The sequence below is a fragment of the Patiria miniata genome, unplaced genomic scaffold (assembly GCF_015706575.1).
Source record: "Patiria miniata isolate m_02_andy unplaced genomic scaffold, ASM1570657v1 HiC_scaffold_1, whole genome shotgun sequence".
Taxonomy (NCBI): Eukaryota; Metazoa; Echinodermata; class Asteroidea; order Valvatida; family Asterinidae; genus Patiria; species Patiria miniata.
Genome location: NW_024037047.1, coordinates 27,708,703 through 27,769,977, shown reverse-complemented (window position 1 = coordinate 27,769,977; position 61,275 = coordinate 27,708,703). Strand labels below are relative to the sequence as shown.

The following is a 61,275-nucleotide window of genomic DNA, read 5'->3' as shown; positions in this document are numbered from 1 at the left end:
GCGTGTAAAAGCAAGATCAGTGATGAAATAAATAAAAGTGTACACTAGCAACATTTAAACAAACAGCGATTTTCCTGAATTATTTTTTATTTAATATCTAATTCTTGCTTGTACAAATGTAATATTTGAAAAATCCCTATTGAGTAAAAGAGCTTGCTAGTCAATGTTGAAAGTACAAACATATACCCTCAATATTCATGCCACAAAAGTAAGCCAACATATTGGTCAGCAAAGGGGATGACAAGGGTTTAAGTCTTTTGTGGCTTGTTTCTTTCTTTTCAATAATTAATTCCTGACAAACATATTAGACAATGCACAATATGTACACCTGTCAATCTTTTTGTGTGTTGCATTCTGATTGGTTGGAATTGATCAGCAGTAGCTACTAATAGGCCACGCCCCTTGACAGCCGATCCAATCAAACATAAACGCTGATCTACGTCTTTTGCAAAAAGGAAACTTCAGAGGAAATACTTACCTTTGTAAGCGCCAAGCCGGAAACCAACAGTGTTATCTGTCAATGAAAATAATAAGACATGATACTGAAACTATTGCACAATTTATCCAGGGCCAAGTTTCATGAAGACCTGACAAGAAATTAGGGGAATTACTGAGAATTTTTTTCTGTAACTTTCTGTTGCAGTGTTCATGACAGGCACATCACATTCACATCTACATGTGTGCACACTTTATGTCCATTCCAGGCAATTTGCACTTTTAACTTAATGAAGTAGTGTCTTGAGCACCAATATTAGTGGATAGGTGTGCTCTATCTCCAAAAAAGAAAACAAAAAAAGAAATGCTATGATTTGAAATTTGACTTTCAATTTAGAGTGCCTAGGGTTGCTCTTTGCTTCTCTCAGAACTACTCTATTTTCTTTGCAAAGTCATGTTGACAGGATTCAATGAGCAGTTTTTTTCCAGTTTGCCAGTAAGTCCAGGGACAGTTGGTCTCAATCTGCCCCTGAATGAGAGAGTCTCTCTAAGCAGGGGCTTGAGGTTCACCTCAACTCTCATTGGTTGCCGGTGCGAGTCCCACTCAAGCAGCTGTGAATTGATTGGCTTTGGGTTGGGTTTTCCTGGGGGTTTTTTTGGTGACTTTTGTGTGTAGGGAAGACAGCTCATTTCAGAAAATTGGGTAAAACATCTTCTGGGGCTTTAACAATATTCAGGGCAGCTGTACAGTATGTAAGTCCACTGGCCAGAGAACTATGTCTGGAAACATTTTGTCAAGGGAGATTACATTTCCATTCTGGCCCACAACCATCCCATGTCTTTGGCGGGTAGCTCACCTTTGTTGCTTCAGCCACGGAGACATCTCCCCAATGTTCTGTTGCAGCATCTTGGATAAATTCCTCAGAAACTCCCTGGTGTTGGTCTGTCTGGTGGATAGCTGGTCCTCATACGGCTGGTTCCACAGTGGAGTCACCGTGTTGTTTAACCTGCAGATTGGGAGAAGAGCGAAAAGCACACTCAGTATTTCAGAGTCTTAAGAATTTTCATATTATGAACGCTTCAACTGCTATTACCCTTTTTGAGATATGGCGGACACAATCAGAAGGCGACATTTGATTGGGGTAAATTTGGGGTAAATCCAAATATCTTGACCTAAACCAAATAGCGCCTTGTATCATGCCCACCATATCTCATAAAGGATAATGGATTGTGTGAGTAACTTGTGATCTGTCTTCATACATTAAACCATTCTCATAACTTCAGTTTGTAGTTTAAGTGGTGCATGCGCAATGTAAATTTTAGACTTGAAACATCAAGAGAAATGTGGTCAACTTACTCTACACAGACATGCAAGCTTTGATGCTGTCCCTTCAAGGAAAACAAATAGCAAGGAAGAGTAAACTGACCACGTAACAGTTTCACTCAACAAATTTCATGTTCACAATGTCAACTGGCCTTTGAAACTGACAAGTTTGGTTCATAAAATAGTAATCTTGGATGTAAGAATGGTTTTCTTGTGCTGATCATGAACTACAGGGTGAGTCAAAAAAGCAGAACCCAAACCCCCAAAATTAGTTTTCAAATTAAAAAAAAATATGTAGCACCAAACATAATAATGACTGGAAAGCCTATTTCATAAGCTACTTTTAGATGAAAAAAAAATTGCTCAATCCATTCAAAGACTATCACCATTTAAAGACAATGACCACAAAACCTCTTTTGTCCAAAAATGCAATTTCAGGAATCATCACAATTGTCTTCCAACATTACCAGCAATAAAACCTCAGCTTAAAAGTTAAAAATATTTAACAAAGTCCTTTTGAGGCCCGTCTTTTAAAAAAACAGTAGATCTTAGCAATCAGAATACAATATTAACTGTTTTTTTGTTTTGACGAAACAGGTTTTAGGGTCATTATGTTTAAATGGTGATATTCTTTAAGCGAATTGAGCAAATTTCATCTAAAAGTAGCCTATGAAATTGGCTTTCCAGTCATTATTATGTTTGGTGCTACATATATTTTAAATATGAAATACATTTTGGGGGTTTGGGTTCCACTTTTTTGACTCGCCCTGTACTTGAGGTAACACATTTCCTTTCCCTTCCTCAAAAAAATCTACCACAGTGAAGGCAATCACATTCTTTGCACTTCAACTTTCAAGGGGTATCAAACCTTATAAATGGTATTATTGGCTGGGGTCTACCTTCCTATATCCGACAAAATCATCCCCCCAAAAAATTCATGAATTTCCATAAAATGAGCCATTTGTTTGTACCCTTGCATGAAAGAAGAAATGAGTGTTGTGATGATTTTGGTTGGTTGAGAACCGGAGTACTTTTCTAATGGATGGTGGTTCAAATCCAGCCCAACCCTGCATTCTATCCCAATGTCTTCACCTCTCTTCTACTGGTAAGCTGTCCTCCTCCTTCCTCCTCTTAGTTTCTTGGGTATTTCCATCAGATTCCTCTTGGCTTCTCTTCAGAGCGAGGCTCTTAGTGTCCGGGTCCTCAACTGGCTTGGCAAGCTACGGAGAGTCACTGCGGGAATGTGAACCTGTAACCACAGCAATAGCAGCCACTAGACCCTTTGCACTGGTAGCCAATACTAAGACTGTTGATTAGTTATGTAAATTCATTGAAAGTGCCAACAGAAGCAAGTGCCAATAGTAAAAACCACGAGTGACTTTGTGAATACCTTGGCTTTGAGCACTTGTCCTTTCCATTTGTGTCCGTTGAGTACTTTCAATGCCTCCTCCTTATCTTCTTGGCAGCTGAGGGATGAAACAAACAATTGGATTTCCATCAGTTAATCCATTGCAAGCAATCAAATGTAACAGGAAAGGAGATGAATATTTGTAAGATGGAATGTTTGTGTTGGGGGGGGATTTAAAGTTCTGTTCCCTTCGCTAGTTTCAAGTTTCATCCCAAAATTACATTTCTTTTCTAAATTAATATTTGGTTTTGCCCTTCACTGACATATAAACACTGTATACTCAAGGTGTTACCTCCACAATCAGTATCGGATAATGCATGGGCCTGGAACCAGTCTGCTAGCAAAGTGGATCAATTTGTCCCCAAACCAAGAAGAAGTTCACGGATGCTTTCTAAGTATATCAATTGAAAACAAAAGTCCAAGTGCACTTTCCATTTCAAGGAGGAGAGTGTGGTTTCAATGCTATGTTGATGCAGTGACTATTTATACCTGTACTTTAATTTTCTTTCTTGATTATCCAAACATCAAAACTAAAACTTGCGTCAAGTTTCCCTGTGCTCTTATTTGTGTTTCATTGCATCAGCCCACTCAACTTTCACTCTTTAAGAAGCTCCCATGTCACTCACTCCTGACTAGGATTTTCTGGCGCCAGTTTTTCTTTCATGTCTCAAACATTCATCCCTATCTTGTTGGTTATTTGTGCTAGCAAGTTTCCCAAACACTCCAAATTCGAACTCTGGGTAGTAAACCCACGGCACAGTCTTTGCAATAATCATCATTAAATGAAAGAAAAAGTAAGAGATTCCCTTTCTGCTGGGGAGTTCAAAAACAAAACCTTTTTATCAAGAACAGAAGAACATTTTGTCAGAACTCGTCAGAACAAAAAGAAATACACACATGGGCAATTCTAGCATTATGAAAGGAAGTGTAACGTCCTAGACAGAGCCAGTTAACCGTGATTTATCACTACCATTGCTTTTATCTTCCAAATGTTCAATGTCAAGCTCGACTGCATTAAAGTTGAGAATGAAATGTTTACTATTATTTAGTCACCAATTTGCAATAGTTTCAGTGTTGGGTTTTTGCCCGTCACGGACGTACTATAGACACTGTGTACTCCCGAGTATTGTCCCAGTGCTTGTGAAAGAAAAATGCACATTCTATACTCGGTTGAGACTCGAACCCAGGACCACCTGCTTACTACATGTAGTGCACACAGCTTACCACTCGACCACACAGCCTGCCGGGGTTTTGCTGGCTGGTTTGAATCTGACCTAGCAGCAGGTACTGCAACCCAACTATTTATAAGATGACATTTTGGATTGGGTGATATGAATTCAATAGTGTTGTACAGGGCGAGTAAAATAAGAAAGTGACCTAGATTCAAATTTGTTTCCTTAGAAAGCAATCAAATTTGATACACAAATGTATGTCTTACACGAGCATGTTCATTAACTCAACGTAAAAAAAGTTACTGAAATTGATCCATGCCATCTGAAGTTAAATGCATGTTTTACTCAAAAGAACCTATTTTTAGCTGTCCATGGAATCAGGACCACTGGTATCGGTACATGTAGCTATTGAGCTTTAGTGAGAATTACAGATGACACACAAGCATTCAAAAACAAATGAGATTTTAATAATTGAAATAAAGACTGAAGCATTATTGATACGATTAGATTTTGTGTTGTGAAAAAGAAGAACAAGTCCACTCTTTTTTTTCCAGAACTATTGATAGCGAATATTTTTAAAATTTGGTCACTTTCTTTTTGCCTCACCCTGTACATGTATATTCATGTATTTCAAAATTTCCAAATTTGTATTTTTTTCTTATTACAGAACCCATTTACTACTCTTGACAGGATAAGCTGAATCAGGAAACAAAAAAAATGCAAAATAAAGGACTACTAGGGCTGTGCATTGGAACCGGGTACCCGAGTACCCGACCGTCGATGTCAGGAACCGGTTCTTGATTAGGCCGAAAAAATACTTCTGCTTCCGATAACATGCCTTTCAAAAAAAGGGTCGGTTGGTTGGAATATTTTTTTTTTTGGCCAATTTTTTTTTAATGCAGATTGAATGAGGTGTTCAATTATATGCTTAGTTTTAGCCTGAACTATTTCCATTGCACTATGAATTAAAAAGCTATACACAAAATGGCCACAAAAAGTGAAAAAACCTACATTAATTATTGTCAATATATTTACCTTCAATAATTCTCAAAAAAATAATGGAAAATTCAGGTCGTTCGCATCATATGCAAGAGGCTAGTCAAGACGGGAAGCTGGCCAAAACTCCAAAGTGTGATGCACTGTGCATGTGTGGCCCGCGGCCAATAGACCTCGTTTTTACGTTCAAAAATTTAGGGAAACACGCTGCATTGTATCACTCCAAATACGGGTAAAAGTAGTGCGATCTCCAAATGAACTCTTGAACACAGAAAATAAGCGAGATCAATTCTGTGAATTAACTTGCAAAAATTTGTGCTTTCTCCATCGGTGTTTTCTTGGCATTTTTACGATGTCGAATCCAACCAGTTGACAGTGCACAGGCCTGCAATGCATAGCCATGCTAGCGCTATCGATTGCATAGCCATGCACAGACTTGTTACAGCATTTTCATCATGTCTTGTAAATTGGTCCCTGCGTGGCGTGGCGGGGAACCAGTTGTTGCTGCATTGAGCTAGGTTTACGCACGTGATTATAGTCACCGTGACATCGAATTGCGAAGCAAATTTTTTAAAATAACGGTTCCTTTTAAAAAAAATAGCGAACATAATTAAGAAAACTAAATACAAGCATTTTTTGACGCAAAAGGGTTGTTGAGAGGTATTTTGAGAAGACAGAAAAAACAACAAGATTTTATTTTTATTTATTCAATAATTCTTTTTTTTGGAACTGCCGATAAAATGTTTAGGGTCGCAGACTAAAAATAGGGTGGATCGGGTAACCAGGAGCAGAAGTATTTTTTTTTGGCCTTATGGTATCGGGTACCCATAACCAACTTTCAAATTACTTAATTACAGTAATTACTAAGCTGCAATTTACAAAACCGTAAAACTATAAAGTTCACTGTACTTGTATCTTGCTGTACTGATGTGCCGATGCGGTTGTAGTTAACAATCTCAACAGCATCTTCCGAGATTTGAATTTTGGCATGTTTGGCATTGGGTTTCCTTAATGGGTACCCAGGAACCCGTGTTTTTTTTCAATCGGGTACCTGGTTCCTGTATTAATCGTATGTGCACACCCCTAAAAAATACATTGCACAGGTTATACCACCGACATGTAGAGCTGTAAAATACTGCCAGTGTTTTTTAACATTACTCTTTTAATTTTATGCTTTCTTGAGACTTTACCCTCCGAAATCCGTCACAATCCAACAGTTGGTGTTGCATGATATTTAGGGCTCAGATGCAGAGCTTCACCTATTTAACCTATTAAATTCCCTAGGCATTTTGCAAGAATGCAACCTCAATCCTGCAACATACTCCAATTGCCTCAATGTAAAACTTGCTTAGCAGCCTCAATCCTGCAAAATTATCAATTATTTCTATAATGTGGTCCTTGGAGGGGTAACCACTGCCTCAATCCTGCAAAATCCTATAGCAGTCACTGTCATTATGTTGAGACAGAGCCAGTGACATCCTGAAGCAGTGCAGAGGATTTCAAGTATAATCTAGGCCTAAATTTATGTACGGCCGAGCATAAATAACACAAGGTCTGGCCCAAGACCTTGATACAGTGCATCCTTAAAAATACCAACCAAGTGCACTTTTTCTTGCCATAAAGCCTCAATCCTGCAAATCCTCCATTTTGCAAACAAAATTTTGAAGTATTTGGGAAAGGTTAGGGTTAATCAAAGATTTAACTCTTTAACTCCAAGGAAGCTTTATCAATTCTCCAAAATCCCAACAAGACTAAACTAATATCACATTATCTGTTCATCTAAAGCTACGGAAAAACATGTGTTCTGAAATTCTGAATCCATCAAAGTACAATTTTATTCAGGGGCTGGGATTTTGTGGTTTCGGGATAGTTTGGGTTGGAGAACAAGGCGCACATGTGTATGCAATGTATGGGAGGGAAAGACACTGAACTAAAAGGATGTATACACAAACTTAAACAAAAATGGCAACTATCATGCCAATGTCAATTATGAAACTGTGTTGATTATTTTTGTAACACGGCTGTTAAAACAAAACCAAAATAAAAAGATTAAAAATCCGGACAAATACGAACGAGCTTTAGTTTTCAACTTAATTTCTCATAAACGCACAGTGTACATTCTCTGTTAAAGGCAAAACAGGAGTGATCTTCCAATAGAATGCACTAAATGTTCGGCATGACGATCAATACAACACTGTAAATGAACTATGGGTGATGACTATCAAAACAGCTCCACTCCATCAACTGGTAGGGAAAGTGACATTGACAAGCTTCGTGACAACTTTCACGAGATTAAACACGGACTTCTTCAAATAAAATGGTTAAGTATTGAAATCATTGCACCGATCGGCATCCTCCTCAACATACATGTAGTCTTTCTCTTCACAGTCATTTGAGTGAAGTTCATGCGTACAATCATCAACATCTACTTGTCCAATCTGGCCGTGGCTGACTTGCTCTTCCTTACATATAACCTTCTCAGCCATTCCATGTAAGGGTCATCACCAAACTCAAAAATTGAAGTGAAAGGAATAAATTTTTGTCAGTTATATTTGATAAGAGGAATATTGAAACCATCTAAATCTCAAAAGATTTTTTAAAATAAATCATTTGAATTAAAATTTCAGCCTCCTGAACATAGATGAATTTTGTGGGCGAAACGGAGGGTCAGGGGTATAAATCACAAACTGAGGAAGTAATTGAAGCTCATTCATAAGATTGTGCTTTATCTGCATACATTTGGTAGCTATTCCAGTCTATTTGATAAAACATTGAGAATTTTTCGAAATGTCTTCAGTATTTTCCCACTATTTCATCGTGAAAACACCCTCAAAAATATGTCACGCGAGTCACAAAAAAGGACTTTTTTTCAGATTACTTAATAACTAGAGAGGGATTCAACTAGTGTTTGATATTTGTAAATGAAATAGTGGTGGTCTATCAATAAAAGTATGAATATTCTTATTTGCTCTACATTCCTTGTAGAAAAAACTATCTCAAGAATGTCACGCGAGTCACACATGATGTATGTCACGCGAGTCACCAGGGGTGGATCCAGGAATTTTCGCAGGGGGGGGGGGGTTTCATCAGCCAAAAAATTTGAAAATGTACACACGTTTTTTTCTCTGGACACTCGCTTCCGTAAAATAAAAAACTGGGGGGGGGGTTGGGGGGGGCTGGTACCAATTTCAATCGGGGGCGCTGTTCAAATTCGACGATTATTAACACATTACAGAATGGTGTACCGTATTTTGAACAGGCGGACATTAGACCAGTATAATGTTTTTGGGGGTGTCACGCGGGGTTGGGGGGGGGTTCAACTTATTCTTCAGGAATATGTATGAGAATTTTTTTTTTGACAGAGCTGGGGGGTTGACCCCCCAAAAAAACCTCTGGATCCGCGCCTGGTCACAAGCCAGGAATGTTTCATTTACATGTAATACAAAGAAACAATGCCATAGGCCCTATTAAATTATAGAATTCGAATTAAGTCTTTAAAAGCATTAGTTACACTGATGTAACAAGAAATTGAATCAGTTTTTCACAAATGTATATACAGTCGAGTCTCGTTAATACAAACTCGTTCGGACCTAGCCAAATTGTTTGTTATATCAGAATTTTGTACTAAGAGGAACATCAGTCCCATTCATTGTGCACATAAATGCACAGTCGGGACTAAGGCTTTATGTTTATTATAACCAGAATTTTGTATTAACAGAGTTTGTACAAACGAGATTCGACTGTACTGTATACATTCCGATACAACTGCATCATTAATTGCAGCTCTTATCCTCTAAGGAAACTGTGACTCTACATGACCAAGATTTACAACTGTTTTCCTGAAATAATCACCCGTGGATTGATGACATCACTTCGTAACTAAAATTCCAAAACATTTTCTTCTCTCTGTGTCATTGTTAAGGATATTGTGTTTAAACCAGATTTCCACCCCCAACATTTGCCAAAGTAAAGGGATAAATATCAGTGTTCACACTCTTTCATAAGGTATTCACAGGTAAATCATTTTTATTAATATAATATTATGATTTGATTCGTTATACTAAAATTACAGTTATAATGTGAAAGTGAAAAGCTACTGTGTCATGCGAGTCACGCATTTGTGTCACGCGAGTCACATTTTCTTCAGGCCATTTCTTACAACAAGGGATATTTGGCACAATACAACTTATGCATGTATTGGGTGAGGGTATTAAGTTCTAAGTTCTGTAAGAATAATTTTTAGAACACTGGTAGATCCATAGGAAAAGCTATTTGAATCAAGGGATGTCAAAAATCCCTTTTTCTATCCTGTCATGCGAGTCACGTCAAAGAAACTGTGATACATGAAAAAATAGCGATTTTAAAGTAATCATATAAAGACTAAACCATAAATTCACAATGCCCTGACTCAAATACATGCTAATTTGAGTTGAATAAATGCCAGGTTAACAACAGTAATGCATTAAAACTTTACATTTTGTTCAAATGTCACGCGAGTCACCATGGAATGGCTGTTCTATATGTACTGTTTATTCAACCAATAGACTCCTTGCAAGTTGCAGCCCGGGGCGTTTGTTATATGTTTCTCATGGTTTGTAATTTATTTGTGGTTACCATAGCAGCTGAGAGATTCTCTGCTGTGCGAAATCCTCTGACACACAAAGAAAAAGCCTCTATATCTCGAGCAGCAAAGATATCAGCAGGACTCTGGGTGCCAACAGTTATCGTTGCTGTGATTCTCATATTCTTACCAATAACAGACACTGTCTTCTATGAAATATTGTTTTGGATTCCTCACATTATGAACGTTGTCTGTTTAATAGCAACTCTTGCTTTGTACATCTATGTAGTAGTGAAATTGCGCAGACAATCATCCCTGTTGCCAAACCGTCCCAAGCAAGCAAGCAAGGTCCTTCATTTGATAATCATAAATACTGCTGTATTCTTCATTTTGAACTCATTGCAGCTGCAACTATGAGCATCGTTTGTGGCAGTTATACTAGGCCGGCCCAAGAGGTTGAATATCTAGAACTTGCAGACAAACTATATGCTCTGACTATATGTCAAGACATTCTGCAACTTATCAATAGCTCAATCAATTCCCTGGTCTACAATGCCACAAATGCTGACTATCGTGATGCTGTAGTCGAGGCTTTCTCATTCCTGAAACTGTGCTGTCGTTGCTGCCCAAGACGGAAGCTTTGTGTGATTCCACAGGCCGAAAATGACCAAGAGCACCGTGCTGCCAGGCCAAGCAGCAGCAAGCCGCCAAGCCAAGGGCATGCAAAACACACAGAGAGCCAGCAGTCACTGGACAGCTGTCAAGAACAATGTTCCAGGCAAACCAGCAGCAAGGCATCCATGTACATTCAGCAGCATGTTCAAGTGCATGTTGAGGTACATCAGAACCAACGTGGACCCCAGCGCCTGTAAGTTCTCATTGGGAACAATGCTCTAGTCTGACTGACTGCAAGCCATCCATGCAAGGGGAACAGTGGGTACATCCAGAATCAGCAGAGAGCCAGAAGTCACTTGCAAGTACTCAGGAACAATGTCCTGGGCTGACTGGCACCAAGCCAAGGGTAGCAGTACACAATGTATGCATGTATCAGAACCAGACAGGAGTCAATCATTTGAAAGTTGTCATGAATAATGTTCTCTGGTGATTGATGAGTGCAAGCCATCCATATAAGGGCACAGTTTGCAGAGTCGGCATATATACATGTACATGTAGTCAACAATCACTTGAAAGTAACTCTGATGAAGCAGTGTGCCATAGCAGCAGTATGTGCATCAAGAACCAGCAGAGTCAATCACTCAAGGGGAACAGCAGTCTCAAGAGTGCCAGCAACACTTGCAAGTTGTCAGTAACAATGATCCAGGATGGACTGATGCTGCGATTCCAATGCAAGGAAGCAGTGTACATGTACGCATTCACAACTTGCTGGGTATCAGCTTCACCAATGAAGGTATGAACACAATGTTCCCCAGCCATGGAAAATAGTAGGAGGCAACCTCCACAAAGTTGTCTAGAACAATGCTCAAGTTTAAATGACATCCTGCATCAGAATCCACAGTGTGTCATTTGGGACAATGTGCCCTTTCTAGAGCACATAATGGCCAACTTGGACTGACAAGTTTTAGTTCATGTAAATAAACATGATGAATTTTGGAAATACGAATAAACATCTACAAAAAAAAATCACTTCAGTTATTTTGAGCCTTGACTTGATTCGCACCTCATTTTTCTCACAGCCATGGTAAACTAAAAGAAATGAGATTTTAAAGTTACTCAAGTGAGCGTCAAAGTTGGAACATAATGTATGTACAAATAACTGTAAAAAATAAATAAACAAACAAATAAATGAATTTGGGCCAAAGTAGTTTTAACGATGTCAAGGTGCAGGATTTTTGTTGTGTGAATTGTTGTTTTGAGTTAAAATGCCCATAAGGGAATTGTTACTTGAATGGGATTAGGCCTACTGGGTGTCTTAAAAGAAAATGACATAATTTACAAAATATACATTTCATGAAAGCATATGCTAAAAACTCTGAATTTAACTTGGCTAGATTTGAATCATGATTCCCCACGACCAGTGGCAAGATCTACAATTTGAAATGTCCACAAAAAGGCCGAGTTAGAATTTCAATTACAAACAGCCCTGCAAGGAAAACTACAGAAAGCATACTGATCCAGTAACCAACAAGATCATTTCCACTTCACTCAACTTCAGATTGACATAATTGAATGTAATTTAGTAAGTTCCCATTTATGCGTCCAAAGAAAACTATCGAAAATGATTTCAAAATATACTTGTATTAAAGTGTTTGTGTACCAGCAATATATTTTGTAATAACAAAAACTTTCAAAGGATTCTTTAAAAATGTACTGAAATTACAGATTAAAAATATTTGAGTTTAAATTTGGAAGAATAAATCCTTGCTTGGAGAAATCTACAGCCACTGATGGGTTTCAAGAACTAATGACAGTGCATATAAAAATATTCTAATAAACTATTTCATATTCAGATGATAATCAAGGACCATTATATTACAGAAACCTTCTTTGGCCCATCAAAATCCAAGCAAACAGTGGCAAAACATTTCACAATGCATACTAAATTCTACAAATTTACATGAAACACAATAAAGGCTGGCCATCCTTTATCCATCAAATTCAGTCAAAATTGGAATGTTGGATTTCGGAAGATTTGAGAGGGTTTTAAGATAAAGGGAAATAAAAAGTAATCAAAAAATTTACAAAAAAAGTTACTACATTGCAAAAGTTGTTTGATAGTAGGCCATGGATTGTAGTAGACCCGATGCATAGAGCGCCCTCACTAAGGACAGGTCCTTGTTCCTGTGTAACACATGAGCAGAAACTTTGTACTTGTACTTTCATTGTCACTGTGCAAAGGGTCTATTGCAAGATACACTCAACCAAAAAAGAAAGTCCCCCCTTAATACTTGTTTGCGTAACTCAAAAACTACTTGTCACATCTTGCACAAACTGGCACAAATTAAGACTGATCAGTACAGAAATTCCTTAGCAATCCAACCATACTATTTGTTTGGCCCAAAACAGTGATAATGTATACAAAATTACGCAATTTTATGACAAATGGTACCGAAAAAAAGTTGTACTTTTGTATGATACGTGCAAGGTGAGTGTGAACAACAACTTGGTCGTATACAAAAGTGCATCTGTTTTCAGTATCATTTGTTATAAATTGCATAATTTCATACACACAATCACTGTTTTGGGCCAAACAAAGAGTATGGCTGGATTGCAAAGGAATTTCTGTACTGATTAGTCGTTATTTGAGCGAGAGGTGCTCAGTAGTTTTTGAGTTACATGTAGACAAAAAAGAACTTTCTTTTTTGTTTGAGTGTAGGAGGCCCTGGAATGTAGTAGACCCCATGCATAGAGCGCCCTCACTGAGGACAAGTCTTTGTTCCTGTGTAACACATGAGTAGAAACTTTGTACTGTCATTGTCACTGGGTTTATAATAACATGTTATCAGGGAGGGCGCTCTGTGCAACGAGTCTATTGCATTCCCTCATTTACATTTTTTCCACTAACATTGTTTGGGGAAAAATGCAATGTTTGTGACACAGCCAATTAATTAATGATTCAGAAAAATGGTCCAAAACTCCTAGTGCATTATCAGAAATTGTCTGATTTATAGTGTTTGTGACAATTGAATTGCCCATACTATAGGAAAGACTTGCTTATTTTCAAAACATTCTTTATATTAATTTATCTTGTTGGCAAAAAGTGGCAATACAAAGTTTTGAGGTCAGCGATTTGGCCACAAAACAGGAGGTACATGCACCAGGGCTCACGAAAATGGCTGCCCAACATCTCGGGACAACCAAAATATTTTGTCGGACAACCAAAAGTTCCAGGTTCCAACCACTTTTTTTTTTACCAATACTCACACATTTTTACACTTTAAGTCCATGGGATTTTCGAAAGTTTCAGAATCCCATACAAGTGCACAGCGTCGAACAATGATCATGAAAATATGTATCAACATTTTGACTCCTGGTGCAACATTTTGACTCCTGGTGCAGTGCTATAGCCATTTGATGTTGGTTAAATCTACGCATAAACCAATAACATGTACCAGCCAAAACAGAACAGCGGTCAATCTCAATCTGTTCGTACGGTCCGGCTACATCATGCAATGACATTTCTGTTATGTAATTTGTGTAGGCAGCGAATGTAATCCTGTGTGTATGTGTGTTTCCAATAATATTATGACTGGACCACTGCACTTAATGTACCAGCGTGGCGCAGAGCGTGGGCACCGTACATACGCACGCAGCCACGGTCAGCCACTGCCGGCCACGGAGGCTTGCAAAATGGTGATAGTGCAGCAGCTGAGTACAAACTATTTTGGTTGTCCCGGGATGTCGGACAGCAAAGTTTGCAATATTAAAAGTTCTTTATTGAGCAACTGAAAATGAAATTTGGGCAACCAGATTTCAAGCGCCCCTGCCTGAAGGGCAACTACATTTTAAAACATTTTGTGAGGCGTGACTGTACATACATGTAGGTCGGGTTACCATATACACACCATTTTTTCAGCTTTAACAAATTTTGATATTCAGAAGTGTAGACTGCAATTTCACTTTCTTAACTTGTGATAAATGAACAAAACCAAAACAAAAGGATTACACAATGCATTTATAAGTTAAGCCTGTCCTGGAGAAAATAAAAAGTTAGAACCTGAAACAACACAACTGTGAAACTCTATTGTCTGCTTTGGTTTTGTATGCTGTCAAAACAAGGAAGAAAAAATGTAACCTAAAACATCTAATAGATACATGTACATGTACACAAAAAAGAGTGAAACTGGAGAGAAAATATGAAGAAGCGTTTAGCTTCAAGTACACATTTCTCAAGATCTTCCCTGTTAGTATAAAACTGGAGTGATCTTGAAATAGGGCAGAACACTCTTTGCTGCATCTGAATAAAATGTTGGACATGGAGATCAATGCTACACTATACACGAACTATGGGTGATGGCTACCAAAACAGCTCCACTCCATCAAATGAAGTAGAAAAGTATCTTGAGAACTTATACAAGACTAAAGACAGAAGTCTACACATAACATCATTATGTACTGACATCATTGCACCAATCGGCATCCTACTCAACATGGTCTTTCTCTTCACAGTCATTCGAGTGAAGTCCATGCGTACAATCATCAACATCTACTTATCCAATCTGGCTGTACGCTGACTCACTCTTCCTAACAAATGACTTACTATATGCACTGTTTATTCAACATATAGACTCCTTGCACAGGGCAGCCACAGGTGTTCGTTATATGTTTTTAGCAGTTTCTAATTTCTTTGTGGTCACCATAGCAGCTGAGAGATTCTCTGCAGTGCGCAATCCTCTGCCATTCAAGGAAAAAGCCTCTAAATCTCGAGCAGCAAAGATATCAGCAGGACTCTGGGTGCCAACAATTATTGTTGGTGTGATTCTGATATTTGTTCCAACAACAGACACTGTCTTCGCTGACATCTTCTTTTGGATTCCTTCCATCATCAACACTGTCTGTTTTATAGCAACTCTTGCTTTGTACATCTATTTAGTAGTGAAAGTACGCAATCAATCAGCCCTGTTGCCAAACCGTCCCAAGCTAACTGGCAAGGTCCTCCGTATGGTTATCATCAATACTGCTGTTTTCTTCATTTTGCACTTACTGGATATTGCAGCTGTAATTGCTACATGTACCATTGTGGCAAGCAATCTTTCAACACTTACGCTTTCCCAGAATGTTGAAAATCTAAAACTTGGAGAAAAACTTGTTATTCGAGCTCGTTGTACAGACATCTTGCAACTTATCAATAGCTCAATCAATTCCCTAGTCTACAGTGCCACAAATGCTGACTATCGTGAAGCTGTAGTCAAGGCTTTCTCAGTCCTTAAACTGTGCTGTCGTTGCTGCCCAAGACGGAATCCCAGCCGACCATCGCAGCCAGGGAAGCAGATTGAGCTTCATGTGATTCCACATGCAGGCAGAAAATGACCAAGAGCACCGTGCTGCCAGGCCAAGCAGCAGCAAGCCAAGCCAAGGGCATGCACAACACAAAAAGAGTCAGCAGTCACTGGACAGCCATCAAGAACAATGTTCCAAGCCAAGCAGCAGCAAGGCATCCATGCACAGTCAGCAGCATGTTCAAGTGCATGTTGAGGTTCATGTACATGTAGAACCAGCAGGAACCCCAGCGCTTGCAAGTTCTCATGTGGGACAATGCTCTAGTCTGACTGACTGCAAGCCATCCATGCAAGGGGAACAGTGGGTGCATCCAGAACCAGCAGTGAGCCAACAGTCACTTGCAAGTACTCAGGAACAATGTCCTGGGCTGACTGGCACCGAGCCATCAGCACAAGGGCAGCAGTATGCACATCTAGAACCAGAAGGGAGTAAATCTTTGGAAAGTTGTCAAGAACAATGTTCTCTGGTAACTGATGAGTGCAAGCAATCCATGTAAGGGCAGCAGTGTGTACAGTCAGCAGATAGTCAGCAGTGTTTGCCAAGTTAGTGTACAGCTATAAAGTGTTGTCTATATATATAAGAGAGAAGTTTACTCGCCCCCGAGACGATGTTTGCTCATGAAAGGATCCGAGACCGCTGGCTCACGCGGCGCCAAAATCACTCCACGTCCGTGGAAAAATGCGGAGGGTGTCTTCCGCCGGGTCGGACACTTCGGGTCGTCCTAATTTTCCCGTACGGACCGGCGATCCGTTTCGTCGATTTTTCATGACTGCGTTTTGCGCAGGAATTTGCCGTCGTGTGCGCTTTCACGTTGACTGCCTGGCCGCCCCCTGTGTTGGCTTTTCTGCGAGTCTAGACTGTGCGAGGTCAGCAAGGTCAACGTAGGGGTTTTGTTTACGTGTTCTACTCAGCCGTTCTGCAAAAGTGTTCACCAAATGTTAGTTTGGGGTGACCTTGGCAAAATATTTTTTCCCCATGGTGCGTGGCCACCAAGTGTCCCTATTGTTTCCTGTGCTTTGCTTGCCGCCCCTGCGCCGAGTGCAACAAATACTCAGAAGGACTACACATTAGTATGCCTTGCGCGGTCTGACCAATCGAAAGTCTACACTGCATAGTATATCCGGGCTATGCAAAACTGTCGATGGCAACGCGTACTGCAGCCTGCTCCACACCCTGCAAACGAGGTTGGGTCTACGGTGCTCGCTATTTGAAGCGCAAGCATGTGACGTCGCGTGATAGAGTGCTGTTGCTTCCATAATGTGTTTACAGCTCCATGCTTCCACCTCCAAGGCTGAGCGTTGTGAGTTCGCTGCCCGCCACGTATAATTCAGTGTCGCGTTATAATTTCGGGGGCCTGTTAGTTTGGGGTCAACGAAGGGTCGATGCATTGCTTCAAATATTGCGATCTTCAACGAAGTCACAAAAAAATCAATGAAAAAGTGTCCGACCCGGCGGAAGACACCCACATTTTTCCACGGACGTGAAGCCGCGGTCTCGGATCCTTTCAGAAGCAAACATTTCTCGGAGGCCGAGTAAAACTTGCTCTTATATATAGATGGTTGAACCAACTTGAATAAAAGTTGAATCGCAGACGGTCTCGCAAATTGTAAGAAGTTCAAGTTTATACGTTTGTTGAAGAGTCCAATACTGAAACTTATTTATGACCTTCCTCCATGATTCGGACCGTTTGTAATTTTTTGGTAACACTCAACATTTTCATTTTAAATGACACCTTCACGTTTTATTGCATTATGATTTATTGTCAAACTGTACAACCAGCCTTCGCCTGTGTACTACTGTAACCTTTTCACTACGTTTTCCAAATGCGACTGCCTCACAAAAAGCCAATTTAACAGACCAATGGCAACATTTACAGACGGTTGCCATGGCACATTTTAATTATCATGTGCGTAAATCGACGGGGGACAGGGGGACCCCCCCCCCCCCCACACACACACACACACATTTTGAGGGGGGACATTGTTTGGTCTCCCCCCCCCCACACACACACTTTTTCTTCCCCGAATAAAAATATTGTAGCCTACAATAATGATTCTATTGCTCAGAATACATGTAGCTGATTCAATTACTCAAAACTCAAAACTTTCACAGATGATCTTTTCCTCAAATTGGTTTTAGTGATCAGAAATTGCCTCAGATCACACGACAGAAATTGCTATTCTTTAACTGCATGTCTCCCCAACTATATCCCCCATTTACATTTAACTCCCCACATTTTCATCCCCAACACTACGCCCTACCCGATCTATGATCGGGTAAACCAGCTTGTACGTATATAATTTTCAAACTCTACATGTAGTTGGTACATAAGGTGTTTCACAGTAATATACGCTATCTTGCCCGTGGGGCAATTTTACATGCGTTGCTGTGTATGCATCGTCATTGGAAAGCTTTGGCACTTCCAAGTTATCGTGCGTTCATTCTAAAATGTGCCCGCGTCTAGCAACGGATGTTCTTTTTGTCCTGTGAACAAGATGGCGAGTCCCATCCCCGAGTGATGTTTTTCCAACTTTCACTCAGGAGGTAACACACTGAGTATACAGTGTATATACGTCGGTGAAGGGCAAAACCTAATTTGATTTCATCACCCCGACGCAAAAATTCCATCTTATGATTGGTGCATATTACTGTGAAACACCTTATTGGGGACGAGAAACGTTAACAGCATATTATCAAGAATTGTAACGTGTTTTATTAAGTAGGGAATTGTCAATACATCCTGTGTTATTAGTAATGTGCAGGCTCAGCACAGATTGCCACCAACTATCAGTATCAGCTACATGTACATGCACATGAAAAACTTACATGCAAGTGGTTCAAAAATACTTGAAAATGATTGTCTAGGCAAATGGATTACAAAATTGCATACTTACATGTATGTACATGTTAACTGTTACTTGAATGAGGTTTTTGTGAGCGTTTAAATGAGCAAGTTTGTTTTTAAACTTTGTCTGTGTGAAAATCTACATGAATTGGCACAAACGTCTACATTTGTACATCTACATTTTCCACTGCAGATACTTAAGAGCGTTTGAAACAGATCTTGAGGTTTTTTCAGTTGATGAAGGGTCATGATGCTCCAGGCTTTAAAATATTTTTAAGAAAAGTGCCAAGTTCCATATTCATGAGCAATACAGTGATGTCATGAGCTGGAACATCAGTGTCACTGCTGTTTGAGGACGAAAAGTTACAAAGTGTTTTGGTTGAGGTTGATGTGACTGTTTGTTCATTGTGCACGAGGCACAGGCAGTCAGTCAGATACTTGAACAACAAACTGCTACGTGTACATGTACATTTTCAATGCAATGAATTTTAGTTTCACAAGTTACACAGAAAATCACAAAGCTGTCATTGTGAAATACCTAAAGCGATATCACAGCAACAGAAGAAACAACTATTAAAGTGTACAGGCATTGTAAAAAGTGCGCTGGAAAAAAGATTACAACTTTCTACATGCAGTTTACCATTACTTTCATATTGACATGAGGCTAGGATATTTCCACGTTTTAGTGAAATTCATCCCATTGCCTTTAAATTCTGTTATACAAAATTACAAAAAGACCCTGAGAAATCTTCAGTAAAAGTTCACCATGGAGAACATCGTGAATTCTTAATAGAGCACAAACTGTATTATCATTATCGAGACTTGAATGCATAGAGAGCAAACTCACCGCAAATCCAAATTGTCTTGGGAGGTTTTGGATCTCAATCTTGAAGATCTCTGAGGTGAAGTGCTGTTGCGTCAGATAGTGATAAGGATCCGTTGTGGCAGCCCCAGTCACCGGAACGTCGGAGGAGCTGGCGCAATGGTTATCTTGTGGGTCAAGACCTGATGCACAAAAACAAACAAATTAAAAGACCAACTCCAATCAGAGAAAATAAGTTTACTTTGATTTTTTTTTAAGCATGAGATATTTGTAAGTTTAATTATGAGTTTTCAAGTGAGACACTGCACAACAAAATCAGTTCACACTGACAAACAGATCAATGAATTGCAAATTTTGAATAAGAAACATCCCAAAGTTGAATACTGTTAATATAGATGTACAACAATTGTACACAGTACCTGAAAAAAAAATAATGCTTTAAAATATGAACCTCATTGTAAAGTTAGAGATAAACCTATATATAAATATCTTAATTTGGACGGTTCCCAAAAATGACCAATTTCTACAAGCTGCTGTTTTTGTGTGCGTAATTCAAAACTGCCAAGCACAAATAATGCTATGTACTATCACCATTCTGGTAATTGAACTAGTATGCTTTTCTGATACTTGATACTTTATTGATGCCTCATAATATTTTGATATATTTATTTGCCTTTTTTAATGGGCTTTGTATTAATCAACAAAAGAATGAATCAAATTAGGTTTCGCTCTGCATCGACGTATAAACACTGTATACTCAGTGTGGTAGCTCCCGAGTGAAATTTGGAAAAAAAATCACTCACGACGCAAAATTCCATCTTAAGCCGTGTCCGCACTGGACTTTTTTTTTGGAAGGTTTTACCGAGACGATGGTAAAATGAGAAATGGTCAAATGTGACCACTGTCCGCACTTGGACTTTCGACACAGGAAATTTTACCCAGACCGTGTGGGAGAAGTGACTGAGCTGTCACAGTCCCGTGCACAGGAAATAAAATACTGATCACATTTTTTTTCAGCCCCCGATACGCACAGTATAATATTACACACACCATTAAAATGCACAATATAATCGTAACATACGATGTTATTTCATCTTGACACGATAAATCTTGATGAAAATGCCTACTATTCTGACGCATTTGTGATGGACGACATCGAAGCCATGCAGCAGCAGTTCCATCGGTAATCACTGGTTCCCACCGCATGCTAACAGAATCAAAGCTATTATGTAGGACCGGAACCAGGGACTGCAGCCTACGTACGGTGCCATGCAGACTACACGGCGTAACAGGACGTATTTGGATCGTAGAAAATACAAAACAAACATTGGTGGAGAAAACGAATAACTGCAAAGTACCCTATTTCCCAGAACGTGATCTTAATATTTTCTGTGAATGTATTCTCCTTTAAAATATATTTATAACGAGATTTTACAGCTCGGACTTGACACCCGCAGCGTACGTGTTTCCACAAAATGTTCGGCCACATCACGTGTGGGATCGTGCGGTTTCTGTATGCATGATACTCGCGCTCAGGCCAGATGTCACTTTCCTCAGCTGCTTTTACCGACTCGCACTGTCCGCACTGGACTTATCGTCTCGGGAAAAGTGACCTGGTTAATTTTCCTGGGCACGTGGTCAGTTTTCTTGGGCAGCAGTTGGCCAGTAAAAGTAACCGCTGGACTCAGCAAAAGTAACTGAGAGGAAAATGTCCCAGGCTGTCCGCACTGGACTTAAAATGGGAAACGTACCCATAATCTCGGTAAGTTTGACCAAAAAAGTCCAGTGCGGACAGGGCTTTATAAAAGAATGAATGTTTTAAGATATGAATGGCTTTGTAAACTTTGCATTCATTCATCAGAAATTCACAAGTTTGACAGTTGAACAAAGGTTCAAGGACAGAGGAAACGACAGACGTGGCGGAGGTGTCTTTATCTTGGTTAAGGATGGTTTCTCAGCAATTGAACTTTCTGAAGATGGTTGTGAATTACTCTGGTGCCAACTACTGCTCAAGCCGAAAGGAGAGGACATCTTCATCTCTGCATATTATAGAGCCCCCGACTCCTACAGGCCAGAATCTCTAGAAAACCTAGACAGAAGTCTGAGTAAATTGCAGGCTCAGGTAAACTCCCCATTCATCATTCTTGGAGGAGACTTCAACATCCCGGGCATGCTTGGAACTCAAGGACTGGTACATTTACTTTATCGGCAAACGGTATTCGATCCAAAATTATCAACATCGCAGATGACTACAATCTCGAACAAAAGGCAAATTTTACTACAAGGAGAGACCCAGTTACAGGAACAGATAACATCTTAGTTTTGGTCTTTACCACACGTCCAACTCTGGTTTGTAATGTATACAGCAACTCCGGAATTAGCGATCACGCAACAGTGTTAGCTGACATAAACATCACCGCACCAAATTCAAATTGATATGTCAGGCTCGTACGCGACCAGACGTGTTCTATTTTGCTCTCCAAAATCTACAAGTAAATTGAGATAAAAGCAAGTTACCATCGTGAAAACAGTTGCAATACTAAAAGTCATCACAGTAAGTCATCCGGATCAGAAAAAATTACCCAAAAAAACCCTGTGTTTCGTTAGAAACAAGACAAAAACCCAACAGCAAAATCAGCGTACTTCAATGGCGACATACGCTACAGTTACGAGCACGGGGGGTGGCACCCCTAACACCACTCGACCAGTGTTCTTCCAACAGAAATCATTGACGCAGGCGGAAGGGTCCAGTAAATTAGACACCTACAAAATCTGTATGGCCACAGAAAAAGTATCAGGCTACAACACCCTGAAAGGAGCACAGCTCATTAGGGGATTATGGCGCATCTACCCCACCAATAAGGAGGCCAGAATTACCCTACTAACAACCAGTATCTCCCTTCGACAGCAACATATACGACTCCAATACAACAACCCCTACCTGTCAAAAGATGATCAGTCTACCAAGGTCATCGTATCCGATCTACCCCTATCAGTCTCCAATGAAGATATTGCACCCGAATTGGAACAAAATGGAGCCAAGCTTCTGTGCCCCGCCGGAGGGGGGGGGGGCCCAAAAATCAATTCCGTTCAAAAAAACATTGCATTAGAAAAAACAAAGATTGTGATGTACATGCGAACAGTCTACCCCTAAAGAAATAGTCGTGAAAAGGGTGCATTAGTTAATATAGTGTGAATGATTTTAGGATTTTATTGGCGCTCCCAATTGAAAATATTGCATGAGCCCCCCCCCCCCCCCTACCTATTGATTTACGGGGGTCTAAGTGTCAGAAAAAAATAAATGGTCTACATTTCAGCACGCCTCCCTGAAAAAATTCTGGATCTACCGTGCTAACCCCCCCCCCCCCCCCCCCCCCAAATATTGGTTCTAGAACCGCGCCTGTGGTTGACATATCACCGAACACAGCTGATGCAATCCGGGTCATTGAATCGGCATTTCAAAGTCACATAGAGCGACAACCACTTACAGCTCATCCAGCCGAGACCACCAACACTCCCAAACGACCTCGACCAAGCCCCACAACCCCGATCGAGAAAACAGACGACGGAACAAGACAAACGAGACGCAGGAAACGCAGGAAGCGTCACAGCAAGCAGCAAACAGCGACACACCAAGATATCCAAAAGAAACAAGCTACAGCAACATATGACACCGACGAAGAGGAGTTCATCAGGTACAAAACGAGCTGAATCTTCTCAACAACCAAAAATATAAAATAAACAAGTAATGAAGTAAATAAATAAACCAATAATGATTAAATCGATGAAATAATGAAAATCTAATCAAAGCTCCTAATTGTTTGGCACAGCTTCTCTCCACATCATTAGTTTGAATGTTCGAGGTTTGAGGGATAGAGGCAAACGCCTGGCAACATATAAATGGTTCCAGGATCAAAAAGCCGACATCCTATTTATACAAGAAACACACTTCACAGAAGATACAGCAAATACTCATGATATATACGACTGGCAAAATGGGAAAAGCTATCACTCATATGGCGACTCTTATAGTCGAGGTACCAGTATTTTAATTAGAGATTCAGCTAACATTGAGGTAAAAGATTCACATTGTGATTCGTTTGGAAGAATATGTTTAATTAATGCAATCCATGAAAATGCATCTCATTTATGAATATTTATGCCCCCAACACTTGCAAGGAAAGAGTTCAGTTCTTAAAAAAATTGGAGAAGTGGATTTTTAAATACATCCCCAATACCAATGAGTTAATTTTAGGAGGTGATTTTAATTGCATACTTAACCACAGATGTGATAAAGAGGGAGGGATTAAATTACGAAAACAGAATACAATTTCACTGATAGATGTGTGTAAAAAGAAACCTTTAACAGGTATATGGAGAAATCAACATCCAGATACTTACCAGAACTTTTAGAATAAAGAATCCCAGTGTAAAAACACGGATTGATTACTTTCTTATTTCAACCTATCTCTGTTGATGCAGTTACTTCGAGCGACATACATACATAAGACCAAGTATTAAAACCGATCACCAAGCGATTTCAGTCAAATTAGCTAGCAGCAAAGCTCGACAAGGGCCAGGCTATTGGAAATTCAACAGTTCCCTTCTTAACAATAAACCTTTGTAGATAAAATGAAGTCATATTTGCATGAGTTCATGAATAACTTAGTAACGGAATTTGAAGATCAAAGATTCTGCTGGGAAATATTGTAAATTAAAACTTAAAGAGTATGCCATATAGCCTATTATTCAAAAAAGAAGAAAAGGGTGGAAGATACAGTGAAAGAATTATTAATAACAAAGCTGAAAAACATGAATGACCGTGAAGAAGAATCAGAAGAGCAAAACAAACTTCAAACAACTTTAGAGATAATGTACGAGAAAGAAATAGCAGGACAAATGGTTCGGTCTCGAGAACAGTGGTACGAAGAGGGTGAACGAAACAGGAAATACTTTTTGGGACTTAAAAAAGCGTAACGCATTGACAAAAACTATTACAGAATTAAAGAATGAAAATAATAAAATAATCAGAGATGAAGTTGGCATACTCAATGAACAAAAAAAATTCTACCAAAGTCTGTACTCTTCAAACAGTGTAGAAATAAATGAAGTAAACCAATACTTAGATGATACTCAGTTTGATTTTGTGTTAAACGAAGAACAGAAAGAGGAATGTGAAGAGGTTATTACCGAAGCAGAATATGAGAAAGCACTACAAAGTTTGAAAAAGAACAAAAGTCCCGGAACAGACGGTTTAACAGTAGAATTTTACCTTGCATTCTGGAAGCAACTAAAAAACCTCTTTGTGAATTCAATGAATAGAAGTTACCAAGAAGGGGAACTTCCGATATCCCAACGCCGTGCTATAATATCATTACTGTATAAAAAAGGTGAGCGAAACAATTAAAAAAATTGGAAACCAATCAGCCTTCTAAACATTGACTACAAAATAGCTGCCAAAGCATTAGCAAATCGACTGTCAGGCGTAATTGGAGATATCATTCAAGATGACCAGTCAGGCTACATCAAAGGATGATTTATCAGAAATTGTGTCCAAAGGTTTAATAATCGATAATGTTATTCATTTTAGCCAAGAGGGTACATGTACATGTAATAAAAATACTGCAATTCTCTTTTTAGATTACGAAAAGGCTCTTGACACTGTAGAATGGAGCTTCCTGATAAAAACACTAAAAAAGTTTAATTTTGGAGATAGCTTTATCAGTTGGATTTATAAGAACAATGTATAAAAACATTCAAAGTACAATTATGTCTGAATTTTTCACATTGAAACGTGGGCTTAGACAAGGTTGCTCTCTCTCAGCCTCGTTGTTCCTAATCGTAGCAGAAGTTCTCGCAAACAGAATAAGAACAAACCATGAAATACACGGGGTACAATTACCAAACAAAACAAACCTTCCTATCTCTATGTACGCAGATGATACCACTCTTTTTATGTCAGACGCTAAATCAATCAACAATGCTCTTGACGTTGTTAAAGAATTTGGAAGAATAGCAGGTCCAAAACTGAACCATCAAAAAACAACAGGACTTGTTATTTGCGATAATAATCTGGACCAGAATCTCCAAGAAACAATCAATTGGCAGCAAAGACCAATCAAAACACTAAGCGTTTACTTTGAAAAGAACATGTATGAATGCTATGAATTAATCTGGGAAGAAAAAATAACTAATTGTGCAAATTTAATCAACCAGTGGAAAAGACGCAACCCGACACTACCAGGTAAAGTAACCATTGTAAACAACTTGGCAATACCAATATTTACCTTTCTAGCATCAGTTATTCCAACCCCACAAAAACAAATTACAAAAATAGAAAATCTGATTTTTCCTTTCATCTGGCAAGGGAAAATAGATAAGATTTCAAGAAAAACTTTGATTCGTGGTTTAGATGAAGGAGGTCTAAATCTAATTGACTTTGAATCACACCATGCAGCGCTAAAATGCAACTGGATCATTATTAAACTGATTAACAAAAAAGCTGGTAAATGGACAAGCTTATGTGACTACTTCCTTAATCTATGTTGCCCTGATTTAGCTGTCCTAAATATGAACCTTAAAAATGCAAAACGTTTTTCAAATCTTCCAGGTAAATTACCACAATTTTACAAAGAGATAATACTCTGCTGGCAGAAACTGAACAAACAAAAGAAAATGCAAGCAGATTTATCCCGAACTGAGATAAAGACACAAATACTTTGGGGTATTCAACACATAAAGTATAACGACAAACCTCTGTTCTTCAGAAATTGGATCAAATCCAATATCATTTATGTAATGACATTTTGAATGAAAAGGGCAAACTCTCCATCAGGTATGTGAGTGGTAAACTAATTAGCAAACAGAACTGGCTAGTTGAAATGTATATACTAAAGAAGGCCCTACCCAAAGAATGGTTGACAAAACTCTTAAATAACGATAACATTCTAACTGAAAGGCATGTTCATATCAGTGAAAAACTTGGTAAGTTGGAAAATATAAACACAAAAAAAAAGTAGAAGATTTTACTTGAGTATAAAAGTAAAACACCTGTCGCACAAGAGCGTTGGAACGAAATATTGCAGACTGAAGGACTCAATTGGAATTCAGTGTGGAAACAAAAAGTTATGAATGTAAAAGAAGCCAAATTAAGGAATTTTAACTTCAAGTTAATACACTGCCTTGTGCCAACCAAATACTTACTGTATAAATGGAAAATCAAAGATAGCCCACTATGCAGCCTGTGTAATACCGTAGATGATTATGAACACGTATTTATTTCTTATGCATACACAGTTAAATTTTGGAATCAATTTATTAAGTATTATCAATCAGTAACAAAGCATTGTTATAACTTTCCATCAATGTCAGATTTAGTACTAAACCCGGACTTTGACCTTGAAACAAATTTGATTACTACAATAGCAATGTATTCTATATTAAAGGTTAGACTGAAAGCATACCAGAACAATACGTGGAATAGCACTTTTTACATTTTTTTGATGGAATGTACAAAAATGTAAGTGCCCCTTTCTTAAAGCTATTAGATCATATTTAATTTAGAATAATACAGGTGTGTATTTTGTTGTAATGTAAAGCGGAATAATAAAAAATATAAAAAATAATAAAAAACCATCACCGCACCTCGCTCTGTCAAGCCCCCTAGGACCATCTTCAAGTGGAATGACGTGGATGAATCCAAGCTGAAAAAATCTGTCCTCGAGCTTAAGACCGAATTCATGCAGTCATCTCCAGAAACCAGAACAGTTGAGGCAAATTGGAGTATTTTTAGGGACAGGCTGAAAACTAACGAATTAGTACCACAAAAACCAGTCCAGGGACATTCTAGACCCTCATGGCTCACTACTGTCCTAATCCGTTGCTGCAGGAAGAAAGAGCGCAGCTATGTGAAGGCAGTAACAAGCGGTCTACATTCAAACTTTTGCAAAAGCAAGTGAACAGCGAAATCCGAAGGGCTAAACGCACACATTTACAAGAAACTACATCTACAGGTAACCCCCAGAAATGTTGGCGCTACATAAACAGCACTCGTAAAGACAACACAGGGGTTCAGATTCTAAAACTCAACGGGAAAAATATCACATCTGACCAAGAAAAAGCTGAAACCCTACAAGATTAATTCTGTAGTGTTTTCAGCAGGGATGACACCGATGTGCAGCCAGTTCTACCACCGAGTCCCTACCCAGACTTGACAAACATCACCGTGTCTGTTAGAGGAGTCCTCAAGTTACTGACGTCGCTCAACTTGAAACTAGCTGCCAATGAAGTTGCCCCAGTACTCGCATTCATATTCAACAATCACTTGACCTGGGTTCCCTTCCATCTGACTGGAAGAAAGCCAACGTAACACCCATTTTTAAGAAAGGCTCTCGTGCAGACCCGGCAAACTACAGACCTGTGTCGTTGACCTCTGTTTGCTTTAAGTTATTAGAGCACATCATTGATAGCCAATAAATGAAACACCTCCAGGAACACGACATCCTGAACGAAAATCGGCATGCTTTTCGTAAAGGCCTGTCCTGCAAATCCCAACTCGTAACAAATCACCACAGACATGGCAGTACTTGACTTCTCCAAAGCATTCGACATAGTTTCTCATCAAAAACTGGTCCAAACATTAGACTACTACGGGATAAGGGGAAAAACACAGAGATGGATCAGGGAATTCTTAACCAACAGGTCACAAAGAGTTGTGGTAAATGGAAAATCTTTGAAATGGCAAAGTGTCGACAGTGGCATACCACAAGGCACCGTGCTTGGCCCCCACCTGTTTTTACTTTTCATCAACAACATCGGCAAATCGGTGACTGGCACAACTCGCCTTTTCGCTGACGACTGCCTGTTATATCGGAAGATCTGCTCATCAACTGATGAACTGATGTTCCAAAAAGACCTGGACAACTTGGCTCACTGGGTGCAAACCTGGGGAATGAAATTTAACTCCAGCAAATGTAACATCATGTGAATCTCCGGGAAGCGGGCCCCCGGCAAAACTAACGACACCATGTTAGGATCCAACCTCGTAGAGAAAACCAACATGACATATTTGGGAATAATCATTCAGAATAACCTAAGTTGGAATCACCAAGCAGCACATGCCACTTCCAAAGCAAGTCGTATATTGAACTTCATCAAAATAAATTTTCATTCTGCATCCAGATCAGTCAAAGAAAAGCTGTACTTAGCAGTAGTCAGACCACACCTAGAATATGGCAGCATTGCTTGGAACCCTCACATAGCTAATAACATAACATTCCTGGAAAAAGTGCAACTGATGAGGGCTGCTCATTTCGTAATGCGAGATTGTTCCAGACTGAGCAGTGTGACCAACATGTTGACAACCCTAGGCTGGTCTTCACTGGAAGAGAGAAGGAAAATTAACGAACTTACCTACTTACCTACTAAAATAATACACAACATAGTTCACATTAACTCATCATCCATAGTCCCCAAACCAGCACCAGCTCGTAGAATTCACAACTACCAGTTCACAGAAATTGCAGCAAAGACAGACATCTATATGCAGTCATTCCTACCCAGAACTATCCGGAAATGGAACAAGCTCCCTCAAGACACCATAGACGCCCCAAACCACAACACCTTTACGGATTTAATTTAGTTCCACTTCCCCAAGGCCTCCTTGCTAGACTTCCACATGGAGTATTCAGGATAACCACCAAGTACCAAGTACCAAGTAAAGGTGCAATTTTTTTTATGAAATTGAACCCTCATTCCCCCAATTTAAAAAACTTACCTGGAAAGCAACTAAACTATTTTGCAGCAAAATTAATTTCACTGGGTTAAAGTGTTAAGTTTCCAATAAGCAAGAATGGACAAAATCACATGAATGGGATTACACTTAGCTGACCTGGCAAAGGAGCAAACGTCTTCACCAAGTAAAAGAATAACAAGTCACCTTTGGATTTGTCCTCCTCATCTTCATTGGGAATGGCATCCATAGTGATGGCCACATCTGTTGGCATCTTGACAACATCACCCTCTGTAACTGTGGTTGACGTTACCTCCCCAGTTGGGACATCATCAGAAGTTGGTCCCTGCTTCTCATCCATTTTGGTGTTATTACGTTGGACCAAAAACACACTGGAAATATAAAGAAACTGCACATAAAGCAGTTGTATTTGAAGTTGAAATCACAACGTGCACCTGAAAATAGTATGGTAACCATATCGTGTACATGTCTCTACATGTATGCAGTGCGATGTATATGTGGATACCATACCAGTATGAGATTCGAGCTGTAAATGTCGCCACAACACGGCTGCGACGCGACGGTTCTATCTGAAAAGCCACCAAAATCATCATTGTTTCCTCATATTTTAGCCAGTGTAGTTCTGTTTCAAGTCGATCCTCTGCTTTGTGATGACTGCTGCATGGTATTTAGGTGAGTTTAATCTCAACTAGGTTTGGATCAGGGAAAAGGACAATTTCAGTTGAGGCAATTTTTCATGGCCTCCGTCATTTTCTGACTGCTGGGGAAAAAATAGTTGGGGAAGAATTCCATACATTTTGCATGCACATCACTAATATTTCCCCACAGTGACCTATCAGCCATCAGAAACGGATGACATGTTTAAAAGTCAAATTTAGCAGGGAAAATATTGAAACGTTAACGAAGAAAACACTTCAAATTTTTCAGACCAGTCTCTTAGGGTTTGTGCACCGGGTGTCAAGTGATGTCCAGGTGTGGAACTCTTTCCAATAGTTGTCCAAACATTTGGGACTCTCAATACTGTCTATGAGAGTCCCAAATTTTAAGGTATTGAAAACTTGCAATACAAGATGGAGATGAGAAACTCCAGCTCCAATGCTCATCACGAATTTGACATGTAGAGCTGGAGGCACATCTAGTTTTTGTCCAGCAGTTGAAAATTGGCGGAGGCCTTGAAATTTGGCAAATACTAAAGTTTTCCCTTTTCCCCTATTATCCAAACCCAGATGAGATTAAGCTTACTTCACACCATGCAGCAATCATTTACGAAGCATTTGGTCGACTTGAAACAGAATTATGCTTTCTAAGTAAGAGTTGAGGCTTTGCATGGTGGAGATACTAAATAATGAAAGGTTTGCAGAAACACCATGGGAGAATAATTTCTCAACTAAGAGAATGGTTCTGAAAAGCACCAGAGGTATCAACTCGATGTTCCGGTCAGTATGCTCTGACTGTCTTCAGGAGAGACATTTCATTATTTATGCTTTATACTAAAATATGAAAAAAATTATGATTTTGGTGGCTTTTCTACCTTGTATACTGCATTGGGGCTGCTATTGATGACATGTATACATTCTTATGTTGTTTTCAGAAGAAAAATAAGATATGGCTTGATATAGACCCATGAACGTGGCTATATACATGTACATACATGTATGCACTCAATATTTTGTTATTGCTGCCAAGAAGTTTAAGTGATCATTTAAAGCTACAGTCCATCATTTGCAGCTATCCAAAACTATATTTAGTGTTGAATAACTACTTGGTTGAAAGATAGTAAGGGCCCGGGACAAAAACTCCCTGTGAAATTATTTGTTCTGGCATGCTGTCATTGGGAAGAAATCAATGAAAGAAGGCCTTTCCAACGATGCATCTAAAGGCACATGGTTGGAAATTTCCGTTAGTAGTTCCTTTTTTTAGTTGGCGAAGTGCGCGCAAGCGTTGACACGATGCACACGCTCGCGCGGTTGTTGAAATTCATCAGATCAGTGCGTGACATTGCGTAGCTGCAATTAGCTCAGTGAGAACGTGTCTCCAACACTGAATTCAGGCCAAATTCAAAACAAGATTCAGCATCTTTTGATTTGAAATCGAAATCCTAGGATGTTGTTTTACTCGAAATGTAGGCCTACAGCTGAAGCTGAGCTGAAACTTCACCAAATTAGTTGTTCAGTACCCTTCTTTAGATTTTGAGCGTGTTTGTTGCTTCAAACGAATAAAATACACAATTTACAAATGATGGACTGTACCCTTTAGAGAATATTTTGAAACTTTTATTTTGTTTTCTTTAAGTACATTTTGGGGGGGGGGGGTGGGGTGGTCTTTTTTTGTAAACAGAAGGATTATTGCTGCCAAGAAGTGTTAGTTATTACTTCAAGAATATTTGGAAACTTTTTTTATAATGCTTCAGTGCCCGATGCGCATTCTGTGTGCACCAGTAGCAAGGTAGCAAGTTCAAAGCTTATGATGTTCTCATCCAGAGCTTTTAACAGAGACAAAATAAGAGAAAGCAAATTTAAAGATTTACTTTCTCTAAATTTACTTTTTTTCAGTTGTGTCTTTACATAATCATTAATCTCATATTTTTAACAAACAGTCGTTTCTTGACCTTTTTGTATAGTTACCTGGGAAAGATTTCCATATACGAAGTTCACTCAACACCCTGTGTACAAACCCTATGAGATTGGACTGAAAAACTTTAAGTGTTTTCTAAGAAAATGCTTGTATTTTTTCACTGCTCAAATTGACTTTGATGATATGAAATTGCTATCTGGGGGCTTGTTAGTCAATACAGAGGAAAATTAGTGAACTTCGTATATGGAAATCTTTCCGTTACCTGAATGTTCTTTGAAATATGGAAATAAATGTTGAGATGAATAGGAGAGAGTAACCATTTCATCTTCACATATGGTGACTGTCAAAGTATTTCCTGCATTCGTTTTCTTGCGAAGTCTAATAACCAAAATTAAAACACATATTGCAAGAGCAGTCTGTGCTTTTAATTGATTCAGTACGACTTGACTTACACGTAATGGAACGAGACGTCTTTATTGAAGGTACGAGTTGTCCAAGGTACGAGTTGGCATAATGATGTCACATTAAATGTATGAGTTGTCCAAGGTACGAGTTGCCCAAGGTACCAGATGACCTGTTTCCTTGCACATTGGAACAGCAATACTGGGTGATTTGGCAATAAATAGTTAATGCGGTACCCGCTGCTAAAGTTCAAATCGAACCGGCCAACAGATCCCGTTAGCTCGGTGGTCGAGTGGTAAGACACCTGCACTAGAAAGCACTGGACATCGTGGGTTCGAGTCCCACCGGCTTGATTTTTCCCAACTTTCACTCGGGAGGTAACAGACTGAGTATACAGTGTTTATACGTCGGTGAAGGGCAAAACCTAATTTGATCAATTCGAAAAGTTTACATTATCTTAAAGAAACCTAAAGGTTTTTTTTTTTTGGCCAGAGGTAAACTTTTGAAATCACTAAATCCGACTTTTTGCCATAGGTAAACTTTCGAAATCACCGACTATGACTTTTTGAAGTGACATCATCATCGATTCATGATGGACTGCAGACAAGCAATCGTTTCTCGGGCAGCGCAATGGTTCATCAGAAAACCGCAGGATCATCCGTAAAATCAAAAATAAAATAGCAAGAAATACACAGTTTGGTATGGAAATATATTTAGAGTGTAAAAATTCAGTTCGGTAATATTTGCAAGTAAGTCTCTTATGCCGTTGAAAAATGGCAATGTTGATTTTCGTCATTGATTAAGGTCTATAGGTCAGTCGAACTGCAACAATGTCACCGTGTACGGACGGCCACATTGGCCGGTCAGCACGGCACAGGAACCGTGTCACTTTGCAGTTTGCACAGTTGGCTAGGTTTACCATACGTACCGACCCATGAACCTGGCAATGTGAATAATTTTTACGAAAAATGCGTACCGAAGTTCCAGCGTTCCTTTCAGTAGAGCTAGGAAAATATTGAAGTATTAACTGAGAAAAACAAAAATTTTCAGACCAGTCTCATAGGGTTTGTGCACAGGGTGGCAAGTGATGGCCATATACAGTGTATGGGAATCTTTCCTTTGATGTTAATTGGGAAAGATTCCCATACCTGGCCATCATTTGTCACACTGTGCGCAAACCCTATGGGACTGCTCTGAAAATTTGTGTTTTCTCGGTAAAAATTCAAAATTTGACACTGCTAATTTTAGACTTTTTAGGACAAAATATCACTTTCAGATGGCTGATTTAGGTCATTTAGGGAAAAATTACGGCGATCATGAAGTGTAGGGCCCCTGTTTTGTTTTGATCATATTGGAGTCAAAAATGTTTTTTTATATTGCTCAAAAATCACCTTTACAATCAAAGCAGTTTTCCTCAATTATAATGACACCCGTTTTGCAATTTTGAACGGATTTTTGGGATAGAAACCACGATTTTTGTGCCTTGCGATTCAGCGCGCCTAGCCCCATAAATGTGGCCTATTTACTGGACTGCCTCCGTAAACATAGGCTAATCAGAAAGTGCTGCCTTTTTCAGATGTCTAATTTTTGTGAAATTTCATGTTGAAATTTTGATACGCAAACGTGTAAAAATGAATCTGGAAATTTCACGAAAAATATACATCTGAAAAAGGCAGCACTTTCTGATTAGCCTGTAAAGAGGGTGAGTATGCTTCTAAAGCAAAAAAAACCCTACAAACTAAGCCTAAATGTGAAAATCAAAATTTGGCAAAGTCGACACGATTTTTGTACATGTATGTGGATGTGTGGCCTATGTTTACGGAGGCAGTCCAGTAAATAGGCCACATTTATGGGGCTACAGCGCGCCGTGCGTGGCTATGGATGCCACGCTATACAATACACGCACTGACGCAGTACGGCAGTACGTCTATGGCCACTTCTTGCAGTACGTTTCACTAAATACAATAATGCAGATTTCACCAATAGCTAATATAAACAACCAAATTAATGTTACCATTTATTAAATGGTTAAATAAAATTAGTAATACTGACGTACCAGTAATAAGAAAGTAGCAAAGGTAACAACAGGTACAGTTTCGGCCACTCGGAAGACAGCGCCGTACAGTCGCGTGTTTATGTTGTTGAATGCTGCCCTCATGTGTCGTTCGATGGGCATGCAAGCTCTTTCGAAACATCGGCCTCCATCGCAGTTCACAACTGCTTCAGGTTCATATACTGAACTAGCATCCTTCTTTTTTTTAACGAGACGCATACGTCTCCCGTAACGGAAGCCCAATAATACCTATTTGTCTATTCTTATTTGACAACTGACGCTTTCTGAGTAGCTGTGTGGAAATTTCATAATCTTCAAATAATTATAGTAGACAAAGCCGCATCTGGGAATGAATCGAATTTTCAGAAACCCTTTAAACCCATGTTTTCTTTTTTTCTGGAGGGCGCTGTTTACGCTGAACATGGGGATCAATGTTTTTGAGTTTTTCCCCTTGAATCCCCCCCCCCCCCGAATTTATGTGATTATTGAAGACAAAGGAGTTATTGAAAATGGCTATCAATGTGGTAGGTACCCAAGAGATTGTGGAAAATTGTTTGGTAATCCTTACTTTTAGGACACCTCTATTTTTTACGAGTTCTGTTCAAAACTGACTTTTGCAGATGACTGTCCAGTACCAATTGACTTTTGCAGGCTAAAGCAGTCTTTTTTTCTTCATATAAACTCATGTTAGTTGTTAGCCCCATAAATGTGGCCTATTTACTGGACTGCCTCCGTAAACATAGGCCACACGTCCACATGTACAAAAACGTGTCCACTTTGCCAAATTTTGATTTTCACATTTAGACTGACTTTATAGGTTTTTTTTGCTTTAATTAGAAGCATTCTCACCCTATAGGCTAATCAGAAAGTGCTGCCTTTTTCAGAAGTCCATTTTTCGTGAAATTTCCAGATACATTTGCACACGTTTGCGTATCAAAATTTCAACATGAAATTTCACAAAAATTAGACATCTGAAAAAGGCAGCACTTTCTGATTAGCCTATATAGAGGGTGAGAATGCTTCTAAAGCAAAAAAACCCTACAAAGTAAGCCAAAATGTGAAAATCAAAATTTGGCAAAGTCGACACGTTTTTCGTACATGTGGATGTGTGGCCTATGTTTACGGAGGCAGTCCAGTAAATAGGCCACATTTATGGGGCTAGTTAGTTGTAGTTTTGAAAGCACTTTCAAAAAAATGTGACTTTCCTACCTTTTTTCACAGTCAGACATGCATGTTGTAGTTCTAACACGCGTGAAAGCCCTACATAATGAAAGCCCGATGCTGATTGGCTGCTAAAAAAAATAATTAAGATGTTTATTTTTTGTCAGCCAATCAGCATCGAGCTTTCATTGCATCGAGCTTTCACGTTTGCCATCTTGGTTTTTGAGTCTGTTTTCTGGTTGTCATCGTCATCTTTTACCCCTCAATTTCCCTCTAAAATCAAAGCCCTGCCCTCTTTCCACAAACTTAAACCGGGAAAAGTTCCGTACTCGGACGCCAATTTATCTGCTGCCAAACATATTAAGTGTCATTTAGTCAGCTGTTTTGGTGAGTCTTTCCCTTCCTATATAGGAACGGGGTCCTAAAAGTAAGGATTACCAATTGTTTATATTCTTTAGTTGGACACCTCGTCGCAAAAGTAATTTTAAGAAAGCAAAATGTAAAATTGTCCAGTTTCCGGACACTTCACAATGAATATTGAATGGCTGCTGCTACGGTATTTGGTTACTCCTAGAACTATGATGCTCCGCGTGAACGGAGCCGCATAGACACAGAACCCCACAAAATGGTTAATTGCAGCACAATCCCTCATGACATATCGTCAGTCCACCAAAAACGACCAGGATATGTTTTGACGCACTCGCATTCAATTTGCGTTGGACAACACGCGCTATCTGCCTCAATTATGGTGAGTCGAGGATACTCGTGTAAGTTGCGCCTATCAAACATCGGTGGATTCTGTCGGTTTTTAGGCCAAAATGATGAAAAATATGCCCTTTCCGCACTGAGCCAACCTGACACTAGAAACGTGCACAAAGATAATGATCGATCACTGATTTTCGGTTCGCTCGGAGCACGCTGCGGGGGAGCGGTACTTGCACTTGTACGCATGAGCGTATCATTTGCTTGCGGCGTGCTCCGAGCGAACAGAAAATCATCAATCAATCAAATCTGCGTACACGTTTCAAGAGTCAGGTTGGCTCAGTGCGGAAAGGGCATATTTTTTCATCATTATGGCCTAAAAACCGACAGAATCCAGCGATGTTTGATAGGTGCAACTTACGTGCGTATGTCATGAGGTATTGTATGGAGTTTATGGGCAAATTGTGCAGCGGTTCTGTAGAAAATGTCTATGTTTTGATGAACGTTTTTGTACTTAGTTGGTGTGTTGTAGTAGCAAACAATTTTGCGAGGTTCTCTGTCCATGAGGCTTCGCTACGCGGAGCATCATAGTTCTAGGAGTGACTGCTAGGGTAGTACTCAGTACTCCCTACTATTCTACATCACTTCCTTGTGTTGGTTCAGAATCAGAGGTGTTGGAAAGAATGTTGCAACCTGATGCTGCTTTTTCCCTCATATATCATCTCAATGAAGGTCAGTCATTGCAAAAATGATAAAACATGAATCTGGGACTGAGAAACATTTCCAATTTTGTTAGGAAATACTGAATTTTGTTTGACTCTCCATAGACTTTGTACACAACCGCTGAAGTAGCGTCAGGTTGCAACATTCTTTCCGAGGTGACTGTTGGCTCCCAACGAAAGCCTTCTAAAACCTCTTCCACCGCCTCAAAAGAGATCCCATCTGCGAGTGGTTTCTTTGTTAAATGTTTTATGCCTGGTTTTTATGAACTACCACTTTGAAAACTTATTCATTCATTAATTAGACATAGGCATTTGCCCGTGGTCTCCTCTTCAAATTATACACAGTTGGGATCACTGGCGCCGCTCCCACCACAGCCCGTCTTTCCAGTGCTGCTGCTTTCAGTTCGTTGGTGTCACACCCAGACCATTCAGGGATGTTGTCCACCCAGCGCATCTTTGGCCGGCCCACGGAGTGACGACATCCCACTGACATCCCATCCACAACAGCTGCCGCCATGCCGCCATGCCGGACCACATGGCCCAACCATGCTGCCTTTCGTTCCATCACAGTGCTATTGCTGAAGCACCACCGGTCGACGATCATCTCTATCAGTCTTTCATTTGTCACATGATCTTGCCACTTGATGTTGAGCAGGTGACGCCAAATGGTTCGGCCAAAACTGTCTAGGCGTTTGACGCCAGCTGCCTTCAACGACAGGGTGGTGGCACCATACAGTACCCTTGATATGACTAGGGCCCGAGCAAGCTGTACCTTTACCTCAAGGCTGACGCGGGGAGAGCGCAGATACTTGCACTGCCGAAGAGTGGATCTGCCCATACCTAACCGCATCCGAACCTCCTTGCTGTCCTTGTTGAAAACTGCTTTGAAGATTTGGATTTGAGTAGAAAATGAGATTTTCTACTGATTTTATTGACGTAGCCGTTTTATACATTCACATTTTTTTTTTTACATCATACATGTTTACTTGACAGTTTTTCTCATGTTTTTTTTTTCGCAACTATAGGCGCATCCATCAGTGCGGATGAAAGGCGCTGAGGCAGACTGGACACCCATACAATGCACAGACAGGGAGTGTAGCCACTCCTTGATGAAGGCTCCGCATCTGCACTGTCCATTCTGCTCCCAGGACAGTCTCTTCACTGATGAGATTCTCCTCAAGGCGCACTACAGGGTCAAGCACGTGGATAAAGGCATCAACTTTGGGGGTGAGTTTGCATTTGGGAACAAGACCAAGCGCTTGCATACATGTGACTGGATCCCAAGAAATATGTTTTAGGTTAAGCCAAAGGACAATGTTTTTCACTTTCTCTTCACAGGTCATGCTACAAGATGACTTTTAAGGTCCATGTGAGTTGAATGCAACACTTGTCTAAGTGACAAGCCTGCCGAGTGCAGCAAGATCCATCAGGTCAAAAGTCTGAAGGCCAAATTGCCTCTGAGTCTGTGGTCCTCGAACGCATCAGGATACAACTGAGGCATTGTTCAATGGGATTAGCTCTCATTGTTTCAGAACTGGCTGTTAATGCACTGGTGTTGATAGCTGAAATGCAGCAAAGTGCACCAGACTTTTCCACCTGATGCACTGTGCTGCATGTGGCAGAGGGTTAATTAAGATAAGTTGAAGGCAGTGGACAGCAGGACAAGATAGTGGCATTTGTTGAAGTTTTATGAAATTGACAGATACCTGGGCTGGTTATTCTTAGCAGATACCAGTGTTTGATAGACTCAATTGTCACAGGCCATGCCCAAGCGCCGGCTGTGTCTCAGGAAAAACTTTGCATCCGGCCTGCCTGAACAAGAGTCCTAACTCAGGTCAATAGCTTACTTGTGCCTGTTACAGCAAGAGAACCATATAAAAAGATCCACTGTTCATGTTTTGTCAAAGTGCATATAGCTGTCAGCTTTTGTCAAAATTGCCAAACCAATCCTCTACTGTATCCCTCCCCAGGTCTTAAAATATTGCGGTGATGTAGATCCTGCATCGTCCACGGCATCATTCACGAGCAGAAATACTTCAAGGGTGCCCACTCGCACTGCTACCACTGTCACAACGGGTTCAGCAGGAGGGACAAGGCTATGAAGCACTACCAGCAACACTTCCGTAATCCAGAGACCACAATACAGATAGTTATTACTCGGGTACAGTATGTCATGGTCAATTTTACAATCATGTACTTCATTTTATCCCAGTGGGCACATCAGACTGCACGTACAATACATGTAAACCACAATTCATAAATACCTATGGCAGTTTATCCATTCCTATTGGTCGAGAAGCTGCTATGTGGCCGGTCTTAAACGGATGATAAAGACATGGCTGGCTGGTCTTGAACTCTTTTCCAGTCTCACTTTAAATTTTGGCTCCTATGAAATCCAGTGCCTCTTTCCATTTTATTGGTCCTCACGTAGGCATGCGCAATGCTACCAGTGAGTCAGTATTTCATAGTCCTAAAATTCACAACGCAACGCCCCAGGTGCGTTTTGCATGACATCGCGCAGTATGTGCGACGCGTGTGCCTATCTCCAAAAAAGGAGATGTTAACATCTTACTCGCGAGCTGGACACTCCATTATTTAGCTATAGAGGGGTGTTAAAAAAACATGAAGTGAACTTGTTGAGCAAAATCAGGTTTTTTTACCAAAAGGTTTGGATTTTTTTGACCGAATAGGTATTTATGAATGGGAATAAATATGTGCTTGGTCGGTATTTAAGTTTAAGACCGCTTGGAGTCTGGGTCCTGATAAATACCATCGCCTTCGACTCCAAGCGGTTTTAAACAGAGTGATTAAAGGGAATGTACATCATTGGCTTTTGCTGTAATTTTCAGAAATGAACTATTTGAGGGGTAGGTATTATAGATCGAATATTGTTACACTGACATTTTGAAGTTTTGAGTTCGAAAAGGTTGGAAAAACCAAGAAAAACAAAAATGTTCAAGTAGTCTGGTTCCCTGACTCCACAAAAGATAAAATGGATCAATTTATTGATGGTGGAAAATTGTAAGGCAAGGGAACCAGTCTAGCTGGCCTGCACCCGTTCATGAACATGTAACCAATAGCAAACAAAATTTGGACTGAAAAAATGGTAAATTTGGAGCAGTAGTTGAAAAATGGTTAGGTTTTTCCAACGCTGATCGGCCGACCACCGTTGGAAATGTGTACAAAAATACAATTTTCTTGAAAATGACTTCACACCAGGTGCCATAATTTTACAAGATGCTTGAGACTGTCATTTACCAACATCCTAGTAAGGTATTTCGTAAAAACTTGGTAGTTTTATTTTTCGATGTTTGCAAATGTTGTATATTCCCTTTAAGACCTTCCAAGCATACTTTTATTCCCTTTAAACTGCATCAACAGTGATAAGCTATTAAACATTGGCACAGGTGGGTAAACTACCATGGTTCACTCAGAAAATGTTGTAAATTCCTGATGCTTGAATTCCGGAGCTCATTGGACTTATTTATAGCTTTAAAGACTCTCTGAAATAAATTTCACAATCAAACATTTGACTCAAGTATTTATTCTTTTGTGAATGATTAGAGACACCTTTTTTGCTCAAACTGTTTGAAAATGCACTTATTTTTTTAACCTTCGCAGTTTCAGTGCTGTTTCAAGACAACTGAGTATGCCGTTGCTGTAATGTAATGGTCCCCTTTGAAACAATGAAATAAATTTAATCAGTTGAAATTGATGTACCTTGTGAGCAGGTATGGTGGTTTACAAGGATTTTGGTGGATTTTATCAAATGCCAACACTTAGGGTCTTTTAAAATAATTAAGTTTGAACTTTAATTTTTCCTTGTACATTTGCGGTGTAAATTGAATCTTTTGCAACCCTGCAGGTTTTGTCTCATTTTATCATCGTCAACCACTTCACTTCACCATTTTACCCAGTATGTCAACTAGATCTTCACCACATACACTGACCCAGCACCCAACAGTGCCAGCCTGGTAACACACCTCATAGTCCCCCAGTCACAGCAGCCATCGGAGACAGACACATCATCCCCGGGGCTATGAGCAGACTGATGGGCAGCAGCCGCAAATCGAGTACCAGTATGCCTGCATCAATGATCCGAGCCAGAGCACTGCCAATGGGGAAGGTAAGATGGTAAGAATATTAACCCTGACCCTGCAAGAATCCTTCAGCATCTACGCAGAGGTTAAGGTGGATAATGCCACCAGCAGTGAAGGATAATTAGAAGAAGCTGACCAAAAAGCCAAGGGGCAGGCATTTGATGCAAGGAAGAACTCTTCCCCCCCCCCAAACCCCCCCCCCCCCCCCCCCCACTTTGTATTCAATTGATATATCGTGAATCCATATGGAAGAAGGGAATGGGTAGACAACAGCATGTTTAATACAGTTGTCTTCACTCCTGCACTTGTTTGGTCAATAAAATAAATAAAACAACAACCAAAAGTTCAGCATTTTTTTAGGGGGTTGGGGTGGATGAGGGCCAATATTGACAGTGGATTTTACAAATTGAAATTACAAGGTGCAAAGGGTGTGCCATTGGCGTTATTTAAGTTGATTGAATTTTGGAGGATTCAGGAAAAAAAAAAATCTAATAAGTCAGGGTGGCAGTACATTTTGAGAGCTGACTTCAACAATTAATGAAATATTGGCATTTGTCCTTCACCTTGCCCACCTAATGTTAGGAATACGGTTTGAAAAAGTGAGTGATTGCTTGCACCCAGTTACAAGGAATTACATGTTCTTGACACACTGCATCACTTTGGACTTTCTTGCCTGTATCCTGTTTTTACCGCTACATATCATCTGTCCCATTCAAGCGCAACATATATGTCGACCTTTCTACTCCATAAACTCCTCCCATCATTTCCCCTCTTTGTGTAGCCCACACCTGGAGTGACCTTTTGATGACCGACTTTCATTATTACAGGAATCATTATCCAGGATAATTACTCAACCTTTCCCTCTCGTAAACAGTTGTCCTTATTGAAATACCAGACGAAGGAAGCAAAGAGGATTTGGAGGACGAGACTTGCTACACAGAGCACAACTTGTCGCTGCTGCTGCAGGAGAAGGAAAGTCTGGAGAAGACTCTTGAGGAGGAGCAGACCACATTGGCCCAGACAGAGCACAGGATGAAAGGCACTATAGAAAGGCTTCGTACAAAGGTGAGTGGGCATTCCATCTGGTCTTGGTCTAAGAATGAGTTTGGATCTTGTTCCCTGAGTGCAACAGGTACCAAGGGCGTCAATCGCTTCTCAAAAGTGGGAGGGGGGACATACCTTGATCAGAACTAATGCAGGCACACTAATGCGACTGCGTTCTTTCAGTGGTCAGATTTCTGTTAGGATGCCAGCTGTCATGGCTGTGGGCGATCATGGTGTGCACTGTTGTTGTCATTGCTCTACATTTTCTACACGTTCTACGTTGTTCTATGCGCTGACGCTGCTTATGATAAATGCAGACAAACCGTTGCACACATTTTGTACACAAGCTCAGATGTGTAGTTTATCCTTGTGTAGAGGATTCGTGGTTTCACTCATACTCTCGTTGCACTAAATAACTGGGCAACAACACATGTGCCTTCTTAAGCATTCATGCTCCAACTGCACACATCATAAAGTGCATAAATGTCAGACTTTGGTGTGCGTTGTCATGGTTGTGATTGGTTACACATCATGGGGCAGAGCCTAATGGATTGGTCTATTAAAATTCCATCTGTAAGCAAATAATTTCTCTGCCCATCCTGCTTGCTCTCCAGGTTGGGTATTTGTCCAACACAAACACGTCACTCAATCAGCAGCTGTCCATGATTCACAAGTCCAGTTTGAAACGTCTAACCAACGACAGCGAGAACCAGTCCATTTTGCAAGAGTTACTGCAACACATATCTGAGCAGCACACCCAGCTGTTGCACCACCATCTAGCACAGCTACGGCTGTACGCTCAGGCCTGCGCATTATCCAAATCAGCCCCCGAGGAATCTGCAGCTGAATCTACAGTCTTGGTACCATACCTTGCTGACCAATCACAGGACATCTCACACATGTCCATGATGTCGTCCTCGGAGGGCACCCTTGGGAACATGGAGCAGACAGTTGTCATGACGATAACGTCTGAGGAGGATTCGGAGCCGCTCGGCAACACCGTGGATAACCCCGGAGATACTGTGGGACATGACTCCTTGACTTTGGATATAAAGGACGTTCACTTGTCACCAAATGACATTCTGTACCTACTGACAAGCGAGGGACTGTCACCAAGACATGCCACCTCTGAGTCGGGTCACGTTTATCAATCAGGTAGAACTCATTCACATCACAACACAGGCTGTGATGTCACGCAACAGGATTTTCACAAGAACAAAAGTTGAAAATTGATTCTTTCCAACAGCATGCCAAAAATATTCTGCCCCGATGGCTTTGACAAAAGAACGTTTGAAGACAAATGTCAAATGAGGGGCCACTATTAAAACGTGGGAGAACTAACAGCCTGAAAGCCACTTAACTAAATAAAACCGGACATATTTTGTAAACAGTGTACACTCAGTGTTGTCTTAGGGCTTAGTTGGGGGGGGGGGACTTGAACTAATGAGTTGAGTCTTCATGGAAGTTTGTCTTACCTGAATGAAAAATTTTACAAAAGCAACTGGCCTTGGTCTCTCCTATCTTTTCGAGTTCTCGATGGGCAATCCCGAATCCGCTCAGTGAATGGGCGTCGTTGTAGGCCCAAACAGATCCACGTAGGTCCTCAAACACTTTATATCTATTACTTAAACATATACGATGCAATTATGATTAACATTGAAACATTTGGTCGTATGTATTAAAACTAGCATTTGCTTCTTTTTTTTTATTACGTATTTTTCAGCATAACTTTTATTTGCATGAATAAAAATGAGAGCAAATGCTTTCACTATTTGCTTCAAGCTAAAAGTATTTGCTTTTTTACTTTTTGGCTTTTGCTAGACTAGAAGTGTGGACTGGTTTCAAACTTGAAAAAATATAAAGTTTCAATTGACCTCAAAATTAATAAAATTTTAAAATCTAAAACTCCAACTGTGGGACTTGAACCAGCAACCTTCAGAAGTTCAGATTTAGGGTCATCAGTCCGTATTACTTGATTAAGCACAACTTCACACTATTTTGTGGTTAGAAAATTAACTAAAGTTTCAATTGACCTAAAAAGTAGTAAAATTTTGAAATCTAAAATTCCCAGCGTGGGAATGAACCTGCAACCTTTAGATTTAGAGTCAGCAGTCTGAACAGCTGCACTAAGCATAATTTCATGCTTTTTAGTGGTTACGGAATTAACTATAACGTTTCAATTTACCCAAAAAGAAATAAAATTTTAAAATCTAAAATTTCCACCCTTGATTTGAACCCACAACCTTCAGATTTAGAGTCAGCAGTCCGTACCATTGGACTAAGCCTAATTTCACACTTTTTAGTGGTTACGAAATTAACTATGAAGTTTAAATTTACCCCAAAAGACATAAAATTTTAAAATCTAAAACTTCCACCCTGGATTTGAACCCACAACCTTCAGATTTCGAGTCAACAGTCAATACCATTGGACTAAGCATAATTTCACACTTTTTAGTGGTTACGAAATTAACTATCAAATTTATATTTACCAAAAAAGAAATACATTTTAAAATCTAAAATTTCCACCCTGAATTTGAACCCACAACCTTCAGATTTCGAGTCAGCAGTCCGTACCATTGGACTAAGCATAATTTCACACTTTTTAGTGGTTACGAAATTAACTATGAAGTTTAAATTTACCCAAAACGAAATAAAATTTTAAAATCTATAATTTCCCCCCTGGATTTGAACCCACAACCTTCAGATTTCGAGTCAACAGTCCATACCATTGGACTAAGCATAATTTCACACTTTTTAGTGGTTACGAAATTAACTATCAAATTTAAATTTACCAAAAAAGAAATAAATTTTAAAATCTAAAATTTCCACCCTGGATTTGAACCCACAACCTTCAGATTTCGAGTCAGCAGTCCGTACCATTGGACTAAGCATAATTTCACACTTTTTAGTGGTTACGAAATTAACTATGAAGTTTAAATTTACCCAAAAAGACATAAAATTTTAAAATCTAAAACTTCCACCCTGGATTTGAACCCGCAACCTTCAGATTTCGAGTCAGCAGTCCATACCATTGGACTAAGCATAATTTCACACATTTTAGTGGTTACGAAATTAACTATCAAGTTTCAATTTACCCCAAAAGAAATAAAATTTTAAAATCTATAATTTCCCCCCTGGATTTGAACCCACAACCTTCAGATTTCGAGTCAACAGTCCATACCATTGGACTAAGCATAATTTCACACTTTTTAGTGGTTATGAAATTAACTATGAAGTTTAAATTTACCCAAAAAGACATAACATTTTAAAATCTAAAACTTCCACCCTGGATTTGAACCCACAACCTTCAGATTTCGAGTCAGCAGTCCGTACCATTGGACTAAGCCTAATTTCACAATTTTTAAAGGTTACGAAATAACTATCAAGTTTCAATTTACCCAAAAAGAAATACATTTTAAAATCTAAAATTTCCACCCTGGATTTGAACCCACAACCTTCAGATTTTGAGTAAGCAGTCCATACCATTGGACTAAGCATAATTTCACACTTTTTAGTGGTTACAAAATTAACTATGAAGTTTAAATTTACCCAAAAAGAAATAAATTTTAAAATTTGAAATTTCCACCCTGGATTTGAACCCGCAACCTTCAGATTTCGAGTCAACAGTCCATACCATTGGACTAAGCATAATTTCCCACTTTTTAGTGGTTACGGAATTAACTATAAAGTTTCAATTTACCCAAAAAGAAATAAAATTTTAAAATCTATAATTTCCACCCTTGATTTGAACCCACAACCTTCAGATTTCGAGTCAACAGTCCATACCATTGGACTAAGCATAATTTCACACTTTTTAGTGGTTACGAAATTAATTATCAAATTTAAATTTACCCCAAAAGAAATACATTTTAAAATCTAAAATTTCCACCCTGGATTTGAACCCACAACCTTCAGATTTCGAGTCAGCAGTCCATACCATTGGACTAAGCATAATTTCACACTTTTTAGTGGTTACGAAATAAACTATCAAATTGAAATTCACCAAAAAAGAAATACATTTTAAAATCTAAAATTTCCACCCTGGATTTGAACCCACAACCTTCAGATTTCGAGTCAGCAGTCCATACCATTGGACTAAGCATAATTTCACACTTTTTAGTGGTTACGAAATTAACTATCAAATTGAAATTCACCAAAAAAGAAATACATTTTAAAATCTAAAATGTCCACCCTGGATTTGAACCCGCAACCTTCAGATTTAGAGTCAGCAGTCCATACCATTGGACTAAGCATAATTTCACACTTTTTAGTGGTTACGAAATTAACTATCAAGTTTCAATTTACCCAAAAAGACATAAAATTTTAAAATCCAAAACTTCCACCCTGGATTTGAACCCACAACCTTCAGATTTCGAGTCAGCAGTCCATACCATTGGACTAAGCATAATTTCACACTTTTTAGTGGTTACGAAATTAACTATCAAATTTAAATTCACCAAAAAAGAAATACATTTTAAAATCTAAAATTTCCACCCTGGCTTTGAACCCGCAACCTTCAGATTTAGAGTCAGCAGTCCATACCATTGGACTAATTGTAATTTCACAATTTTTAAAGGTTATGAAATTAACTATCAAGTTTCAATTTACCCAAAAAGAAAAAAACATTTAAAATCTAAAATTTAAAGCCTGGATTTGAACCCACAACCTTGAGATTTCGAGTCAGCAGTCCGTACCATTGGACTAAGCATCATTTCATACTTTTCAGTGGTTACGAAATTAACTATCAAATTTAAATTTACCAAAAAAGAAATAAATTTTAAAATTTGAAATTTCCACCCTGGATTTGAACCCACAACCTTCAGATTTCGAGTCAGCAGTCCGTACCATTGGACTAAGCATAATTTCACACTTAGTGGTTACGAAATTAACTATGAAGTTTAAATTTACCCCAAAAGACATAAAATTTTAAAATCTAAAACTTCCACCCTGGATTTGAACCCACAACCTTCAGATTTCGAGTCAGCAGTCCGTACCATTGGACTAAGCCTAATTTCACAATTTTTAAAAGTTACGAAATAACTATCAAGTTTCAATTTACCCAAAAAGAAATAAATTTTAAAATCTAAAATTTCCACCCTGGATTTGAACCCACAACCTTCAGATTTCGAGTAAGCAGTCCATACCATTGGACTAAGCATAATTTCACACTTTTCAGTGGTTACGAAATTAACTATGAAGTTTAAATTTACCCAAAAAGACATAAAATTTTGAAATCTAAAACTTCCACCCTGGATTTGAACCCGCAACCTTTAGATTTCGAGTCAACAGTCCGTACCATTGGACTAAGCATAATTTCACACTTTTTAGTGGTTACGGAATTAACTATAAAGTTTCAATTTACCCCAAAAGAAATAAAATTTTAAAATCTATAATTTCCCCCCTGGATTTGAACCCACAACCTTCAGATTTCGAGTCAGCAGTCCATACCATTGGACTAAACATAATTTCACACTTTTTAGTGGTTACGAAATTAACTATGAAGTTTAAATTTACCCAAAAAGACATAACATTTTAAAATCTAAAACTTCCACCCTGGATTTGAACCCGCAACCTTCAGATTTCGAGTCAACAGTCCATACCATTGGACTAAGCATAATTTCCCCCTTTTTAGTGGTTACGGAATTAACTTTGAAGTTTAAATTTACCCAAAAAGACATAACATTTTAAAATCTAAAACTTCCACCCTGGATTTGAACCCACAACCTTCAGATTTCGAGTCAGCAGTCCGTACCATTGGACTAAGCCTAATTTCACAATTTTTAAAGGTTACGAAATAACTATCAAGTTTCAATTTACCCAAAAAGAAATACATTTTAAAATCTAAAATTTCCACCCTGGATTTGAACCCACAACCTTCAGATTTCGAGTAAGCAGTCCATACATTGGACTAAGCATAATTTCACACTTTTTAGTGGTTACGAAATTAACTATGAAGTATAAATTTACCCCAAAAGACATAAAATTTAAAAATCTAAAACTTCCACCCTGGATTTGAACCCGCAACCTTCAGATTTCGAGTCAACAGTCTGTACCATTGGACTAAGCATCATTTTACACTTTTTAGTGGTTACGGAATTAACTATAAAGTTTCAATTTACCCAAAAAGACATAACATTTTAAAATCTAAAACTTCCACCCTGGATTTGAACCCGCAACCTTCAGATTTCGAGTCAACAGTCCATACCATTGGAATAAGCATAATTTCCACTTTTTAGTGGTTACGGAATTAACTATCAAGTTTCTATTTACCAAAAAAGAAATAAATATTAAAATCTAAAATTTCCACCCTGGATTTGACAACACAACCTTCAGATTTCGAGTCAGCAGTCCGTACCATTGGACTAAGCATAATTTCACACTTTTTAGTGGTTACGAAATTAACTATGAAGTTTAAATTTACCCAAAAAGACATAACATTTTAAAATCTAAAACTTCCACACTGGATTTGAACCCACAACCTTCAGATTTCGAGTCAGCAGTCCATACCATTGGACTTAGCATAATTTCACACATTTTAGTGGTTACGAAATTAACTATCAAGTTTCAATTTACCCAAAAAGAAATAAAATTTTAAAATCTATAATTTCCCCCTGGATTTGAACCCACAACCTTCAGATTTCGAGTCTACAGTCCATACCATTGGACAAAGCATAATTTCACACTTTTTAGTGGTTACGAAATTAACTATCAAATTTAAATTCACCCACAAAGAAATAAATTTTAAAATCTAAAATTTCCACCCTGGATTTGAACCCACAACCTTCAGATTTCGAGTCAGCAGTCCGTACCATTGGACTAAGCATAATTTCACACTTTTTAGTGGTTACGAAATTAACTATGAAGTTTAAATTTACCCAAAAAGACATAAAATTTTAAAATCTAAAACTTCCACCCTGGATTTGAACCCACAACCTTCAGATTTCGGGTCAGCAGTCCGTACCATTGGACTAAGCCTAATTTCACACATTTTAGTGGTTACGAAATTAACTATCAAGTTTCAATTTACCCAAAAAGAAATAAAATTTTAAAATCTATAATTTCCCCCCTGGATTTGAACCCACAACCTTCAGATTTCGAGTCAACAGTCCATACCATTGGACTAAGCATAATTTCACACTTTTTAGTGGTTACGAAATTAACTATGAAGTTCAAATTTACCCCAAAAGACATAAAATTTTAAAATCTAAAACTTCCACTCTGGATTTGAACCCACAACCTTCAGATTTCGGGTCAGCAGTCCATACCATTGGACTAAGCCTAATTTCACAATTTGTAAAGGTTATGAAATAACTATCAAGTTTCAATTTACCCAAAAAGAAATAAATTTTAAAATCTAAAATTTCCACCCTGGATTTGAACCTACAACCTTCAGATTTCGAGTCAGCAGTCCGTACCATTGGACTAAGCATAATTTCACACTTTTTAGTGGTTACGAAATTAACTATGAAGTTTAAATTTACCCAAAAAGACATAAAATTTTAAAATTTAAAACTTCCACTCTGGATTTGAACCCACAACCTTCAGATTTCGGGTCAGCAGTCCATACCATTGGACTAAGCCTAATTTCACAATTTGTAAAGGTTATGAAATAACTATCAAGTTTCAATTTACCCAAAAAGAAATAAATTTTAAAATCTAAAATTTCCACCCTGGATTTGAACCTACAACCTTCAGATTTCGAGTCAGCAGTCCGTACCATTGGACTAAGCATAATTTCACACTTTTTAGTGGTTACGAAATTAACTATGAAGTTTAAATTTACCCAAAAAGACATAAAATTTTAAAATCTAAAAATTCCACCCTGGATTTGAACCCACAACCTTCAGATTTCGAGTCAGCAGTCCATACCATTGGACTTAGTATAATTTCACACATTTTAGTGGTTACGAAATTAACTATCAAGTTTCAATTTACCCAAAAGAAATAAAATTTTAAAATCTATAATTTCCCCCTGGATTTGAACCCACAACCTTCAGATTTCGAGTCAACAGTCCATACCATTGGACTAAGCATAATTTCACACTTTTTACAGGTTACGAAATTAACTATGAAGTTTAAATTTACCCAAAAAGACATAAAATTTTAAAATCTAAAACTTCCACCCTGGATTTGAACCCACAACCTTCAGATTTCGAGTCAGCAGTCCGTACCATTGGACTAAGCCTAATTTCACAATTCTTAAAGGTTACGAAATAACTATCAAGTTTCAATTTACCCAAAAAGAAATAAATCTTAAAATCTAAAATTTCCACCCTGGATTTGAACCCACAACCTTCAAATTTTGATTCAGCAGTCCATACCATTGGACTAAGCATAATTTCACACTTTTTAGTGGTTACGAAATTAACTATGAAGTTTAAATTTACCCAAAAGACATAAAATTTTAAAATTTAAAACTTCCACCCTGGATTTGAACCCGCAACCTTCAGATTTCGAGTCAGCAGTCCATACCATTGGACTAAGCATAATTTCACACATTTTAGTGGTTACGAAATTAACTATGAAGTTTAAATTTACCCAAAAAGAAATAAAATTTTAAAATCTATAATTTCCACCCTGGATTTGAACCCACAACCTTCAGATTTCGAGTCAACAGTCCGTACCATTGGACTAAGCATAATTTCACACTTTTTAGTGGTTACGAAATTAACTATAAAGTTTAAATTTACCCAAAAAGACATAAAATTTTAAAATCTAAAGCTTCCAACCTGGGTTTGAACCCACAACCTTCAGATTTCGAGTCAACAGTCCATACCATTGGACTAAGCATAATTTCACACTTTTTAGTGGTTACGAAATTAACTATGAAGTTAAAATTTACCAAAAAAGAAATACATTTTAAAATCTAAAATTTCCACCCTGGATTGGAACCCACAACCTTCAGATTTCGAGTCAGCAGTCCGTACCATTGGACTAAGCATAATTTCACACTTTTTAGTGGTTACGAAATTAACTATGAAGTTTAAATTTACCCAAAAAGACATAAAATTTTAAAATCTAAAACTTCCACCCTGGATTTGAACCCACAACCTTCAGATTTCGGGTCAGCAGTCCGTACCATTGGACTAAGCCTAATTTCACAATTTTTAAAGGTTATGAAATAACTATCAAGTTTCAATTTACCCAAAAAGAAATAAATTTTAAAATCTAAAATTTCCACCCTGGATTTGAACCTACAACCTTCAGATTTCGAGTCAGCAGTCCGTACCATTGGACTAAGCATAATTTCACACTTTTTAGTGGTTACGAAATTAACTATGAAGTTTAAATTTACCCAAAAAGACATAAAATTTTAAAATCTAAAACTTCCACCCTGGATTTGAACCCACAACCTTCAGATTTCGAGTCAGCAGTCCATACTATTGGACTTAGCATAATTTCACACATCTTAGTGGTTACGAAATTAACTATCAAGTTTCAATTTACCCAAAAAGAAATAAAATTTTTAAATCTATAATTTCCCCCCTGGATTTGAACCCACAACCTTCAGATTTCGAGTCTACAGTCCATACCATTGGACTAAGCATAATTTCACACTTTTTAGTGGTTACGAAATTAACTATCAAATTTAAATTTACCCAAAAAGAAATAAATTTTAAAATCTAAAATTTCCACCCTGGATTTGAACCCACAACCTTCAGATTTCGAGTCAGCAGTCCGTACCATTGGACTAAGCATAATTTCACACTTTTTAGTGGTTACGAAATTAACTATGAAGTTTAAATTTACCCAAAAAGACATAAAATTTTAAAATCTAAAACTTCCACCCTGGATTTGAACCCACAACCTTCAGATTTCGAGTCAGCAGTCCGTACCATTGGACTAAGCCTAATTTCACAATTTTTAAAGGTTATGAAATAACTATCAAGTTTCAATTTACCCAAAAGAAATAAATTTTAAAATCTAAAATTTCCACCCTGGATTTGAACCCACAACCTTCAGATTTCGAGTCAGCAGTCCGTACCATTGGACTAAGCATAATTTCACACTTTTTAGTGGTTACGAAATTAACTATCAAGTTTAAATTTACCCAAAAAGACATAAAATTTTAAAATCTAAAACTTCCACCCTGGATTTGAACCCACAACCTTCAGATTTCGAGTCAGCAGTCCGTACCATTGGACTAAGCCTAATTTCACAATTTTTAAAGGTTACGAAATAACTATCAAGTTTCAATTTACCCAAAAAGAAATAAATTTTAAAATCTAAAATTTCCACCCTGGATTTGAACCCACAACCTTCAGATTTCGAGTCAGCAGTCCGTACCATTGGACTAAGCATAATTTCACACTTTTTAGTGGTTACGAAATTAACTATCAAATTTAAATTTACCAAAAAAGACATAACATTTTAAAATCTAAAACTTCCACCCTGGATTTGAACCCACAACCTTCAGATTTCGAGTCAGCAGTCCATACCATTGGACTTAGCATAATTTCACACATTTTAGTGGTTACGAAATTAACTATCAAGTTTCAATTTACCCAAAATGAAATAAAATTTTAAAATCTATAATTTCCCCCCTGGATTTGAACCCACAACCTTCAGATTTCGAGTCAACAGTCCATACCATTGGACTAAGCATAATTTCACACTTTTTAGTGGTTACGAAATTAACTATGAAGTTTAAATTTACCAAAAAAGAAATACATTTTAAAATCTAAAATTTCCACCCTGGATTGGAACCCACAACCTTCAGATTTCGAGTCAGCAGTCCGTACCATTGGACTAAGCATAATTTCACACTTTTTAGTGGTTACGAAATTAACTATGAAGTTTAAATTTACCCAAAAAGACATAAAATTTTAAAATCTAAAACTTCCACCCTGGATTTGAACCCACAACCTTCAGATTTCGGGTCAGCAGTCCGTACCATTGGACTAAGCCTAATTTCACAATTTTTAAAGGTTATGAAATAACTATCAAGTTTCAATTTACCCAAAAAGAAATAAATTTTAAAATCTAAAATTTCCACCCTGGATTTGAACCTACAACCTTCAGATTTCAAGTCAGCAGTCCGTACCATTGGACTAAGCATAATTTCACACATTTTAGTGGTTACGAAATTAACTATCAAGTTTCAATTTACCCAAAAAGAAATAAAATTTTAAAATCTATAATTTCCCCCCTGGATTTGAACCCACAACCTTCAGATTTCGAGTCAACAGTCCATACCATTGGACTAAGCATAATTTCACACTTTTTAGTGGTTACGAAATTAACTATGAAGTTTAAATTTACCCAAAAAGACATAAAATTTTAAAATCTAAAACTTCCACCCTGGATTTGAACCCACAACCTTCAGATTTCGAGTCAGCAGTCCATACCATTGGACTAAGCATAATTTCACACATTTTAGTGGTTACGAAATTAACTATCAAGTTTCAATTTACCCAAAAAGAAATAAAATTTTAAAATCTATAATTTCCCCCTGGATTTGAACCCACAACCTTCAGATTTCGAGTCAACAGTCCGTACCATTGGACTAAGCATAATTTCACACTTTTTAGTGGTTACGGAATTAACTATAAAGTTTCAATTTACCCCAAAAGAAATAAAATTTTAAAATCTAAAATTTCCCCCCTGGATTTGAACCCACAACCTTCAGATTTCGAGTCAGCAGTCCATACCATTGGACTAAGCATAATTTCACACTTTTTAGTGGTTACGAAATTAACTATGAAGTTTAAATTTACCCAAAAAGACATAACATTTTAAAATCTAAAACTTCCACCCTGGATTTGAACCCGCAACCTTCAGATTTCGAGTCAACAGTCCATACCATTGGACTAAGCATAATTTCACCCTTTTTAGTGGTTACGGAATTAACTATGAAGTTTAAATTTACCCAAAAAGACATAACATTTTAAAATCTAAAACTTCCACCCTGGATTTGAACCCACAACCTTCAGATTTCGAGTCAGCAGTCCGTACCATTGGACTAAGCCTAATTTCACACTTTTTAAGGTTACGAAATAACTATCAAGTTTAAATTTACCCAAAAAGAAATACATTTTAAAATCTAAAATTTCCACCCTGGATTTGAACCCACAACCTTCAGATTTCGAGTCAGCAGTCCATACATTGGACTAAGCATAATTTCACACTTTTTAGTGGTTACGAAATTAACTATAAAGTTTAAATTTACCCAAAAAGACATAAAATTTTAAAATCTAAAACTTCCACCCTGGATTTGAACCCACAACCTTCAGATTTCGAGTCAACAGTCCATACCATTGGACTAAGCATAATTTCACACTTTTTAGTGGTTACGAAATTAACTATGAAGTTTAAATTTACCAAAAAGAAATACATTTTAAAATCTAAAATTTCCACCCTGGATTTGAACCCACAACCTTCAGATTTCGAGTCAGCAGTCCGTACCATTGGACTAAGCATAATTTCACAATTTTTAAAGGTTACGAAATAACTATCAAGTTTCAATTTACCCAAAAAGAAATAAATTTTAAAATCTAAAATTTCCACCCTGGATTTGAACCCACAACCTTCAGATTTCGAGTCAGCAGTCCGTACCATTGGACTAAGCATAATTTCACACTTTTTAGTGGTTACGAAATTAACTATGAAGTTTAAATTTACCCAAAAAGACATAAAATTTTAAAATCTAAAACTTCCACCCTGGATTTGAACCCACAACCTTCAGATTTCGAGTCAGCAGTCCATACCATTGGACTAAGCATAATTTCACACATTTTAGTGGTTACGAAATTAACTATCAAGTTTCAATTTACCCAAAAAGAAATAAAATTTTTAAATCTATAATTTCCCCCCTGGATTTGAACCCACAACCTTCAGATTTCGAGTCTACAGTCCATACCATTGGACTAAGCATAATTTCACACTTTTTAGTGGTTACGAAATTAACTATCAAATTTAAATTTACCCAAAAAGAAATAAATTTTAAAATCTAAAATTTCCACCCTGGATTTGAACCCACAACCTTCAGATTTCGAGTCAGCAGTCCGTACCATTGGACTAAGCATAATTTCACACTTTTTAGTGGTTACGAAATTAACTATGAAGTTTAAATTTACCCAAAAAGACATAAAATTTTAAAATCTAAAACTTCCACCCTGGATTTGAACCCACAACCTTCAGATTTCGAGTCAGCAGTCCGTACCATTGGACTAAGCCTAATTTCACAATTTTTAAAGGTTACGAAATAACTATCAAGTTTCAATTTACCCAAAAAGAAATAAATTTTAAAATCTAAAATTTCCACCCTGGATTTGAACCCACAACCTTCAGATTTCGAGTCAGCAGTCCGTACCATTGGACTAAGCATAATTTCACACTTTTTAGTGGTTACGAAATTAACTATCAAGTTTAAATTTACCCAAAAGACATAAAATTTTAAAATCTAAAACTTCCACCCTGGATTTGAACCCACAACCTTCAGATTTCGAGTCAGCAGTCCATACCATTGGACTAAGCATAATTTCACACTTTTTAGTGGTTACGAAATTAACTATCAAGTTTCAATTTACCCAAAAAGAAATAAAATTTTAAAATCTATAATTTCCCCCTGGATTTGAACCCACAACCTTCAGATTTCGAGTCAACAGTCCATACCATTGGACTAAGCATAATTTCACACTTTTTAGTGGTTACGAAATTAACTATGAAGTTTAAATTTACCCAAAAAGACATAACATTTTAAAATCTAAAACTTCCACCCTGGATTTGAACCCACAACCTTCAGATTTCGAGTCAGCAGTCCGTACCATTGGACTAAGCATAATTTCACAATTTTAAAGGTTACGAAATAACTATCAAGTTTCAATTTACCCAAAAAGAAATAAATTTTAAAATCTAAAATTTCCACCCTGGATTTGAACCCACAACCTTCAGATTTCGAGTCAGCAGTCCGTACCATTGGACTAAGCATAATTTCACACTTTTTAGTGGTTACGAAATTAACTATGAAGTTTAAATTTACCCAAAAAGACATAAAATTTTAAAATCTAAAACTTCCACCCTGGATTTGAACCCACAACCTTCAGATTTCGAGTCAGCAGTCCGTACCATTGGACTAAGCATAATTTCACACTTTTTAGTGGTTACGAAATAACTATCAAGTTTCAATTTACCCAAAAAGAAATAAATTTTAAAATCTAAAATTTCCACCCTGGATTTGAACCCACAACCTTCAGATTTCGAGTAAGCAGTCCATACCATTGGACTAAGCATAATTTCACACTTTTTAGTGGTTACGAAATTAACTATGAAGTTTAAATTTACCCAAAAGACATAAAATTTTAAAATCTAAAACTTCCACCCTGGATTTGAACCCACAACCTTCAGATTTCGAGTCAACAGTCCGTACCATTGGACTAAGCATAATTTCACACTTTTTAGTGGTTACGAAATTAACTATAAAGTTTCAATTTACCCCAAAAGAAATAAAATTTTAAAATCTATAATTTCCCCCCTGGATTTGAACCCACAACCTTCAGATTTCGAGTCAGCAGTCCATACCATTGGACTAAGCATAATTTCACACTTTTTAGTGGTTACGAAATTAACTATGAAGTTTAAATTTACCCAAAAAGACATAACATTTTAAAATCTAAACTTCCACCCTGGATTTGAACCCACAACCTTCAGATTTCGAGTCAACAGTCCATACCATTGGACTAAGCATAATTTCACACTTTTTAGTGGTTACGGAATTAACTATGAAGTTTAAATTTACCCAAAAAGACATAACATTTTAAAATCTAAAATTTCCACCCTGGATTTGAACCCACAACCTTCAGATTTCGAGTCAGCAGTCCGTACCATTGGACTAAGCATAATTTCACACTTTTTAGTGGTTACGAAATAACTATCAAGTTTAAATTTACCCAAAAAGAAATAAATTTTAAAATCTAAAATTTCCACCCTGGATTTGAACCCACAACCTTCAGATTTCGAGTCAGCAGTCCATACATTGGACTAAGCATAATTTCACACTTTTTAGTGGTTACGAAATTAACTATAAAGTTTAAATTTACCCAAAAAGACATAAAATTTTAAAATCTAAATTTCCACCCTGGATTTGAACCCACAACCTTCAGATTTCGAGTCAACAGTCCATACCATTGGACTAAGCATAATTTCACACTTTTAGTGGTTACGAAATTAACTATGAAGTTAAAATTTACCAAAAAAGAAATACATTTTAAAATCTAAACTTTCCACCCTGGATTTGAACCCACAACCTTCAGATTTCGAGTCAGCAGTCCGTACCATTGGACTAAGCATAATTTCACACTTTTTAGTGGTTACGAAATAACTATGAAGTTTCAATTTACCCAAAAAGAAATAAATTTTAAAATCTAAAATTTCCACCCTGGATTTGAACCCACAACCTTCAGATTTCGAGTCAGCAGTCCGTACCATTGGACTAAGCATAATTTCACACTTTTTAGTGGTTACGAAATTAACTATGAAGTTTAAATTTACCCAAAAAGAAATAAAATTTTAAAATCTAAAATTTCCACCCTGGATTTGAACCCACAACCTTCAGATTTCGAGTCAGCAGTCCATACCATTGGACTAAGCATAATTTCACACATTTTAGTGGTTACGAAATTAACTATCAAGTTTAAATTTACCCAAAAAGAAATAAAATTTTTAAATCTAAAATTTCCCCCCTGGATTTGAACCCACAACCTTCAGATTTCGAGTCAGCAGTCCATACCATTGGACTAAGCATAATTTCACACTTTTTAGTGGTTACGAAATTAACTATCAAATTTAAATTTACCCAAAAAGAAATAAATTTTAAAATCTAAAATTTCCACCCTGGATTTGAACCCACAACCTTCAGATTTCGAGTCAGCAGTCCGTACCATTGGACTAAGCATAATTTCACACTTTTTAGTGGTTACGAAATTAACTATGAAGTTTAAATTTACCCAAAAAGACATAAAATTTTAAATCTAAAACTTCCACCCTGGATTTGAACCCACAACCTTCAGATTTCGGGTCAGCAGTCCGTACCATTGGACTAAGCATAATTTCACAATTTTTAGTGGTTACGAAATAACTATCAAGTTTCAATTTACCCAAAAAGAAATAAATTTTAAAATCTAAAATTTCCACCCTGGATTTGAACCCACAACCTTCAGATTTCGAGTCAGCAGTCCGTACCATTGGACTAAGCATAATTTCACACTTTTTAGTGGTTACGAAATTAACTATGAAGTTTAAATTTACCCAAAAAGACATAACATTTTAAAATCTAAAACTTCCACCCTGGATTTGAACCCACAACCTTCAGATTTCGAGTCAGCAGTCCGTACCATTGGACTAAGCATAATTTCACACTTTTTAGTGGTTACGAAATTAACTATGAAGTTTAAATTTACCCAAAAAGACATAAAATTTTAAAATCTAAAACTTCCACCCTGGATTTGAACCCACAACCTTCAGATTTCGAGTCAGCAGTCCGTACCATTGGACTTAGCATAATTTCACACATTTTAGTGGTTACGAAATTAACTATCAAGTTTCAATTTACCCCAAAAGAAATAAAATTTTAAAATCTATAATTTCCCCCTGGATTTGAACCCACAACCTTCAGATTTCGAGTCAACAGTCCATACCATTGGACTAAGCATAATTTCACACTTTTTAGTGGTTACGAAATTAACTATCAAGTTTAAATTTACCCAAAAAGACATAAATTTTAAAATCTAAAACTTCCACCCTGGATTTGAACCCACAACCTTCAGATTTCGAGTCAGCAGTCCGTACCATTGGACTAAGCCTAATTTCACAATTTTTAAGGTTACGAAATAACTATCAAGTTTCAATTTACCCAAAAAGAAATAAATTTTAAAATTTAAAATTTCCACCCTGGATTTGAACCCACAACCTTCAGATTTCGAGTCAGCAGTCCGTACCATTGGACTAAGCATAATTTCACACTTTTTAGTGGTTACGAAATTAACTATCAAATTTAAATTTACCAAAAAAGAAATAAATTTTAAAATCTAAAATTTCCACCCTGGATTTGAACCCACAACCTTCAGATTTCGAGTCAGCAGTCCATACCATTGGACTAAGCATAATTTCACACTTTTAGTGGTTACGAAATTAACTATCAAGTTTCAATTTACCCAAAAAGAAATAAAATTTTAAAATCTAAAATTTCCCCCCTGGATTTGAACCCACAACCTTCAGATTTCGAGTCAGCAGTCCATACCATTGGACTAAGCATAATTTCACACTTTTTAGTGGTTACGAAATTAACTATGAAGTTTAAATTTACCAAAAAAGAAATACATTTTAAAATCTAAAATTTCCACCCTGGATTTGAACCCACAACCTTCAGATTTCGAGTCAGCAGTCCGTACCATTGGACTAAGCATAATTTCACACTTTTTAGTGGTTACGAAATTAACTATGAAGTTTAAATTTACCCAAAAAGACATAAAATTTTAAAATCTAAAACTTCCACCCTGGATTTGAACCCACAACCTTCAGATTTCGAGTCAGCAGTCCGTACCATTGGACTAAGCCTAATTTCACAATTTTTAAAGGTTATGAAATAACTATCAAGTTTCAATTTACCCAAAAAGAAATAAATTTTAAAATCTAAAATTTCCACCCTGGATTTGAACCCACAACCTTCAGATTTCGAGTCAGCAGTCCGTACCATTGGACTAAGCATAATTTCACACTTTTTAGTGGTTACGAAATTAACTATCAAGTTTCAATTTACCCAAAAAGAAATAAAATTTTAAAATCTATAATTTCCCCCCTGGATTTGAACCCACAACCTTCAGATTTCGAGTCAACAGTCCATACCATTGGACTAAGCATAATTTCACACTTTTTAGTGGTTACGAAATTAACTATGAAGTTTAAATTTACCCAAAAAGACATAAAATTTTAAAATCTAAAATTTCCACCCTGGATTTGAACCCACAACCTTCAGATTTCGAGTCAGCAGTCCATACCATTGGACTTAGCATAATTTCACACATTTTAGTGGTTACGAAATTAACTATCAAGTTTCAATTTACCCAAAAAGAAATAAAATTTTAAAATCTATAATTTCCCCCTGGATTTGAACCCACAACCTTCAGATTTCGAGTCAACAGTCCATACCATTGGACTAAGCATAATTTCACACTTTTTAGTGGTTACGAAATTAACTATGAAGTTTAAATTTACCCAAAAAGAAATAACATTTTAAAATCTAAAATTTCCACCCTGGATTTGAACCCACAACCTTCAGATTTCGAGTCAGCAGTCCGTACCATTGGACTAAGCATAATTTCACACTTTTTAAAGGTTACGAAATTAACTATCAAGTTTAAATTTACCCAAAAAGAAATAAATTTTAAAATCTAAAATTTCCACCCTGGATTTGAACCCACAACCTTCAGATTTCGAGTCAGCAGTCCGTACCATTGGACTAAGCATAATTTCACACTTTTTAGTGGTTACGAAATTAACTATGAAGTTTAAATTTACCCAAAAAGAAATAACATTTTAAAATCTAAAACTTCCACCCTGGATTTGAACCCACAACCTTCAGATTTCGAGTCAGCAGTCCATACCATTGGACTAAGCATAATTTCACACTTTTTAGTGGTTACGAAATAACTATGAAGTTTAAATTTACCCAAAAAAAATAAATTTTAAAATCTAAAATTTCCACCCTGGATTTGAACCCACAACCTTCAGATTTCGAGTCAGCAGTCCATACCATTGGACTAAGCATAATTTCACACTTTTTAGTGGTTACGAAATTAACTATGAAGTTTAAATTTACCCAAAAAGACATAACATTTTAAAATCTAAAATTTCCACCCTGGATTTGAACCCACAACCTTCAGATTTCGAGTCAGCAGTCCGTACCATTGGACTAAGCATAATTTCACACTTTTTAGTGGTTACGAAATTAACTATAAAGTTTCAATTTACCCAAAAAGAAATAAATTTTAAAATCTAAAATTTCCCCCTGGATTTGAACCCACAACCTTCAGATTTCGAGTAACCAGTCCATACCATTGGACTAAGCATAATTTCACACTTTTTAGTGGTTACGAAATTAACTATGAAGTTTAAATTTACCCAAAAAGACATAACATTTTAAAATCTAAAACTTCCACCCTGGATTTGAACCCGCAACCTTCAGATTTCGAGTCAGCAGTCCATACCATTGGACTAAGCATAATTTCCCACTTTTTAGTGGTTACGGA

The 61,275-nt window shown here is 37.9% G+C and overlaps 1 protein-coding gene and 1 pseudogene across 6 annotated transcripts; one reads left to right on the top strand and one right to left on the bottom strand.

The window, feature by feature from the left end:
- Positions 1-1,086: 1,086 nt before the first annotated feature.
- LOC119727444 lies at positions 1,087-40,781 on the bottom strand. 6 transcript variants are annotated; one of them, XM_038199352.1, is made up of 6 exons: positions 34,306-34,438; positions 29,460-29,644; positions 19,547-19,704; positions 3,150-3,225; positions 2,852-2,992; positions 1,138-1,442 (listed from the first exon to the last, which is right to left on the bottom strand). In XM_038199352.1, exons 2-4 carry the CDS (start codon positions 29,611-29,613, stop codon positions 3,211-3,213), a joined length of 327 nt encoding a protein of 108 aa, XP_038055280.1. In that variant the 5' UTR covers positions 29,614-29,644; positions 34,306-34,438; the 3' UTR covers positions 1,138-1,442; positions 2,852-2,992; positions 3,150-3,210. The 6 variants fall into 6 exon arrangements, with proteins under 6 accessions (XP_038055288.1, XP_038055280.1, XP_038055271.1 ...); XM_038199343.1 differs by lacking the exon at positions 34,306-34,438 and adding an exon at positions 40,501-40,781 and having other exon boundaries at positions 1,140-1,442; positions 2,852-3,008; XM_038199334.1 differs by lacking the exon at positions 34,306-34,438 and adding an exon at positions 32,300-32,526 and having other exon boundaries at positions 1,140-1,442; positions 2,852-3,008.
- LOC119727438 lies at positions 34,707-43,426 on the top strand (annotated as a pseudogene).
- The last annotated feature ends 17,849 nt before the right edge of the window (positions 43,427-61,275 follow it).

Bases quoted from the DNA above. Each gene is read 5' to 3' on its own strand.
- LOC119727444 (XM_038199343.1), bottom strand. From the start codon at position 29,613: ATGGATGAGAAGCAGGGACCAACTTCTGATGATGTCCCAACTGGGGAG. The intron at 19,705-29,459 runs GTGACTTGTTAT...TTTGTGCATCAG, and splicing joins TGAGGAGGACAAATCCAAAG to GTCTTGACCCACAAGATAAC.